Genomic DNA, 72,089 nt, shown 5'->3' on the forward strand with positions numbered 1-72,089 from the left:
AAACGCAATTAGAACGGGTTAACGGAGGCAGCATAGACATCATATAGTAAAGACATGCACATTATGGACGCAACCTGTTGTAACGCCATTTTCGCTATACCGCCAATTTGGCCGTGAACGGAAGTTAGCGGTATAATGATAGTAGACTGTATCTGATGTTCACACAAAAAATGAAAAAAAACACAAAAATATGGATAATGTCAGAATAACTGGTGATAAATGATGACAAACTGCATTCTACATCAATTATTTACATGTATTGATAGGATTAGTGGATCAACAGGTATTAAACATTTTACATCAGTAGAAGCTTTTTGGTCGCTGGTGGATGTTTGAGACTTTATGGGTTAAGTCAGAAACAGTGTAAGTTCTAAAGCTCAGCTCAGTATTTCAGCTTTGCTCTTAAAACTTGAAAGCTACACGGAAAGTATTTTCATTCTCATAATAGATCAAAATGATGAATGTAAAAATCAAAAACCCCAAAGGGACAAACACACAGAATTATCACTTAACTCTACAGCTTCCGTTGGCTTTCAGCACTGTAAGCGTTTTGTTTTGGTTTATGGCCCTAGCAGCAGGCGGTGGTGACAGCGGCAGTGGCGGCTTTCATTTAACAAACCTCTGTAAATCCCACTGAAGCTGTCCACAAACAAACAGCACACAGACAAATGAAGTGAACGCTGCACAGCATAGAGCAGCATTTACAGCAGCTTCAGAAAAGCACCGTAGAGGCAGATATTTCCATAATGAGACCTTGACAGCTTGCATTTTACACCTCTAATGATGATTTACCCCATGTTCTACGGAAACATTAGCAAACAGAAAACAGAAACAAAAAGTCTTCATGTCCATATGTTTGTCCAGTAGAGTTTTGAGGCTGTTAGACTGAAATCTAGAGCAATGTATAGATTATATTTCTCATGCACTGCAAAAACCTAAATCTTACCAAGTGTATTTTTCTCATTGCTAGTCAAAATATCTCATTACACTAAAGACAGACATAATCACCTGAAGAGTAGCTTTTCGGTGAGATATAAAAACTTATTTTTAGACAATAGATCTTGAAAATCTTATTTCAAGAAATCTTACCAAGATAATTTTCACTCGTTCCATTGGCAGTTGAATTAAGCAAAAAAAAATCTGCCAATGGAACAAGTGAAAATTATCTTGGTAAGATTTCTTGAAGTAAGATTTTCAAGATCTATCGTCTAAAATAAGATCTTATGTCACACTTAAAAGTTATTCTTTAGGTGATTATGTCTTATTATTTCACCAAGGAGGTTATGTTTTTATCAGGGTTTGGTTGTTTGTTTGTTTGTTTGCCTGTTAGCAAGGTAACTCAAAGTTATGGACGGATTTTGATGAAATTTTCAGGAAATGTTGATACTGGCACAAGGAAAAAATGATAAAATTTTTGTGGCGATCGCTCTCTGAGTGCTTTTCTAGTTTTAAGTATGATGAGATATTTTGACAAGAAATGAGAAAAATATACTTGGTAAGATTTGGATTTTTTGCAGTGTGACCTCCACTATTAACCAGACCTGCCACAATAATCCTACAGGTTGACCCAGTTCATATGATGGTTATTTGGAGCTTTTTTCCGAATTCAACGTGGTGACAGAGTCTGTTGAGACAACGATAAAACATTTTAACTGTGCTCACATTTGTGGAATTTAATAAGTTGGAACACTATAAATAAATAAAGTTCCACCTGGATTAACTAAGGAAAGCGATAAGAGCCTTCCGTTAGATATTTACTACAGCCATTAATATCCTTAAACAAGTTCTTTAATTCTAACTAATGCAGTGGGTAACTTCTCTTTTCTTAAACAACCAAAGATTGAACTGTGGTCTGATAAATCCACATTGACTCATATGCCTAGTGCCCTAGAGTACAAGCCTGTTGGGGCAGTGTTATGATTTTTTCAGGGTTCCTACAGGTTTCTACAAGTTAAATTTAAAAGACATTTTTAAGACTACTTAGAACAGCATTTAATGCATTTCACAGCCATTCTGGCACAAATTTAAGGAAGCGTACTGACTTGCATCAGCATACCTAGAATTGGATGGTCTGTGATCATTTCTCACCAGGGGGCTACAAAGTTAGCAATAATTGGTTCCTATTTTCAACGTAAATTTTCAGGTTGGAACAGATGGAACTGAGACGACTAATGTTACTTTCTTTGCAGGTTGAACATTTAACAGACACATTTAAATACAAAACAACGAACACATTTATGGCAACATAACTTAAGACCTACCATACCAAATTTAGGACCTTTTAAAGACTTTTTAAGGTATTAAATACAGATTTGTAAATTCAAGTCTTTTAAGACTTTTTAAGAGCCCATGGGAACCCTGTTTTTTCTTCTCTGATAGTAACAGGTATATTGTAAGATGACAATCCCAGGATGCATCGGGGTCAGATTGTGAAAGCGTTTCAGGGAGCATGAGACATCATTTAACACATGGACTGACCTGCACAGAGTCCAGACCTGAACCACATTTAGAGTCTTTGGGATGTGTTGGAGAAGACTTTACTTAGTGGTTCAACTCTCCCACTGTAATTAATAGAGCTTAGTAAAAAATTAATACATCTGTGGCCCGATCTAAGTTAAATTGTGATGTTTACTGTGAAAATGCACAACTTTTGTGTTCCGTAAACAATGCCACAGCGAACGTATCGCGAACATATCTCACAATTAGGGTTGCCAACAGTCCCTTGAAAAAAGGAATCATCCCGTATTTTGACACAAAAGTACACGTCCCGTACTGAGCTGAAAAGGGACGCAATTTTTCACACACACAAAAAAGACAAAATAAATTCACCACCCCTAGAGGGGTGATGGCAGTTGGGTCAGCCGGCCCTGCAAACGAGGTGTCCCTAATTTTTTTCTACTCACAATCAAAGCTAAAGGCAGTCCAAGGAAATACTTTGTGTCTTTTTGGCTTGCAGTGTATGTTAACCAATAAAACATTGTACAGCTACAAATAAAATATGAACACTGTACCAAAGTTATAAAAAAAAAAAAGTTTTTCCAAAAGTTTTTAGGAAGCTAATCCATATGAGATCACAACTCATCAACATGTTCAATGAGAACGATCCAGGACTCCGTTAGGGAGAATTCCCACTGACATGTTAATCTATAATCAGCCTTTGGTTGTGCTGAAGAGCTGGTGGATAGAGCAAAAAAACATTAAAGCTGGAATTTTTCAGTGTTGCAAGTGGATGAAAATTTACATAATTTTTTTTATACCTACAGTAAGTCAAGTTAAAACTTTACTAATAAATGCAAAAAATGTCATGTATGGTGTATATGTGCAATGTCAACATCTATAAGAATGGTGAACAAATAATGCATATCCGCGACAACACCTAGGCCAACAACAACAACAACAACAATAATAATAATAATAATAATAATGATAATGATTAGTATTATACACAGTCTAGCCATTGCTACGACCCATAGGTGGGTTGTTGTGTCAATCTGTGGGTGTGTCTATTTTTTTGTGTGTGAGAGGCTAATGTGTTACAGGTGCAGCGCCAAATCCCGGATTGGACCAGCTGCCGGAGGCGGACCAATAAAGAGCGCGGAGCCGGGCCGGTCCAGGGTCACCATTCTTCCACTCTCAACCCCGCTGTCATTCTGTCGTTTGTTCATGGTTCAGCAGTAGGGGTGGGCTGCCCTTTTCTTTTGTCTTGTTTTCTTCTGTTGTTGGTAAGGGAGGTTAGATTTTGTCTTTTGGTTCGTTTTTCTTTGCAGGTCAGCCTCATTTCTTGGTTTAATAAAGTTTTGTTTGTTATTTTGGCCTGAGCCCACTCTCAAGTTCCAGCTGCCGTTTTGCTCAGTTTTCATTATCTGTATTGTGCACTTTTGTAAATAAATCACCTTTTTTTGTTAACATGCACAACCCGCGTCCGGGGTTTTCTCTCTGTGGCTTGGGAGTGAGGAAAGGCGTCCGCTCTATTCATGTTGTGTCCTAGGGTCCCCTAGCTGGGGCATAACACCATCGTGTGAAATAAAGTTTATTCTACTCGTCTATTCACCAGCTCTGCCTGGGGTTAAACAGAACACTATAATGTATGCAAGTTACTGTAATTTTGGTAGATGCTAAAGTCGTTTCTTCTAAAAATATGCCTTGTGAGCTTTTTAAAAGTTGATGCATTAGTGAGAAATTAAAGTGGGGTGAACCATCATGAATTCTTTATACTTTACCTCTTAATTATTTATGGCAAAAGAACTTGTATCACATCAATATTTAATCATATTAATTGTGCATTATGTTTTCCTGCAAAGATGCCACCTATTATTTCTTGCATCTTTAACATATTGCAACACTGATATTGCATCAGCAGCGCTCTCTCTCATGTGGTTACATTTGACGCCTCCTACTTATGCAAACATTTATTTTTCATTTTGTAAGTTGTTGCTCATGAATGTTGCTAGCTGTCCATGGTTTATTGACGATCCATAAACCAGACTGTTTCTAAAACAATGCCAGGTTCTGTCCCAAAAAAAGAAGTTGCCCATTTCCCTTGACCTTTTTTACAAATCCAAAGGGCTCCCCAGACAAATAGAGGGACTTCTCATGCATACCAAATGTGGAGATACCAACAGCTTTTTGTGGTTTCCCATCCTCTACTCAGCTGTCTGTGACATTTTGACGCTCATTAGGATGCCTGGACGGTGAACGTTGAGACAGTGCTCTCCTAAGGTGCTCTAGGTCGGATTAAGACTGAACAAAGAAGGTTTCGCTTCTAACCTACTTCCTTTGATTTATTTATGTAGTTATAATTCAGAATGTATACTGGGTCCCGAATGGAGAAAAGCTTGCACAATTACTTAAAAAAATATACAAGTGTTCTTAAGGCCAGTCAAGCCCTAATCCCTTTATCCGCGATGGAGGGGTTTGCAAAGAGGAAGTGACAGCAAACTAATCCATAAAGCTTTCGTACACAGTGGTTTTAGGGACAAGTTTACACATGCAATTAATATGGCACAGAAGCCCTGCAGATCATTCTGATCCAGTCAATTTCTTTCTGGGCACTCCATAACAAATTACCTTCCTATTGAGAAATAACATCAATCACAAGGCCGTCTGGAAAAATGAACTGCTCAAGCAAACTGTAGGTGATTCTATGAAAAGGATGAGACTCTGGGAACAGAATAATACTACCGTCCCACATAATTTAGAGTCTTAGGTAAAAATGGAGAAAGAGAGAGTCAATAAATCTCTTGGCATCTCTTAAAAGTTAAGGAAAATCCTATGTTTTGATGCAGTGAATTGTGAGTTTTTCAGTGTTGATTTTTCAGATTTGCTCTGGTTAGACTTCCCCGGATTAAAATTGCTGTTTTGATTCTTATTCACGACAGACAACAGTGTTTTTTTTGGGAGTCAGTGACTGAACAATAGCTCCTCTGGGAAGCACAACGAACGCTAAGTAAGGTTAAGTACAGGATACATTCTTGAGAAAGACACAGATGATCTGTCCTGTGGTTCATTAAATTCAAGTCCAAAACACGATCTGTCACTTAAGCCTAATGAGTAAGACTCTCTCCAACAGCAGCGCTTCTCCTTGTCTGGTGAATTATCAGACGGATAGTATATACCACGTGATCCCTCATTAAATCTGTTTGCCTGCTATGAAACTGAAGGGAACATGAAGGCTGATTTGTTGCTGTGAGAGAAACAGATATCTGCTGGAGCAGGACCACATAACCTCTCCATCTGCTGATGGATTAATGATGCAGCCTTGGCTACTCCGTTGAAAGTATGACTTGGACCAGACAAATTAAACCTGAACTAAAATAGGCAGCAGTGGTGACCCAGAATAGGGAAGCACAGGATGAACAGTTAAGATGAACATGTCCTGATTCATTAGTTTCACATTTAGCTTTTTACTCTGGCAGCATCCATCGTAATTTGATTTTACCAAAATAAAACCAGGTTGACATTTCACTTATTTTTTTTATATTTTCTTTTTATTTCACCGGTTGCACTAGGGTGGAAAAAAGGGAAGTCAATACTTAAAGTGTAATACCGCTGACAGCCACTGTAGATTGCCTCCAAAAATACTGATTCTCATTGACTTCCATCTAAAACCAGCAACTTTCTATAGAAATAGCAGATTCTTCCTTGTCTTAAAGAGGTCGTATTTTGCTAAACCAACTTTTATTAGTCTTTGGTACATTTATTTGTGTATTTTAGGGATCCTAATAGTTCATAAAGTTTGAATTTCAACCCTCCAGGTGCCGCAAAACTATCTTTATATTCATTCCAGCAAAAATCGAGTGCATTTCTACAATCTGTTTCAATTCCTGCTTAAATTTGTTATGTTTTACAACTAGTTACATCACAACATTTGCACATATAAGGTCAAGACTTCTGACGAATATTTCTCAGAGTACGCCATAATTGTTTATCAGCAGCAGTGATTGTACTAAAAATGGAAAATATTCCAAACTTCAAAATGATTGCCTAAAATGTTAACGATTATTATTATTATTATTATTATTCTTACAAGTATTAACGAACACAAGTGGTTTAACGGGACAGAGCAGCACGGTCAACAACCTGGAGGGGGTGGGGTGTGAAGTGGCTCATTTGCATTTAAAGGGCCAGCGCTCAAAACCACCTTTCTGGTGTCATTACTCAGAAATAGGGTTGAAGATGGACCTGTGGAGTTCAATTAATGAAGAATTCAGACCCAAGCATAGGATTTACAGTTTATGTAGACCACAGGGAAATGTTTTAAAATGCATAATTCCATTTAAAAAGCAAAATATCACTCCTTTAATTCATTTTGTTTGACCCTCTAATATCCTCCTGAGACCCAGCAATACATTTTTGTCCTCTGTGGGGGACAAAAGTTTCACAGTTTTACTTTAAAAATGCTAAATAAATGAATGAATAAAACTAGAAAAGCACTCGGACAGCGCAGACCTTCGCCAAGGCAGTTCAGTCCCCCCACCACCACCGCCAAAATGTAATCATTTGTTCCTTGTGCCAGTATCAACATTTCCTCAGAATGTCACCAAATCCTTCCATAACTTTTTAGTTATCTTGCTAACAAACAAACCTTGGTGGAAGTAATAATTTAAAAATGTGTCTGAAAAAAATGTTGCATTGTGCAGTTTCCAATCCAGACAATTGTTTAATGTACAGAAGCTAAAACATTCACTTCAGTGGGTCTCAGGAGGATATGTGTACTGATGTTAATTTAGCCATGTTGGTACAGAATTGCTAAAATGGATTAAAGTTTATTGAATGAAAACATGTTTTTACTGAAATGCACAGATTTAGTGTCGTTTTTTAATCACAGCCTACTAGTGTTCCTTCCCTAATTATCTTATGATAGTATTCAGTATTTAGTATTGAACTGTACGTGAACAACTAGCATGCTAATTAGCAAGTTCATACAAAAAATGTCCAATTACACAGTGCATTAGTATTTGGCAAAAACTTTAATTAACTAGTCATACTGTAACATGAGTGTTGGTTAGCAGTATGGTCAGCGAGTTAGTTATCTGTGGTTTAGTCTAGCACTTCCAAATCTTTCTCCACACTTCAGCTGTAGATAGTTCTGCCAGCTTCCACCATAGCTCTGGAAAAAGTGCTGCAGTTGCAACTCTGAGGTTGTATTTCTTTCACGTAACAAGAGGGAGTGTGAAAGCAGTGACACAAAGATGGTAGAAGGAAACAGAGAGGCCTCAATCCTGCAACTGTGCAACAAAAATACTCAACCTGACCCCAGCAGAATGATTCCAGTCAGCGAGGAACTGGAACCACTTAAGGAATGAATTAAGTATTGCATTAAGTCTTTCATCTTGCCTGTGGATTAGACCAGTTAGCTTGATAATAACTGACTTTATAGATTTCACATTATTACTGTAGAGAAAGATGACATCATCGGTAAAAATTAAACACTTCTGTCTGTGTTCTCGTTCATCAAGTCCCTGAAATTACATTTACATCATTTAACATTGTATTTTCTGTTTAGCAGTGTTCCAGTATTTTAGCCTTGGAAGCACGCATTAGATTAGATTAGATTAGATTAGATTCGACTTTATTGATCCCACAATGAGTAAATTCAATTCAAAGTGTGCATGCATAAATATAGTGCAAAAAACAAGCAAATAATATAAAATAAAATAAAAATAGCAATAAAAACTATACAGACTATATACATATTTACAACATAGAGGAAGTGCAAGCATGTCAGACAGTACAAATGAGACAGATACAGGACAGGGTTACATTAAACCAGTGTTTTTCAACCTTGGGGTCATGATCCCACGTGGGGTTGCCTGGAATTTCTAGTAACTGATTAAAAAAAAAAATACCGATAAAAAATATTTTTAATGATTCAATATACAGGAGGTCCTCGGGTTACGCGGTACTCGACCTACGCTGTTTCGACTTTACGATGCCTGAGTCTTGTCCGCAGAGGATCCCAGTATGGAACAATTTTCGAAAGCTTCAAGGGGAGTGATGGACAGTGTACTGTGCTACCGTGAGATCTGGGAGGAAAACAGGAAGATTTCCTTCCAGACAGACATCTCCAAGTACTTCACCACGGTGGAGAGGCCAGTAGAACCCATACCTTCAACGTCTACAGAAGATCCTGCACCTGCTACCCCTCCAGATAATCCGGATTCCCCAGCAGCAGCTCTCACAGCCTTCCCTCCTTCTTCTTCAGCCACCTAGTATAAGGTATTTAGGGGGTATTAAAGGGTTAATTCCGACTTACGCAGAAATTCGGGTTACGTCGCCAGTGTAGGAACGGAACTCGTTAGTAACCCGAGGACCTCCTGTATATTTCATTATAATTAAAACACCACACATTTTTCCTAATAAAAATCAAGTTCAAATAAAATGCAGGATATAACGTCTGGGAGGGCATATCTTAATTGACCCGATCATGTGACCGTGTGCGTTATTACGCTTCAGCCTGTCCGGACACAGTCACAGTCAGAAAACCGGACCGAACATTTCATCGCCTGCCTGGCCACGCTAAGATATCTCCAACAGAAAATGAGAAGCAGATGCTGAAAAGGTGCATTATATACATTATATAGCCTAAAATCAATCTAAAACTAGAAGCACTCGGAGAGCGCAGACCTCCGCCAAGGCTGATCAGTGGGCCCCCCCGTGGGCCCCCCCACCCCCGATCACCACCAAAATTTAATCATTTCTTCCTTATCCCATTTCCAACAAACCCTGAAAATTTCATCCAAATCTGTCCATAACTTTTTGAGTTATGTTGCACACTAACGGACAGACAAACAAACAAACAAACAAACAGACAAACAAACAAACAAACCCTGGCAAAAACATAACCTCCTTGGCGGAGGTAATTAACGTTTATGTGCAACATAGTGTAGGAAACTATTTGTAACCCGCATGCTTATTTTCGTCTGCTTTGTGTAGTTTCCCGGTTGTGTCCCACTGGATGGAAGAAGGAGGCGGAGCAGGTCTCACTTACAGCGGATTTATTCTGAACATACAGAAAATAAGTTTGTAGTGGGTCAGTCACGGCAGGCAGCGGCTCGGTCTCCACTACAAAAGAGTTAGCACAATTAGCTTAGCACATTACAATGTTGCTGAAATGCATAATCCAGTAACATCAACTACAACAAATTTACTTCAAAACGATCACTATGCAATATTATATGTGCTGAAATAGCTTTTCTCCAATTACAATTGGGATTTATGATCAATAAACTTTGTTCCTGGAGCGGACCGAGCATATACACCTACCCCTGAGCATCCCTCATGGGCTGACTTACTTCTGTTTCCGCCAGCCAGAAGAAGGAGCCCCTGAATGACCACCCATACAATTGATATGTGGAGGGCAAGTGGAAGCAGAACTCATTTTACATATTACATGATCAAAAAAAAAGTAACTTCAGCAAAAAATGTCTCTGTTTTGAATGTCTGGGCTTGCCAGAAATTTGTGATGTTAAAATGGGGTCACGAGGGAAAAAGTTGTATTAAACACAACTGGTTTAACTGGTCTTTTAACGTCTAAGTCAGTAGAAGTTAGGCACACATTAATTAGTTTTTCAATCACAGTGTTAATGTTTATGGTGACTTTTTTTTTTTAAGTTTCTTTCACACTTACCTGGTAAAAAGTTGAGTCTGCCATGGCAGTCCAGTCATACAAGTTGAGTCTGTTTGTATGACTGGACTGCCATGATCATATTGTTGGGTGTAATTCAGTTACTGCATTATGTATTTGTTGTGGTTTGATGTTAAAATTAGGAAAATATTATTGTTTGACTCTTGTATCAAGTTAGCGATAAAGGTGTTAAAGCACTGAGGGGTAGGATTAAATAAGTTCATACTTCTTCCTACTCCTTTTCGACCATGCAAAATTCAGACTTGTATGTGCTTGGAGATAGATTCTGTCCATTTGAATGTTTTATTTTGGTTTTATTATTATTATTATTATTATTTTTTTTTTTTTTTTTTTTTTTTGTATGTTTGAAATAAATAAATAAATAAATAAATCAAATCAAATCAAAAATGGGATTACTTGACTTTATTTGCCGAGCTCAGAGGACTGTAGTGCTAAGTAGATAACAGATTACATTATGGCAGTAATTTTCCTCCAAACTTTATTCACCAGAGATGAACTGGCTGCCAGACCCATTATCATCAGAAGTACAGGCTGAACTACTGCTCCCACAAGGTGTCTTAACTCAACCATTTTTATTCACCAGGAGTCTTGTTACACAGTGGATTTCCAAGTCTTTAAAAGTCTTTTCCTTTTTACTTTTTATCCATTTTTTATTGGAGCATTTTATTATTCATTTTCTTGCAAAACAGCTCCTTCTAAGGAGGGAAGATAAGTTTATATTCTGTTTCTTCTTCATCTGTCTCTTTGATTTGATTGCCAGCCCACAGTACTCTAACTTAACTCACACTTGCTTTTTGTTATGTGTTGTTTTTCTGGAGTTTCATAATGATCTTTTTGTCAAACAGCATGCTGTTTTGCACAGAAACGTTCCCCATACCCGGCTGATATCTGTCAGATTGCATTTCATTTCTGGTGAGCAGGAACACTTTATCTGTTGGTGACAGCTCGTGCCAGACTGTAAGTGCCTGGATTTTGGTCCAATCAATCAGGGAGGTTTTTCCATTTAGTTGTCATGGCGGGAAATCGTGAAAACAGTAATTTAAAAATCCACCCATCTGTTGGAGAGTGAGTAGTCAGCAGAAAGCACAAAGCAGGAGAGTGGTCACACGTCTGAACACTACACATGTGTTATTTCTCTGGAACATGAAACATGTCAGCAGTGTCAGGCAGTTGGAAAACACCTCCAAGACACATCCACATGTACAAATGGATCAGCTACCAGGATGGAGCCAGATCCCCATAGACCTGCATGTGGATTATAACATCTGACCAGTATTTTTTATCGACTATGTCAAAATACAGGGTAGGGAAGCAAAATTTACAATGAACATTTAGTTGTTTTTTCTCAGCAGGCACTATGTCAATTGTTTTGAAACCAAACATATATTGATGTCACAATCATACCTAACACTATTATCCATACCTTTTCAGAAACTTTTGCCCATATGAGTAATCAGGAAAGCAAACATCAAAGAGTGTGTGATTTGCTGAATGCACTCGTCACACCAAACGAGATTTCAAAAATAGTTGGAGTGTCCATAAAGAGTGTTTATAATGTAAAGAAGAGAATGACTATAAGCAAAACTATTACGAGAAAGTCTGGAAGATACTATTAAAGAAGAATGGGAGAAGTTGTCACCCGAATATTTGAAGAACACTTACGCAAGTTTCAGGAAGCGTGTGAAGGCAGTTATTGAGAAAGAAGGAGGACACATAGAATAAAAACATTTTCTATTATGTCAATTTTCTTGTGGCAAATAAATTGTCATGACTTTCAATAAACTAATTGGTCATACACTGTCTTTCAATCCCTGCCTCAAAATATTGTAAATTTTGCTTCCCCACCCTGTATAAGCCTCAATTAGTACACTTATAGATTACAAATGATTTATAAATGCATTTATGTAGCACCAAAGCATCTTTTTACTGTTCAGTAGATCAAATATTTGCATGTTTATGTGTTTGGAAGTATGCAGTGGAAACTGTTTGGTGCTGTGAGCCTATTGTTTGTTGTTCTATTCATAAGCTAACATCTGTCTCAGTTGTCTACATAATAACAGACCGTACGCTGATTTCTGTACAGAGAACTGGAAACGTTTTAACCCTTGAAGACCCAACCAGCCATCACCTACCACAAGCATCTATTTTCATTTCATTTTAATTTTATTTATTTATTTGTTTCCAGCAGAAAAAGCAAAACCTTCGTGTGTGCAAGGAACTAATATCAGAGCGAATAAATTAATAAATAGAGGTGATCAAAACAATATAGCAATTGTCATGCACACCTGTAATAATAAAATAAATTGTTTGTTGCTCTATTCATAAGCTAGATGGTCCAGAATGCAGCAGCGCATCTTGTCTTCAATCAGCCTAAAAGGGCACATGTCACCCCATTACTTATTGAGTTACACTGGCTACCCATAGCTGCCCGCATCAAATTCAAATCATTAATCCTAGCTTACAAAATTCTCAGTGGGTCTGCTCCTACCTACTTAGGTGCACTGATAAAAGCTTATGTTGCCCCATGACCACTCCACTCGTCTGGGGAACATTGTCTGGTGGTCCCCAGACCTTGTACAAGACAATCCAGGCTCTTTTCATGGGTCGTTCCGCATTGGTGGAACGTTCTACCGAGTACTACCAGAACAGAGGCGTCCCTGCCTATCTTCAAGAAGCTCCTGAAGACCCAGCTCTTCTGAGAGCACCTCCTGTCCTAGCACTGTCAGACATTCCATTTTAAATATATTAATAAGGTTTTTCCCAGGATTATCACAGATTTTCCCAGGATTATCTCTGGACCTGCTGCGGTGGTCCTGCCTCTCTCCTGCCTTCATCGTCATCACTCACTTATCCTCAACTGCATCCATGTGTCTCTCCCTACTCCCCCTTCTCCCCCAGTCTCTCTCTATCTCTATCGCTCTCTCTTTTTCTCTTCCTTTACCCTCTCTCTTTAACCCCAACTGGTCCAGGCAGACGTCCATCCTCCAGGAGTCTGGGTCTGCTCCAGGTTTCTGCTGTTAAAGGGAAGTTTTTCCTCATCTCTATCACCAGTCACAAGTGTTTGCTCCTGGAGGATTCTGTTGGGTTTCTGTAAATTAACTCAGAGTCTGGTTTTGACCAACTCTATACATAAAGTGTCATGAGATAACTTTTGTTGTGATTTGGTGCTATATAAATAAAATTTGATTGATTGAGTGATTTGATTGGTTTTTCCCTGTAAGTCGCTTTGGAAAAAAGCATCTGCCAAATGCATAAATGTAAATGTAAATAAATTCAATATGTACTGTTCAAAAAGGAGTGGAAAGAAGACAGTTTATTAAATCCCACCTCCACCTCTCATTCATACAACATAACACATTACTTTTGTTTCCTTAAAGATAAGGTTACATTTGTTTAGAGTCCTAATAATGTAAATAACAGATAAGAAACGGATTAGGAAAACTGATGTATATTACACAAATCTAAGTAATAATCTACATAATTTATAATATAAGGTATTTGAACAATTATTATTACATACCAACAACTGTAAGAAAGAGCCAAGGATGTAACACCCCAGCAATGAACAATAAGCCCCGCCCACCCTGTACTGTGACCTGACCATAATGTAGCGTAGGTGGAAATTTGGCAGAAGGTTAGCTCTGTGTCAAGTATGGGTACTAGTTGTGTTTTAATTTAACGAGCAAGAAGATGTGTACTTGAAAAATCACAACAGGATAGCCATTGCTCTGCCTACAGCTCTCACTCAGGGTGCAACTTTACAAATTACAAAAATACAGAAAAAACTAGAGGCACTCGGAGAGCGCAGACCTCCGCCAAGGCTGATCAGTGGCCCCCCCCGTGGGCCCCCCCACGCCAAGGAGGTTATGTTTTTGCCAGGGTTTGTCTGTCTGTCTGTCTGTCCGTTAGTGTGCAACATAACTCAAAAAGTTATGGACAGATTTTGATGAAATTTTCAGGGTTTGTTTGAAATGGGATAAGGAAGAAATGATTAAATTTTGGTGGTGATCGGGCCCACGGGGGGGGGCACTGATCAGCCTTGGCGGAGGTCTGCCCCCCCCCGTGGGCCCCCCCACCCCCGATCACCACCAAAATTTAAACATTTCTTCCTTATCCCATTTCCAACAAACCCTGAAAATTTCATCAAAATCTGTCCATAACTTTTTGAGTTATGTTGCACACTAACGGACAGACAAACAGACAGACAGACAAACAAACCCTGGCAAAAACATAACCTCCTTGGTGGAGGTAATAAACAAAAAGGCCAATAAGCATTGCCATACACATATTAAGTCAAAAATAATACTAACACAACTACCCCGCTGAATTCTTGCACATAAAAATAACACATTTACAACAAAATACCCACTTCCCATAATGCACTGCGGCAAACATGCCACAATATATTTGTAAAGTGCTTTAAAAATGTAGATATTTGGGCACTACTTGTGATGAAGATCCAGACTGTTCCACACATACAGACAGACAAAAGCTGTTCCTGGTAGTTCGAACCTTAGGTAGTGTAAAATTTCCAAAGCCTCTTATGCTGTAAGTACTCTCTCTATTGATCTAAAATGTTTAAAAACTTTCGAACCTTTACTCATACTAGTACATTGAAATAATTCATATAAAATACAGTTGGTCAGCTTTTCACTGGTATCACATGTGACCCATCTGGATGTTCAGAGGTTCTGTAGTGAACATGTAAACAGTTATCTTCTGCAATGTTGGTTCATAATTGTGGTGGGAGGATCAATCCAAATATCGATAGTATCAATACCAAATCAATATCGGTATCACATTGATACTAGCGTGGTGAGATCGATACTTTAGTTTCAGTTTTTCCGCACCAAGACACTTCTGTCTATAAGGTTATAAGGTACAGATAATTTTGACTAAATGTTTGTATCGCATTTTAAAAACACTACCTGAATTTTTTTTTTTTGTTTTAATAAGATTTTTCCGGCGATCATTTCATGCACTTTGTTAATTTAAGAAAAAAAATCCAGACATGACAGTCTATGGGGAAAAATTGTTTTGTTACTGTTCTATTGTTTCTGAAAAAAACTTATTTTAATTATAAAGTATTTTCTATTTACTTATAAACTTTGCCCTAATTCTGTCCTTGGTTTTAACTATTTAATAATAAAAAAAAAAAGGAAACATCACAAAACACTTAAAGATTATGAAAATTAATTAAGATTTAGCAATTCGATTATGCATTCACCTTAATTATATCTGCATCAATATTGGTGATACTGGCCCTGTATATACTTGGTATCGGATTGATACCAAAATATGCAGTATCGCACACCACTAGTTCAGAAGTAAAACCCATGTACACTACCAGTCAAAAGGTTGGACTCACCTGTTTTTTCTTTATTTCATGACTATTTACATTGTAGATTCTCACAAAAACCATCAAAACTATGAATGAACACATATGGAATTATGTAGTTAAAAAAAAAAAAGTGACATAACTCAAAGCACGTTTTATATTTTAGATTCTTTAAAACAGACACATTTAGCTTTTATTACTGCTTTGCAAATTCTTGGAATTCTCTCTTGAGCTTCATGAGGTGGTCACCTGAAATGTTTTCCAACAGTCTTGAAGGCGTTCCCAGTGATGCTGAGCACTGGTTGGCCATCTGTGGTCCATCTCATGTCATTTAAATTAGAAGGTCAGTCCAAACTTTTGACTGGTAATGTATATTAAGTAAGTAAGTATAAGTTAGTGCAGACAGGAATCAGAGGTGTAGCAAAAATATGCTGGGCCCTAAAGGGGGGGGGGGGGGGGGGGGTGTCTGTGGACCTTATTCATTTTCTTTTTCCTTTCATCCATGTCTGCCACACATAAATCAAAAAAACATGTCACTCAAACACTACCAGTCAAAAGTCTGGACTCATCTTCTAATTTAAATGACATGAGATGGACCACAGATGGCCAACCAGTGCTCAGCATCACTGGGAACTCCTTCAAGACTGTTGGAAAACATTTCAGGTGACCACCTCATGAAGCTCAAGAGAGAATTCCAAGAATTTGCAAAGCAGTAATAAAAGCAAAATGTGTCTGTTTTGAAGAATCTAAAATATAAAACGTGCTTTGAGTTATGTCACTTTTTTTTTTTTTAACTACATGATTCCATATGTGTTCATTCATAGTTTTGATGGTTTTAGTGAGAATCTACAATGTAAACAGTCATGAAAATAAAGAAAAAAAAGGTGAGTCCAAACTTTTGACTGGTAGTGCAGTTTGACAAATGACAGTCATTATAGATGCTTGTTTTATGTCCAGTTAAGGATGTATTTTGCAGAAAAAACTCACTTTTGTTGTAGTTTTCTCTGTTTTTCTTTAATAACCTTTGAATTTACTCTGAGTTTTTATGAACTTTTACATGATCAGAGAATTAAAAGTCAGAAAAAACACCAGATGTTCACTGAAAAATGCAAAATACAGATGGCAATGTTATGATAAATGGAAATAATATTCATTTGTAAGTCACTACAAAAATGTTTCTGAGTCTTTAAGGGTTAAGCCAGAGATAAGAAGCACCTGTAGTTATTATGGCCTGTGTTTTAAAGACACCTAATGTTTTTCTTTCAGTTAATTGATGCTTCATTTTTTTGGATGAAGACGGCATACACATCCTACAGTCACCATCCATCTGAAATTCTCAGTCTAGGATAAACCTTTTTTTTACTCAAACCACTTCTCCCTCTTCCCTCCACACCTGCTTTGAGACACATTTTAGAGATTAGAATATTCTCAATAATGGATGGAGGAAAATAGTAACCGGGAGGATGGAGAAGCAAGGGCAATAGCTTCATAAAAAGCACAGCATGGAAAAACTCCAAAGAAGAAAAAGGGGAAAAAAATGCAGTTGCTTTTAGGGAAATCAACTCAGCCTCAAAAATGTAATTTTTTTTTTATTATTATTATTATTTTTTTTACATTTTTACTATTAAACAACAACAGACATTTTTCGTCAACAATGTGAAGAATATTTACTGATACTGCAGTGACTATCCAACAATAAAATGTATTTTATGTTTATAGTTTAAGCATCTGGCAACATTTTTCATTACAATAAAGCACTGACTTCTGAAGGTTTATGTGGCTCTTTATAAAGTATACAATTAAAAAATGCTTTATATGATTTTAGACTTAGAAATTACTTGGATTTAGAGCTCGGTGTTAGGCGAAGGTGAAAAATAATGAGCCTGACACTTTCTGAACTCACAAGAAAACACTCAAATGAGGAACGCTGGGTTTTAAGCCATTAGAGTCGAATGGGAAAAAGACAGAAAACACCAGCCACCACGCAATATTATCTTTACATCAGAAACAACTTTGACAATAAACTGCCACACAGTATGTCCATATAACCTTAGTTTTCAAAGTCTTAATGAAATAGCTGCCAGAGCGCTGTTTGCTTTTGCATAGTTACATGTTTCCTGTAAAAATAGAATCTCGAACCACTACCCCCAAAGGAAAACCACAATCTGCTCTTTTTGTTGATTTGTAATTTTATTTATTTTTTTGATGAATGTATAATTTTTGATGTTGCTCAATTTTATTTGAGACACTTTTTTGTAGGAGTCTGTTTGTTTGAGGAGACTATGTTATTTATTTATTTATTTTAAAATCACACAAGTTTTTTTTTTTTTTTTGTACAAATTTATTTTTTATTAATTTTTTTTTTTTTTTTTTTTTTAAGAGATAGTTTTTTATGCAAGTATATTTTCATTTAAGGCATACATTTATTTTTCAGATACTTCTTTTTTAAATAAATCACAATCTCTTTTTTTTTTTTTCTTATGGTGGATAATTTTTTGGGTTGTTTCACATGTGTATACGATAAACGTACAAAATAAACAGCAACCAGCAGCAGAGCATCAATAAAAGCAATGTTTATCATTCGGGATTAATCTCTCGTTGCTCTCGTAAGTTATTTTCACCTCAGTAGCTCATGTATCAAAATGTTTTTCCAGTTCCCCGGTGAAAAATACAACATGAAGGGGCATTTATGTGCAATTTTCACGTTCGAAAATAGTATTTACCATAATTCCCATAGCACATGAAGGCAACATTAATGCAGGACGTTAACGTGGACACCGTGGTAAAAATGTTGCTTCATTATCAAGATTAGAATAGAAAAAGACTCAGATAAATGGTAAAGCTGCACTAATAGTCAGTCACACTCACCCTCCTGTCCAATATGGATCCTGAATCAGCACGTTTGGCAGAAAAAAAATAGTAAATCTATACAAGATTAGGTCTATACATCTACTAATGTATATGTGGTCCCACCTAAACGTCATCTACTTACGTATATAATCACATTATAATCCAGAAATTCTTCTTACTCCAAATCCACTTCACAGTTTAGTTTCATTAAAGCGTCTGTGACTGAAGGAGCTGAAAAGTAAGAATGATATGAACTACAGGCTGTGCAGATCTAACTCATGCAAACTGCTGCATTAATTGCACATTTCCCATCAATAACTGTATATCAGACTGTCTACACCTGAATCACTCCCCTAACAACGAAAAACTTCAAAGTGTACTCCATCACAAGCCGTCTGAAACCAAACTGTGACTCGAGCTTTTTCGGAATTCTATGCAGCAGCAAGAAGCAATGAAGTTGTTTCTGTGTTTGTTGCTACTGCGGCCATACTGCAGCTGTGCGGAATTCCCTTTCCCACAATGCACTTCACAACAAAATTTCCAAATATCGGTTTGGTATGTAAATAAATGGACTGATTGTGATGGAGTGCACTTTTTATTTTTTATTGATTTATTGTGAATATGGAAATGGTACAAGCTTCCTGATTGCTACTACAGTAATTGACTTCTTTTCACAACATAATATAGAAATGAAAATTCAAAGAAGCAAAAAATAATAAAACACACAAAAAAGAAAAAAAACGAAAAAGAGTCATATTTGAAAAGGAGTGATAAGAAGCATAGCTTATTAGCTCTCACTCCTTTGTCTAAACCAGCAATATGTGTATATATATATATATATATATATATATATATATATATATATATATATATATATACACATCCACATATACACTTTAAAGTTCTTCACCGTGAGGGAAGGGATTTAGGTGCATAATCATGGTAAGACTAATGGATTCGTGATACTTAGGCCATGACTCGGGTTTTACAGATTTTATGAAAAATTGGTGGCGAAAGTCTTATGTAGCTTTAAGATCAGAGTAAAAACAGAAAATAACTGATTAAAAGCAAACATTAAAAACTTTAATTACAAGTAATAGATGTGGATATGAAAGAAATAAAAATAGATAAAAAGGGTTAAAGACCAACCACTGCAAACTAATAAAGCACACATCTGCTTCTGCACACACATGGCATATAGGTGACACAAATCAAACTAGAAGCACTCGGAGAGCGCAGACCTCCGCCAAGGCTGATCTGTGGCGCCCCCCGTGGGCCCCCCCACCCCCAATCACCACCAAAATTTAATCATTTCTTCCTTATCCCATTTCCAACAAACCCTGAAAATTTCATCAAAATCTGTCCATAACTTTTTGAGTTATGTTGCACACTAACGGACAGACAAACAGACAGACAGACAGACAAACAAACAAACCCTGGCAAAAACATAACCTCCTTGGCGGAGGTAATTATATTTATATAGTGCCAAATCATAACAAAAGTTATCTCATGACACTTTACATATAGAAACCAGAGTCTCAAGCCAATTTACAGAAACCAAACAAAATCCTCCTGGAGCAAACACTAGTGACTGGAAACTTCCTTTTAACAGGCAGAAACCTGAAACAGACCCAGACTCCTGGAGGACGGACGTCTGCCCTGACCAGCTGGAGTAAAAGAGAGAGGATAAAGGAGGAGAGAGAGAGAGAGAGAGAGAGAGTGGGGGAGAGGGGGAGGAGGAGGGAAGTAGGGGGAGACACATGGATGCAGTTGATGCACAGATAACTGAACTAGAACTGTCCAAAGTAGATCAGCTGGTGTTAGTATAAGTACTAGAAACCAGAACAAAGGTCCATGACTGTTAATACTACTACTACATAACAAGTACTCGTCTTGTACTCATCTTCATCAGCTTTATCTGGGTCCGGGTCGCAGGGGCAGGAGTCTCAGCACAGAAGCCCTGACAGCCCTCTTCCCAGCCACTTCCACCAGCTCTTCCGGGGGATTCCTGAGGCGTTCCCAGGTCAGCCCAGAGATATAATCCCTCCAGCGTGTCCTGGGTCGGCCCCGAGGTCTTCTCCCGGATGGACATGCCCGAATCACCCCCCCAAGGAGGCATTCAGGAGGCATCCTCACTAGATGCCCGAACCACCTCAACTGGATCCTCTCAACATGGAGGAGCAGCGGCTCTACTCTGAGTCCCTCCCGGACGTCCGAACTCCTCACCCTATCTCTAAGGCTGAGCCCGGCCTCCATGCGAAGGAAACTCATTTTGGCCGCTTGTACCTGCGACCTCGTTCTTTCGGTCATTACCCAGAGCTCATGACCATAGGTGAGGGTCGGAATGTAGACTGACTCGGCTTAGCTCCCTCTTCACCACAATGGACCGGTTTAGCGTCCACATCACTGCTGACGCTGCCCAAATCCACCTGTCAACCTCCCGCTCCATCCTACCCTCACTCGTGAATAAGATCCCGAGATACTTGAACTTCTCCACCTGAGGCAGGACTTTCTCCCTGACCCGGAGTGGACACTCTGATAAACACTACCACAACTATTCAGGTTTTGCACATATGTCACATGATCACGTGGTTTTCTGTTTATGATGCCATATTGGTTGGCAAGCTTTCCTTGGATCGTACAATTGCCCATTGTTGGTGATATTTATCTTTCTCCTGTGTAGATCTACAATAACATAAAGCTGTAAGCAGTGTTACCATGGTAACCACATGTGTTGCAGTTGGTTGCAATAATTGGCAAGAAAAAAACACCGGTAAATCCTTCTATAGATTTCCGAAGGATCCAGAATAGAGGGACCTGTGGATTGCAGCCATAAAACGCAAAGGCTGGCAACCGTCCAGCAGCAGCCGAGTATGCAGCGACCACTTTATTGAGGGTAAGTGAACGCATTAAAACACAAATTAGTTTATGGCTACATAGATGTTACCAGTATTTAGTTCAATAAACATGTACCATAGTCACCCCACCCCCACCCCCTACCATTCTAAGGTTGGGTTTATTTTTAGATGTTTGTTCAGATGGTTACACTTCCTTTAATCTTGTTCCAGGAAAAAAGTGACAATCCTATGTCCCCTGATTACGTGCTTTCGTTGTTTTCACACTGGAGATGGATTATATACCAGATAGTTGTAAATATCTGGATAGCTAACTGCCGGTTACTTCTGAGCACTGACAAAAGCACAAAGTTTATCCAAGGTCAAGCTGTAGGGGTCCACGACAATAGATCTTATCTTTTCTACATAACAAACCTTGGAGGTGCTATCACATCTCACAACTTTTTTTCTCTAATTCAGTTAGTTTTAATTAGTTTTTAGAGCAGGTTTGCTAGTTTTTATTAGTTTTCGTTATTTTTGAAATGCTTAGTTTTAGTTTAGTTTTAGTTATTTCATATCTTTTATCTTCTTCGCCGTTGAATTCAAATAAATCCCAGGCAGGACTCAAGGGCTCTGGCAATATCGGACAGGACAATGGTGCCTTTATCACAAACAGACATACTCGCAAATAACAAAAGACGCAAACACGAGTCCAAAGAAAAACACAATATAAAGCAATAGTTCTGACTTTCTGGATCCAGATAGCGTGCCTACCAATATGGCGGTGCAAACAACAATCACATGACCAGTGACGTCAGCTGCAGGTTCTGAATATGAAGACACAAAGACAGTGAAATGTCGTTTTATGATGGTGTCTTCAACACAACATTATATAAAACTCTCATTTTTCATGGAGTTTGTATAATGTGGGTAAGTTAGTCTTAGTAGATGACAGTATAATACATCAGAGATGAAATGTATCGACAAAGTAAATGCAGACACATTGATCAAAAGTGGGAGGGGTTTAGTTGAAATAAGCCGCTCACATCTTTTGTTATTCACTTTATCATTTCTATGCCATTTATTTAACTGGAAACCGAAACTACTGCATGCTGCTCATTTTTCCAGTGTAAAAGTAGTTTAAGTAAAAGAAAAACACTTCGTCACCCACGTCTGTGTAAAAGACAAAATGTACACTGGCTTATTTTTTCCATTTTCAGATCAGATCTCCATGGTGAATACACAGCTCTGACATGCTGCTTTCACGTCTCCAGTAGACAGTTTTATTGATCGTAGCGCTGGTATTATGTGAAACGGTGCATGCATTATATTCAGCCCAGGGTTTGGGGATTTGCTCAATTCTACACAACAATAAATGGTTGATTTCTTTGTCGTTGGCTGTTTTTCAACTGATTTCTCTGAACACGTAGCCGTGCCGGAAAATCTGCCGTGTACGTAATATAATATACAGGCTACAATGGAAAAGTAAAACCGGATCACCTGTAAAGTCCGAAATTTTACAACCGACCTGTGAATTGTGTGATTAAAAGGGAGAGTGAGAAAGCTGGCCGTCCGTCTCCACAGGGCACTGATCAAGAGCAAGAACAACATTAGCATTCCGCCTCGACGCTGAGGCATTACCGAACGTCTAAGCCAGAGCCAATTGATTTTTGCTGCCATTCTCTTATTTCATCCTTACGGGTGAAATATGCAGCTTTATGCGTTAGGCCATCGACTACCATAAGCTCTTGATGAGGCCGTAGTAACACAACTGAAACCAAAAGGGTGATGAAATTGGAAATGCACGTCTTCCCGCATTACATTAAAGTGAGTGACAATACCACGCTGATTTTCATTTGTTGTGATGGCGCTATCTCATTTTTTTCCATTACCGTGAGCGTACTGTTCTAATTTTTACGGCGGAGGGGCGGGTGAGTGGGCGGATTGGAGCGTTTCTGTACGGGTAAGCCAGGAGAAGCTGGGTAAATAGGAGCATCAAAGCAATCTGCTGTTGGGCGCAGAGTGCACAGGCTCATTATAGGGGGCCTTGGCTGAGGAGTATCCAGGAAGACATGCCAACTTAGACTCCTGTTGTGACAGACAGTGCTCTTTAGCTATTAATCAACAGGCTGAGAAATTGAAAGGACAGAGAGTCGCTAATGGAACAATTTGTCTCACTGTGAGGGATTGAATTTCTCTGCACTGTGGCTCCGGGCGTCATCTCATTCACCGCCTTGAGTCATTCCGTGGCAGAGTTTTAGGTTTTTTTTCTCCTGCATATTTCCTCTAAAGACCAGAGCACATCAATATTATATAGTTTAATATAGTGCTTATTAAATAGGACTACCTGTAATACTGCGCTGACATATTCATTTCACTTATCTGCTGAATTTTTTCACGGTGGAGAAAGAAAATCCTTTATTATTCTGGGATGTCAAAGAGGACCACGGCGCATCCCTATGTGAAGGTGCATCTGTTGATTCATATTAAACGTAAATATAAATGCGACGTCTATGAGGAAGGGTTGAGCAAATATTGGCTGGGCCTCAAGTGACGAAAATAGAAAAAGGTCAAGGTTACTATGACCTTGTGTCAATTCATTCTTATGATGTAATATTTAGCACATTGGAAAGATTGAAATATACATATTAGTTTTAGTTTAGTTTATTAGTTTATTGTATCATGCAAGGTTATAATAGTCTTGGATTTTTCATTATAGTTTAGTTTTATTTAGTTTTGACTTTTTTTTCTCTAATTCAGTTAGTTTTAATTCGTTTTTAGAGCAGGTTTGCTAGTTTTTATTAGTTTTCGTTATTTTCGAAATGCTTAGTTTTAGTTTAGTTTTTTTATATCTTTTATCTTCTTCGCTGTTGAATTCAAATAAATCCCAAACAGGACTCTGCTGCTTTCTCCCAACTTTATTCTCCATGTTTCCAGGTAGAGTTGGGACCAGAAGATGACTCTAAACGACATGTGACGAAAAGTGACGGACTGTTAAATATCGTATGGTGCCACTAGCTAAAATTGCTTGAGTGAAATAAATCGATTTCATATCAATCAGACATTAACAAAGATGAAAACTGAGGGAATTTTATCCATAATTTTTATCCGTTTTAGTTAGTTTTATAAACACACAAAACAGTTTCATTTAGTTGTCATTTTTTTCTTTTAATTATAGTTTTTATTTATTTCAGTCAACGAAAATGTTTTTACAATTCTAGTTTTCGTCATTTCGTTAGTTTTCGTTAACAATAATAACCTTGGTATCGTGGACAATCCCAGTTAATGAACTGTATCAATAATAGTAAAAAGGAGCAGCTTTAGCCAACATGGCTAGTATCCTGCTGTAGTCCCCAGCCTGATGACAATAGGCACCCTAAAAAAATAATATATTACAGCACATTAATTAAAAAGAGAGAGTTAAGACAGCTAAGAGACAAGATAAATCAATAAAGATAAAAAAATAAACGGTGAAGCATCAGTACAATCATACAGAGAGCACATATAATGCATATGTTTATAAGCTGAACTTTAACCTGCTGCATTTCAAATATTTTTCTTTTTTTAAATTTTTATATTTTTCCTTTTTTTTTGTCTTTAAACATTGGTATTCGAAATAAAAAACAATAAACAAACAAATACCGGTATGTTATATGCACGTCTAGGTTAAGTTATATTCAATTAACAGTAAAAACTGTAGAAATGTTATTGATAAAAGAAGACTATTCAGTATTTTTCAAGATGAGATTATTGTACATGTTGTTACGTTATGTTTCCCATAGATCAGTGTTTTTTTAAATGAGGTATTTGGAAGAAGCCCAAAGGGTACTTGAAATTTTTTGGGGAAAAATACATTTAATAAGTCATCATGTTCTGAAAACAAAATAAATATTGAGAATTAATGCTGCAAAATAAAATACAATAACTACATTCATATAATGAAATTGACACTCCTGACCTTCATTTCATTTAAATATTTTTATTTTTCATATTATTATTGTCTATCATCTTGTTTAAGCTTTGGTAACATTTAAAGAACATTTCTATTTTATTTTATTCAAGATGAGTTTATTTGAGTTATTAAGTCTTAATATTTTGTTGATGAAAGGTTCATTTATTCATTGTTTACCGTTTAATTTATTTTTATTTTCAATGAAAGAGGGCACTTTTCAGTTTATATTTTGCACACAAAATTTGCTTATAAAGATTTGTTATTTTTATTATATTAAAGTCAAATATACGTTGTTTGTTTACAAACCTTTGGCCCAGGAATACATTTTACCTCATTTTTTCCAATCAAAAATGCTGAAGTGAGAGTTGGGGGTAGTTGGCGAAAAAAACATAATATTTCAGGGGGTAGTCTACTGTTAAAAGTTTGAGACCCACTGCCATAGATAATATGCATTTGGTTTAATAGAGAGAATGTTTTAGAAATATTAAGCCCATAAAACAAGTAAAACTAGACGCAAATATTGTCATGGATGTCAGAGACATACTTCACAGGATGATCGATTGGGCTGAGATGATTGCTTTTGTCTAAAGTCTTTTGCTCCTTGATGTAAAATAAAGTCAAGAAAGTAGAAGCTGTGAAATGGTCTCCACTTTTCTCTACACTTATACATAAGATTTTCACCCACTTTGAGGACATAATACACAAACATTCACCAGCATTGAATGCATCAATGGACTGAAAAGATGTTGGTGGTCAAAGGTCGTCAGTTAATGTCACTGTGTTTTTTATATTTTCTTATTTTTTTGTGATTGGGTGCAAACATTCAGTTGGACTGATTAGGTTGAGGGCAAAGGTCAGGGTTGCTGTTACCTCACACAAGGCATTTTGAGCCATAAGGGCCAGTAACTGAGTGAGTAATGAACATACGATGAAAGAATAAAAGAATAGTAGAAACTGACAGACCTTATGTTTCTTGTTTTTTAAGGCTCTGTTACCAAATTATCTAAATTTAACCCATAAAGACCCAGTGCTACTTTTGCATCAGAATTTTTTCTCTATATTTCACCTTTCTTGAGAGATTTATCACCATTTATTATGACATTATCCTCTGTATTTTTTTCATTTTTTGTGTGAACATCAGATATTTTCCTGTATTTAATGTTGTGATAATGTGGATGTTCATAAAAGCTCAGATTAACCCATAAAGATCCCAACATCCACTGGCGACCAAAAGTGTCTGCTGATGTTAAATGTTTAATACCTGTTGATCCACTAATCCCATCAATATGTTGAAATAACTGGTGTTAAATACAGTTTGTCATCTTTTCATGGTCATCAGACATGACCCATTTGGACGTTCAGAGGCTCCGTAGTTACCATGGAAACACCGTCATCTTCTACAACATCAATTCAACAGTAAAATCCACATAGTTTGACAAATGACAGTAGGTTTATGTTCGGTTAATGACATATTTTACTGGAAAAGTCACTTTGTCCTCAGTTTCCTCTGTTTCTGATAAAATAACCTTTGAATTTACTCTGAGTTTTTATGAAAATCTACATGACCAGTAAATTAAATAAAAGAAAATACCTGATTTTCACTTAAAAATGCAAAACACACAGAAGATAATATAACTAGGAAAGCACAGACCTCCGCCAAGGCAGATCAGTAACACCCCCCCCCCCCCGATTACCACCAAAATTTAATCATTTGTTCCTTGTGCCAGTATCAATATTTCCTGAAAATTTCATCCAAATCCGTCCATAATTTTTTGAGTTATCTTACTAACAGGCAAACAAACAAACAGACACAGACAAAGAAACCCCGATGAAAACAAAACCTTGGCGGAGGTAATAATAAATGGTGGTAAATCACTTAAAGGCTGAATAAAGAGAAAAAAAAAATCATTTGGGAACTGCCGCATAAGTAGCACTGGGTCTTTATGGGTAAAAGTTGAGGGTTAGTATATCAAAAACAGAGAAAATGGAAGAAAAAGTGGGTTTTTCAGCTAAATCTATCATTAATTGAACATAAACCAAGCATCTCCATCCACTGTCATTGATCCAACTCCATGGGTTTTACTGGTGAATCAATGTTGTAGAAGATGACGGTGTTTCCATGGTAACTACGGAGCCGCTGAACATTGAAATGGGTCATATCTGATGACCATGAAAATATGACAAACTGTATTTTACACCAATTTTTTACATGTGTTGATAGGATTAGTGGTTCAGAAGTTATCAAACATTTCAGATCAGTAGATGGTTTTGGTCGTCGTGGCTGTTCGCACAACACTGAACCACATTTCAGTTTCTTCCTTTCTTACATAGAGTTTGTGTTGGAGTATGTATAGTGCTGGCAGTAAGCCCTTTGTGAACATTAGCTGCATTTCTAAACTAATTAACACGTATCTTATCTGCCTACATCGATGATTAACACTCTGTACACTCAACTCTAAATAGAGAACTCAGTTTAGATCTTCTGTTGCTCCTGTGTTCTTCAGTGTATCTACAGCAACAGTGTGCAACAAAAGCACAGAAATGGAAAAAGTAAACTGGCTACAACTTTATATAAGCACAAAACTGCAATATTTCATATTGAACCTTTTGAACCACAAACTACAAAAGTGAAATCACAGCCAAGTTTATTTTATTTTATTTTTTACCCAAAAAGACCCAGCGCTATTTTTGTCAGTTCCCAAATTAATTTTCTATATATCTAACCTTTCTTCAGTGATTTATCATGATTTAGTTATATTATCCTCTGTATTTTGTATTTTATCAGTATAAATCAGGTATTTTCCTGTATTTAATTTACTGATCATAAAGATGTTCGTAAAAGCTCAGATAAAAGATGAGGGTTATTATCTCAAAAGCAGGGAACACTGAGGAAAAAGTGACTTTTTCAGTCAAATATATGATTAACTGAATTGTTTATTATTGTTTATTCGCATGTATACAAGACAATAAAACATAATAATAATAATAACAATAAAAGACATGCCGGCGAAGCCAAAAACCAAAGTGGTTTATCATGGGCCTCCCCAAAAACTTGAAATAAAAAAATTATTTGCAGTGTCTAATAATGATATACAATCATTATTAAACAAAATTAACTAAATGAAGGAAATAAGTCAAAAACAAGTATAACAAAGAAACTATATACATCGTGAGCGGTGCACGTGGAAATAAATAAGAATCGACAAAATTATGAAACGAAATTCAGAATGAAACTAATATGTTATCTATGTTTATCTGAACATAAACCCAGTGTCTCCATCCACTGTCATTGATCCAACTCCGTGGGTTTTAGTGGTGAATCAATGTTGTAGAAGATGATGGTGTTTCCATGGTGACTACAGAGCCTCTGAGCATCCAAATGGGTCATATCTGATGACCATGAAAAGACGACAAAGTGCATTTTACACCAATTATTTACAAGTATTGATAGGATTAGTGGATCAACAAGTATTAAACAGTTTACATCAGTGGATGCTTCAGGTCGGTGATGGATGTTTGGGTCTTTATGGGTTAATTATGATTATGTTATAGATGGTATGAAGGCTGAGTCAATGGAAGATCCGGTGTTGTTGACGAAAAACCACATAACGGCTCTAGGTGAGGCTCTTACATGAGCTCATACTTTGAAAAATCCTCATAAATCAATCAGCATTGTTTGATTCTGTGTCATTTTTGGATAAATCCAGCCGATCACATGCTGTTTGTTCTCAGTTTTCTCACACCAGGGTTCTGGTTTCACGGTGTTAAGGTGGTTAAAACAGTTAAAGACAGAATTTCACTGCCAGAAAGTGAGGATATAAAACCAAAACTGGCCTCTGTGACACATGACTGGTTTGTTATCAGACAAAAATGTGGTATCAGATGAACAACAATATGTGCAGAACAAAGACTGAGAAACAAAAACAGGTGCATGAAATGCCTCATTTAAATATGTCACAAAAGTCATAAAGTACTTCGACTAAGGATTGTAGATTGTTATATTTTTATTATTTAACCCTCGAAGACCTTAACTGCAGCCAACAGCTGAAAGAATCATCTGAAATAAAATATTTAATAGGTTTGGAATCACTAATCCTATCAATACGTCTAAATAATTCAGGTAAAATGCAGTTTCTCAACTTTTCAGTGGCATCACATATGACCCACTGGGAGGTTTAGAGTCTCCATTGTGAATATTTATTTACTAGTAAAACCCATATAGTTTGAGTGACAGCAGCTGTAGACAGTGAATGGTATATATTCTCTAAAGCAGGGGTGTCAAACTCATTTTAGTTCAGAGGCCATATTCAGCTAAATTTGATCTGAAGTGGCCTGGACCAGGAAAATAATAACATAATAACCTATAAATAATGACAACTCCAAATTTTTGTCTTTGCTTTAGTGTAAAAAAACCCCCATTAAATTATGAAAATACTTACTTTTATAAACTATCAAAAAAAAAAAAACCCTGAAATTTAAATTAAAAAACGTAAGAAAATTTAGTTCAGTTTTAACAATATTATTCCTCATCTTATCATTTCTCCATTTGCATTATGGATCAGATCTACAAAGACACTAAACACTGAGGAACAGGCAGAAAAATGGTTAAAATTGTGTTTAATTTTCTTTAGACGTTTCAGGTTCTTCATATTTGTTCAGGTTATTCACATTTTAGTGTTACAGGATAGTTTGGAAATGTAAATATATTCATAATTTAATGTTATTCTTTGCACTAAAACAAAGAAAAAAAAATAAGTAGTTAATTCTAGATTTTTTTTGGCTTAATTGAAGATTTTTTTTGCTTAATTGAAGATTTTTTTTTACTAAATTGAAGATTTTTTTTTTTTTGCTTAATTCAAGATTTTTTTTAACCTAATTGAAGTTTTTTTTGGCTTAATTCAAAATTTTTTGCAAAATTTGAGATTTTTTTGGCTTAATTGAAGATTTTTTTTACTTAATTGAAGTTTTTTTTGGCTTAATTGAAGATTTTTTCCTTAATTCAAGCTAATTTTTTTTTTTTTTTTTGCTTAATTCAGTTCAAGACTGTGGAATTTTTGCACTTGGCAAAAACATCCCAGGGCGAGAACTGGACCCTTTGGCATGCCGCAATTGGCCCCCGGGCCACATGTTTGACACCCCTGCTCTAAAGTCACTTTTGCTTCAGTTTTCTGTTCTTGATACGGTAACCTTTTGAATTTACTCTGAACTTTGATGAACTTCTACATGACGAGCAAATTAACTACAGGAAACTACCCACTTTTCACTGAAAATTGCAGGGGGTGAAATAATAAATGATGATAAACTGCTTTAACAAGGTTAGATGTAGAGAAAAAAAGAATCATTTTGAAGTTGGCACAAAAATAGTCGTAGGTCTTCAAGGGTTAATGAATGTCTAAACTTAACTCTGTAGATTATCCTATATTATAAAAGGGGAGTTGGTGCTGTGTGTGTGTATCTCAGGCATCACACAAAATCCGGAAAGGGCTGACTGCTGCAGTTTGGCATTCTTATGTATTTTTGGTCGAGGAAAAGACTAGTGAAAACGGCAAGTTGATAGGACCAGTATTTTGGGAGATATTAGTAATTTTGGAATACAATCGCCTCTCAATGGCCAATCACATTGCTATGCCCAGAATCACAGAATCATCATTGAAGTGGGTTACCTAGCAACAGATAAGCAATAGTCACTTGACACTGCCAGACATGCCAGTTGAGAGGTTAGTCAACTGAAAATGCCAGTGGAATTTACCAAGAAAGTAAAGGAATGAACTGGATCAGAGGATCTAGAACCCGAGGTTCCCCACAAGTCAATGCACTAGTTTCTTTATCAAACCAACAGTGCTTTTCAACTGCTGCCAGATATATTAATGAAAATATCATTAAAATATTAATGTTGTTGTCACAGTGGGCAGATTTTAATGCATAGACTGAAACAACCAAAACCATTTACTGATATAAAATGTGTAATACCTGTTGATCCACTAATCCTATAATAACTGGTGTAAAATGCAGTTTTACATCTTTTCATCGTCATCAGATATGACCCATTTAGACGTTTAGAGGCTCCGTAGTTACCGTGGAAACACTGTCATCTTCTACAGCATTGACTCACCAGTAAAACCCATGGAGTTTGATAAATGGCACTGGATGGAGACACTTGCTTTATGTTCAGTTAATAATATATTTGCTGAGAAAATCACTTTTTATGCAGTTTTCTCTGTTTCTGATATAATAACCCTCAACTTTAATCAAAGCTTTAATGAACATGTACATGATCAGCAAATTAAATATAGGAAAATATGTGATTTTCACTGAAAAAAAACACAGAATACAAAGGATAATATTATAATAAATGGTAATAAGTCAATTAAAGGAGTGATATTTTGCTTTTTTAAATGGAATTATGCATTTTAAAACATTTCCCTGTGGTCTACATAGACTGTAAATGCTATGCTTGGGTCTGATTTCTTCATTAATTCAACTCCACAGGTCCATCTTCAACCCTATTTCTGAGTAATGACACCAGAAAGGTCATTTTGAGCGCTGGCCCTTAAAATGCAAATGAGCCACTTCATGCCCCACCCCCTCCAGGTTGTTGACTGTGTTGCTCTGTCCCATTCAACCAATACCTGAACATTTTAGGTAATCGGCTCGAAGTTTGGACATATTTTCAGTATGGACTACAACCGCTGCTGCTGACAAACAATTATGTCGTACTCTGGGAAATGTTCATCGGAAGTCTTGACCTTATATGTGCAAATATTGTGATGTAACTAGTTATAGATGCAGGGTGTGATTTGGGAAAAAAACAGAGGGGGGGGGGGGGGTTTTTTTGTTTTTTTTTGTTGGAACGGGGGGTAGCAGTTATATACGTGGGGGTGCAGTCCATAATGTAACTAACGTAACTAATGCTGACGTGAAACAAAAGTGAAGCTTTATATACTTTCAACGTCCAACTTCTATTCCTCTATTATACAGTGGATCTTACATGAAATTTTCATAACTTCTAACCTGTATCCACTAGACCCCCTCCACAAATGCTGGGCCCCATGAATTTGGTACGCTTAACCCCCCTCTTTACAGCTCCCCAGTGCATGGGGACATTTGACCATTCTGAGACTGCCAACAGTTAGTGCCAGTAATGTAGGCCATAGGTGCAAGAAAACTATCACAACCTGCCTGTTATTTCAATTGGTTGCCCCCCCCCCCCCCCCCGCCTGAGGATGAAATTCATTGAGCAGAAGTAGGGATGTAAAAACCAGACGGGGGGGGGGGGGGGGGGGGGTGTTGATCTCCCCTATCCCCCCCAACAAATCGCACCCTGTATAAATGTAACAAATTAAGAAGGAATTAAAACAGGTTGTAGAAATCCACTCGATTTTTGCCAAAATTAATATAAAGAGAGTTTTGCAGTACCTGGAGGGTTCAAATTCAAACTTTATGAACTATTAGGGTCCAAATACACAAATAAATGTACCAAAGATGAATAAAAGTGGGTTTAGCAAAATATGACCCCTCTAAAAAAGATGAAATCTAGAGAGAAATGTATTTGGGAACTACCACAAAAGTAGCACTGGGTCTTCAGGGGTTAAACAACTATAACAAGACTGAATTTTCCGGCAGAAAGCAGTCAGTCATTTCTGCAGCTTACAGATACATTAAATAATATATTTCTCTCAAATGCGTTTCCTGTTGTAAATTACATCTATATAAATGTAATTTCTGGGAAACAGCATTGTGGGTTCTTGTCGTGGCTGGAACCATTGTTGTTCATCATTTCCCATCTCTCCCTCTCTTTATTTCCCATCTTCTCCTTATAGTCAACTCTATAAAAAAAAATGAATAAATATGTTGTTTTTAAGTGCTTTAGGAAACGACAGCCATTAAAAGACACAATCACAGAGCGCTGAAACAAGACAACCGAGGGACGGTGTTTTAGTCATAGAGGAAGTAAAGTAACCTATGATGTCAAAGCGGTGACAGGTGGGCTTTTACTTTGACACACAGCCGCTCCGTCTGACGCTTTGGCAGACAAAACACTCATAGTTATCCAAGCTGCCAGCCTCAAACTAACTCATGATGTACAACGACAGTAACAGCCAAGTTTGAGTCTCATGGCCTACAGTTGCTCAGTGCAATTATGTTTGTTTTCATTTACAGCCTTCCCTCCTCCCTTCATTTTCTCTCACGCCAAACTCCAGCTCCCATTAGGCTCATCAGAAAAGACCTACTATTGATCTGCCTGTTCCTGAACAGCACAGCAAAGCAGTATTATACAGAACAGAATAGAACAGAAGAGAAGAGAAGAGAAGAGAAGAGAAGAGAAGAGAAGAGAAGAGAAACCAGCAGCATACAGAATAGAATAGAATAGAATAGAATAGAATAGAATAGAATAGAATAGAATAGAAACCAGTAGCATACAGAACAGAACAGAATAGAACAGAATAGAAACCAGTAGCATGCAGAATAGAATAGAATAGAATAGAATAGAATAGAATAGAAACCAGTAGCATACAGAACAGAATAGAATAGAACAGAATAGAACAGAATACAATAGAATACAATAGAGACCAGTAGCATACATAACAGAATATAATAGAATAGAATACAATAGAAACCTGTAGCACACAGAATAGAATAGATACCAGTAGCACACAGAATAGAATAGAATAGAATAGAATAGAATAGAATAGAATGAAACCAGTAGCATACAGAATAGAATAGAATAGAATAGAAACCAGTAGCACAAAGAATAGAATAGAATAGAAACCAGTAGCATACAGAACAGAATAGAATAGAATAGAAACCAGTAGCATACAGAATAGAATAGAATAGAATAGAATAGAATAGAATAGAATAGAATAGAAACCAGTAGCATACAGAACAGAACAGAAAAGAATAGAAACCAGTATCATACATCAATCAATCAGTCAATCTTTATTTACATAGCACTTTTCATACATTAAGGATGTAGCATAAAGTGCTTTTGTCATGTCGGCTTTTGGACTTTGTCTGTCTTGTCTGTTTTGTTTGTCATTTCCTGTTTTATTTTGTTTAGTTTCCTCATGTGTCTTGTCTGTTGTCTTTACTTCCTCTCCCTGATCGTGTTCACCTTTTCCCTGATTACCTGACTCCTCCCTGATTATCTCCACCTGTGTCCAATTGTCTTCCCGCCCTCCTGTGTATTTAAACCCTCAGTCTTCCCCTGTGTAGTTGCCAGTTTGTGCTCTACAACTTGTGTTCACTAACCAGCGTTTTGGATCCTGTTCGTTTGTCTGCCGTGTTTGACCCGTTTTCGTCCTTCGACCACTGATTCAGCCTGTTCCTATCCTGCCTGCTCGTTATCGACCTGGTTCGTTACCCGACTCTGTCTCTGCCTACTCCCTTTATCACCTCAGCCTCCACCGATTACCTGTGCTTCGACCTTCGCCTGGATTACTACAGTGAGTTTGCCTGTCCCCCATGTACCGTTGCTTGTGTGACTGCTTTTCCGTGTATGACCTGGCTTGTTTTTTGACCACCCTCTGTTTGTCCCTAGTGGGGATTCCGTTGGGGTTTTCCCGGCTCGGCCAAGCTGGTCGTCTGCCGTATCCACCCGCAGCCCAGACGTTTTTCCCCGGATCCGGTGGCCTCACGGAAGTTGTATTATCTCTGTGTTGTATACTTACCCCTGTAAAAGTGTTTAATAAAAACACTAAACCTTACTGGATTTTTGTGGTCTTGCTTTTGGGTTCAGCCTTTGTACTTAGCCTATCACAGCTTTACATATAAGTTTAAAAATCAGCCCACCCACACACACCCACCCACGCAAACATATGCACACCCACAAGCACGCACAGACTAACTGAGCACGAGAAGACCAGAAAGTAAAAGAGGAGGTGCTGTCTCAGGGAGCCATTCACACCAGGAGGCAGCCGCCGACCCCGGCAACCAGGCGCCAGCAACACAGCGCCGCATCACAACCAGTGGGAGAGGGCCAACTGCCACCGCATCGCGGCGGCAGGGACCCCCACCCACCAGAAGGGAGCAGACAACAGTGATAGAAGGCACCACAGCTGCCCCCTGGCACAGAGGGCTCCCTCTGATGAAACACTGGAGAATAGAGATAAGAAACATTAAAAACCTATAAAAGCATTGATTAAAAGATTTTAAATGTAAAACATGTATATAACTATAATATAAATATTAAGCATTAAAATGATAAAACAGAAGCATTGGTTAAAAGAATCTTAAGACATATATAAAAATATAACTATAAAACCTTAGAGTGGATAAAACGGAGGCATTAGTTAAAAGCCAAATTAAAGAGGTGGGTCTTGAGCCTGGTTTGAAAAATTTCTACATTCTCTGCGGCCCTGAGGTTCCCTGGCAGGGAACATAACAGAGTAGAATAGAATACAAAACAAAACAATAGAGTAGAACAGGGTAGAATAGAACAGAAACCAGCATCATATAGAATAGAATAGAATAGAACACAACACAACAGAATAGAATAGAAACCAGTAGCATACAGAACAGAACAGAATAGAACAGAATAAAATAAAACAAAATGAAATAAATAGAATAGAATACAAAACAAAACAAAACAAAACAATACAGCAGAACAGGGTAGAACAGAATAGAAACCAGTATCATACAGAATAGAATAGAATAGAATACAACAGAACAGAATAGAATGGAAACCAGTAGCATACAGAACAGAACAGAATAAAATAAATAGAATAGAATAGAATAGAATAGAATAGAATAGAATAGAATAGAATAGAATAGAAACCAGTATTATACATAACACAATAGTATAGAACAGAACACAACACAACACAACAGATCTTTCTTGTCACTGTCACAGGAACAGGAACAATGAAAATCCGTTTATCAGCTCTGTTCTGTTTATCAGCAAAAACACATTAGTCTAGTACAGTATAACATGAACATATCCACTGTTAGTACTTGTACTTGCAGTAGTGACAGCAGTTATGGGTAGATGTGACAGTTATCAGTAGTTATACTAGCAAGTCATTGATTTGAATTTTATTTGAACACATTTACATTTTTAATTGAACTGATTTGTACATTTGTTGAACTTGTTGAACTTATCATGTTTTACATACATGTATATGTAAAATTTTAAATAAAACACAAAAATGAGGGGACTGGAAGCTACAAACATACAAGGCCTTTCATGTTTTTTGTTCTTCCTGATGTTAAATGTCCTCACTCTCATGGTAAAAGTATCAGAAAGGAAACCATGTGCTGTATCAATGCAGTGTCTTAGATTGTCTTATTAATGACGTGCTGTAGAACAAAACAGCTGATGAAGACAGGATACATTGTTAATAAGGTAAAATTAATTAGAGAAAACTGTGACAGGAAACAATGATCCTGATTACACACAACAAGGGTCTGGAAATGAGACTTCATTATTTTTATGCTCCTTCCACTGTTTTTTTCTCCACATTTGGTCCATTCTAAACACTTTGCTTTTGACAATGCATTCCAAAGTGAAGATTCATAAATACTCAGGATTGTGTGGGTTGATGTATCTGAAAAAAGCTGTTATTCAGAAGGTAGTCAGACTGAAATAATGTCACTTATTCAGGTGCGTCCTCTGAGCCACAGTCAGTATGATAGTATTTCAGTAGATAAACCCATGATAAAACCAGTCAGCGATCACAGGAACTCTAAAGAATAGGATTCTGATCTACGTGTTAGTATTGTTTCATGCATAATCAATCCACAAGCACTAGGACTTTCCCTTTCTGTCACTGATATTTTATCAAAAAATGTGCCCAACAATAACCCTGTTGAATTAAAAAGCACATATTTTGTCTTCTGTTCACTATAGATGTAAAAGCTGTCTTGCTCCTAGGCTGGGTTTAACACTATCCAGTGAAATAAATGTCTAACCCTGACATCACATTAGGTTTAGAGGACAAATAAATAACATCAGCAGTCGTATCATCTCAGACAAGCCATTAAGTAACGTACACCAAGTAAAGGCTCAGGGTAGAACTAAGAGAAACTAACAAAAAACACTATACAATAGGTGGTACCAGGCACAACAAACCCTGCCCCTCGCACATATTTTAGCTTATTTTGGCATCGATCCAGCTGATGTCATCATGTCTATGCATGTGGTGATGTCAGCCTATCAATTACTTCTAAATGCGTGCCAAGTTTGGAATAAATTTAAACAAAACTGTTTATAGACATTTGAAATTTCGCCCATTATAAGTAAATGGGAGAGAGAGTAAAAAAAAAAAAAAATCATTAAAAATGTGAACTTTGACCTACTTTTCCCAAAATGTAATGACATCTATTCTGTGTTACTGGCAATCTATAAACCCAATTTAGTTTGAATTCAACCAGTAATTTTACTGATACAGACGTGTGAAATTTCACCCATTGTAAGTAAATGGGGAAAAACATTTGAAAAATTCATAAAAAATTTTAACTTTGACCTACTTTTCCCAAAATGTAACCACATCTATTCTGTGTCACTGGCAATCTATAAACCTAATTTGGTATAAAGTCAATCAATAGTTTTCCTGCTACAGACATGTGAAATTTCGTCCATTGTAAGTAAATGGTAAAAAACAAAAAACAAAAAACAAGATTTTAAAATTCATTAAAAAAAATGTCAACTTTCACCTACTGTTCCAAGAAGGTAATCAGATCTATTCTGGGTCACTGACAATCTATAAGCCCTATTTGAATTCAACCAATAGTTTTGCTGCTAGAGAGTTAACAAACAAACAAACAAACAGACAGACCAAACTAAAAACAATACCCCTTGCCTCCCCTTCGGGGGGTGGGGTAAATATGGGCCAAAAAGTTCTTCTAAAAGATGGTTTGGGTAGAAACCCTCACCACCCACTAAATATATCAAAAGGATTAAAAAAAAAAAAAAAAACTAAAACTGGACCCTCAAAACCAAAGACTAAGACAGCTGAATGATTATTTTAATGTTTATTTTAGTCCTTGACACATAGGCACAAATGTTGTTTTGTACTATATTGTAGTGTAACGTTACTGTTCACCTCCACCAAAGAGGTTATGTTTTTGTCGGCGTTGGTTTGTCTGTCTGTTTGTCTGACTATGTGCAAGATAACTCAAAAAGTTATGGACAGATTTGGATGAAAATTTCAGGAAATGTTGATACTGGCACAAGGAACAAATGATTAAATTTTGGTGGTGATTGGGGATGGAGGAGGGTGGGGGGGCCACGGGGGCCCACTGATCTGCCTTGGCGGAGGTCTGCGCTCTCCGAGTGCTTCTAGTTTGTAATGTATTGCACTGTCTTGCTCTGTACTGCACTTATTCCGCTGTATCGCTGTGTATTGCACGGATCACTGTTATTTATTTATTAAGTAAGTTCTCTGTATTTAACTGCGGATGAAAATTAGCACTGACACTAACTCCGGCATATTTACATGTTTATACTGAAATGGAATGTATAAATGTGCTAATTTTTTGGCAGTTCCCAAATGAAAGGTTCTCTTTATTTAACTGCGGATGAAAATTAGCACTGACGCTAACTCCAGCATATTTATGTTTATACTGAAATGGAATGTATAAATGCGTTCATTAATGTGCACTGTCCCACCTAAATAACGATACATTCAGACAAGTGGAATTCAAATGAATGGGCTGCAATTCTTTTGTTTTAACGGCAAAATATGTAGAAACTGAACAGTGACTGACATCCTCCTTATGTCCACACCCACTCAGGACATTTACCCTCAGTTGTGGTAAGACATGTGAACCCACTCACCCCTGATCAACAGAACCTGAAGGTGGGATCTGCCTGGAACGATGAAAAAACAGCAGAGTTTCGACACTGTTTCTGCATGTTGTTTGAAATGAATAGTGATGTATGAAGATGAGAAAAATCACAGCTTGTAAATGTTAATGTGGGCCACTGGGAGACTCCGCTGTGTTACTCAACTGTGACATAAACCCACTCAACTCTGTCCAATTGTAAAGTCCACGACAGTTGAAGCCATTAAAGCCGTGCTGCGATGCCACGCACCCGTCTCTCTATCTGGCTGCCAGCTGGAGGGGCTAAACAGTCCCGCGACCTTTCACTGTCACCGTCACTGTCTCTCTCTCTCTCTTTCCGTCTCTCTCTCTCTCTCTCTCTCAGAGTGAATCATTCCATTAAGATCTCAGCATGTTGCAGAATTGAACACAGCCGATGGGCTCGTGGCTGCCACATATCCTCCATGACAACCAGTGATCGATGACGAATGATGCCGCGCTCTAATGAAACCAGGCAAAAGGATTAAAAACAACTCTCCATAAGTTGCCGGGCTGTTAATACATTCCCCAGTTGCATTTCTTCACAGAACCTCTCTGCTGCCTCACTCTGCAATTTCAGTTGTTCTGTTTACCCCATCATTCACCGTGAGGAGGGTTTGGAGTAGTGCTCAGTTTCAAATGGCAAAAGTTGAATTAACCCATTCAGACCCAGTGGCAGGGTTATAATAATGTTGGATTTTTCATTATAGTTTAGTTTATTTAATTTTGACTTTTTTTTTCTAATTCAGTTAGTTTTAATTAGTTTTTTGAGCAGGTTTGCTAGTTTTATTAGTTTTTGTTTTTTTTTCTAAATGCTTAGTTTTAGTTTAGTTTTAGTTTTTTCATATTTTTTCTCTTCTTCGCCATCATATTCACATAAATCCCATACAGGACTCTCCTGCTTTAGTCTCCATGTTTCCAGGTACAGTTCGGACCAGAAGACAATTTTAAACCAAATGACTGACCGTGAAGTGTCGTATGGTGTCGCTAGCTAAAATTGCCAGAGTGAAATAAATCAATTTCGTATCAATCCGACATTGACAAAAACAAAAACGAAGGGAATTTTATCCGTAATTTTTTATACGTTTTAGTTAGTTTTGTAAGCACACAATACAGTTTCAGTTAGTTATCGTTTTTTTCTTTTAATAATAGTTTTTATTTATTTCAGTTAACGACAAATGTTTTTTCAATTCTAGTTTTCGTCATTTCGTTAGTTTTCGTTAACGATAATAACCTTGCCCAGTGGTAGTTTTGAGGCAGTTCCCAAGTTATTTTTTCTCCATATTTAACCTTTCTTAAGTGATTTATCACCACTTATTGTAATATTATCCTCTGTATTTTGAGTTTTCTCAGTACTACTACTAATACTACTACTAAAAATACTACTACTACTACTACTACTACTATTAAAAATCCAACTACTACTACTACAAAAATAATACTACTATTACTACTACTGCTACTAAAAATACTACTACTACTAGAAATAATATTACTACTACTCAAAATAGTACTACTGTTACTACTACTACTAAAAATACTACTACTATTACTATTAAACATAGTTCTACTATTACCACTACTATTGCAAAAAATACTACTACTACTACTACTACTAAAAATACTACTACTACTACTATTAATACTACTACTACTACTAAAAATACTACTAGGCAAGGCAAGTTCATTTTTGTATAGCACATTTCAGCAACAAGGCAATTCAAGGTGCTTCACACAGGACATTGAAATAAAAAGAAACACATTTAAAACATTATAAAAGAAACATGTAAAAGGTGATTAAAAACAGCAAGTAAGAAAACAACACATAAAATCAAATAAATAAATAAATAAATAAATAAAAAAAATAAAAAATAAAAACACACACAAATTAAAGTAAAAGTTGCAGTGCAGAGTTTCTAAAGAGAATATAAAATTTAAAAAGTCAAAAGCCTTTTAGTCAAAGGCAGCAGTGAACAGGTGAGTCTTTAACCTTAACTTAAAAGAACTCAGACTCTAAGCAGACCTGATATTTTCTGGTAGTTTGTTCCAGATATACGGAGCATAGAAACTGAACATTGATTCTCCATGTTTAGTTCTGACTTTTGGAACACAGAGCAGACCTGTACCAGACGACCTGAGTGGTCTGGATGGTTCGTACTGGACTAGAAGGTCTCTGATGGATTTTGGGCCTAAACCATTCAGTGCTTTATATGCTAGCAAGAGAATTTTAAAGTCTATTCTCTGAGAGACAGGGAGCCAGTGTAGAGACCTCAGAACTGGACTGATGTGGTCCACTCTCTTGGTCTTAGTGAGGACTGGAGCAGCAGCATTCTGGATCAGCTGCAGTCGTCGGATAGACTTTTTAGGTGGACCAGAGAAGATACTGTTGCAGTAGTCAACTCGACTAAAGATAAATGCATGGACAAGTTTTTCAAGGTCCTGCTGCGACATCAGTCCTTTAATCCTAGAAATGTTCTTGAGGTGATAGTAAGCTGACTTTGTAATTGTTTGTATGTGGTTTTTAAAATTCAGGTCTGAATCCATGACAACACCCAAATTCCTGGCCTGGTCTGAGGTTTTGAACTGAAGTGACTGGAGCTGTATGCTGATTTTAAGACACTCCTCCTTGGGTCCAAAAACAACTACCTCAGTTTTTTCTCTGTTTAACTGAAGAAAATTATGGCCCATCCATTCAGATATTTGCTCCATGCATTTACCCAGTGCTTGTATGGGGCTATGGTCACCTGGGGACATTGAAATGTAGACCTGTGTGTCATCTGCATTGTTATGGTAATCTATTTTGTTTTTTTCTATGATCTGAGCAAGTGAAAACATGTAGATGTTGAACAGAAGGGGCCTCAGGATGGAGCCTTGGGGGACTCCACATGTAATTTTGGTCTGCTCAGATTTAAAGTTACCTATTGACACAAAATAATCCCTGCCCTTTAAGTTGGATGCAAACCAATCAAGAACTGTGCCAGATAGTCCCACCCAATTTTCCAGTCGATCAAGTAATATATCATGGTCGACTGTGTCGAATGCAATAGTACTACTGTTACTACTACTACTAAAAATACTACGACTATTACTATTAAAAATAGTTCTACTATTACTACTACTATTACAAAAAATACTACTACTACTTCTAAAAATACTACTACTACTAAAAATAGTACTATTACTACTACTATTAAAATACTACTACTACTACTACTACTAAAAATAGTACTATTACTACTACTATTAAAATACTACTACTACTACTACTAAAAATAGTACTACTATTACTACTACTAAAAATACTACTACTACTACTACTACTACTACTAAAAATACTATTACTACTATTACTCAAAATAGTACTACTGTTACTTCTACTACTAAAAATACTACTGCTGTTATGACTAAAAATAGTACTACTATTACTAATACTATTACTAAAAATACTACTACTGCCACTACTACTACTACTACTAAAAATACTACTACTACTGCTACTACTACTACTACAAGTACTAAAGATACTACTACTACTTCTATTTTTACTACTATTAGTGACGTCCGTCAGCCGCCAAACTTTGACGTACAGATTGTCCATATAAAGTGAATGGGAGTTCAGAACACAGAATTCGCCTCCGACCATGAAGTCTTTGGCAACGTCGAACCGACATGCCCCCCCGAGCCCCTCTCACGATTTCTGTGTGTGGAAATAGTCTAGTTGTTATTATTATTATTATTATTATTATTATTTTTTTTTTTTTTTTTTTTTTTTAATTTTTGTCATTCATGTTTCATTTGTGATTAATTGTAATCAATATCTACTGTAGATATAGATTTGTTGTTGTTGTTCGTGTGTGCCATATGGGGATGTGTGATTATATATGTCAATGTATGTAAAATGTCTTATATATTTTGATGAGCAAAACCAAATAAAAATTAAGTTAAAAAAAAAAAAAAAAAGGTGATTTTAAATTTATTTTTTGATCTAGATGTTAACTGTCCCTTGGCCAGCCCCATTTACATCTGAGGTTGATGTATTTATTTTACACTTAACCTACTGGTGCGTGTCTAAGAAGCCGGACATGGGGAGAACATGCAAACTAATTGGTTGGTACTTCATGGTGTGAGGCGATAGTTCTAACCACTGCACGGCCCATGTTGAACATCAGCTTTAACATATTATCCCATTCCTTGTTTGTGAAGAAATATTAGTACTTTTACACTTCAGAGATGGCAGAACACCCCCAGATGGAAATCCTGAGTGTGAATGAGTTGATGGAGACTCACTCACTAGAATTCATGTAATTATTCTCTTTCCCTTTATTTGTACTTTTCAATTTTGGCTGAATGGTACTTTTGAGGGCTGTAGACCGACTGCAGTACCTCTCATACTGCAATAATCCTCTCTTTCACTTACATTGATCCAGCTTTGAAAGACCTGGCTTGGGGTCTCACTGGGACTGGAGCGAATAGCTTCAATTGATACGGCTCAGGACCACCATGGCCCTTAGTTCACTTAATATCAGCTTCAGGGGAATCAGGAGAGGGAAAAGTCCTCCACGTCAAAAGAGTACTCTGTGGTGTAGGCGCCTTTCAATTCCATCATCCTCCATTTTTCAGTCCTGCCTCACACATCCACACACATACTACGCACACATTTTTATCAGTATTTTCCAGAATTATGAATCGGGTGGAGTTAAACGTAGAGCAGGACGGGAAATTATAGTTTACCAAGCAAACCAAACAACATGAATGTAATCTGTCATGTGCACAGCCAAAAAATGTTCCTAACTGGTTGTAAATAAGGAAAAGTAAGAGATAAGAGTGGAAACAAGTTGTTTAACCCTTTAACCCCTGATGTGTCTGTAGTGAGCATTCTGAATGTATGATTTATTTTAAATATTCATAAAAATTCAACCATTTGCTCAATAAGAAAAGTTTCAAAACATGCTGATAGAATAGACCTTGTTCTTACCATAAACATCTGAGCATGCTCAGTTTTGTGGGCTGGGCAATATATATTATGCACATATGGAGGATGTGGATAATAAAAGTTTAAATGAATTAAAAAAAAAAAAAAAAAAATCATTAAACTTGCCCTCAGCAAAACTCTGCAGTAGTCACAGTGTTTCATGCTGAAGTTGAAGTTCTAGGTTTTCATGCAGTTTCTGTATCAAAGAGGGCATGACGCTACAGAGAAGGAACGGAATAAAACTACAGAAGTCACTGCCGTGTAAGAAAAGCAGAGGGAGAGTCTGAAGTGGAAGTTTCGAGGGTACAACGCCAGCTGTGGGACAAAGCTGTTTAGCAAATTATCGCCCAAAGCTTTCTGCACCTGTGTTAGTGGAAACCAACGCTTCACATGCATCAGTTTTATGGACGACAACACCACACCAGCAAACAATGGAGAGAGGAGCAGTAGTCGAGCAAACAAGAGAGCGAATGAAGAGATAACGGTGTTAGTGTAAATGAGAATCAGATAAGTATGTAATTGTTTCACTGTGGTTGTGTTCTAAGTCACCAGGGATATCCAGGAACAAAACAAGGTAAGCAAAGGTAGTTATTGGACAGAATGAGTAACTGAGATTTTTAGTGACTGGTTTGTGAAATTAACTCTATAATATAATATAATATAATATAATATAATATAATATAATATAATATAATATAAGTGCTGTCAAATGATTACATGTTTTTAATCAGTTTAATCAAAGGGTTGCTGTGGATTAATTTTCAATTAATCACAATTAAATATCACTCATTTGTGATCTATATTAATCACATTTCATTTTGCATGTGCAAACAGACTCAAGAAAGAAGGGAATATATGCACTTAACGTGTTTAATAAACACCTTCAACAGTTTCAACAAAACAACTTGAAACACTTGTTCCGTCTTGGTTTTTTTCCTCGTATTTCCATCCAGAGGGCCAGCGTGTGCTGTTTAGTATCTTCCATCTTTATGGGTTGGTTCTGCTGCCTGTCACTACCGGAGCAACTGTCCATTTGCGCATGCACATCGGTAACTCTACTTGGGTAAACTGCTCCAAATGCATTGGCAGAGACATTCAGAGTCATTCTGCACTACAGATGGGTTAATTGCGTTAAGATTTTTAATCAGATTAATCATGATGATGGAATAATCAATGTTAATTTTTTTAATATAATATAATATAATATAATATAATGTTTTAGGCCACAAGTAGGTTTGTTGTTTTTAGGCAAGAGTGGGATGATATGTTCTAAGGTACTTATTTACATTTTTCACTCTCTGTAACAAAAAACAACTAAAATCTAGAATAAAAACAAACAACAAACAACATGTCTTGAACTGTGTAGACATTAATTACATTAAATACATGGCTTTCCTGCAGAAGCCATGCATATATGATTTGTTGTTGTTTTTCTTTTTTTATTTTAAAGCTCATGTATGACATTTCCCTCATTCTTTTGTTGTATTTTAATAAAAAGCTGGAGAAATGGGCCACCCTTGTTTTATACAGTTGCAATCTAAGACTTTTGCACAGTACTATATATGTATAATTTCCAGCAAAACCACATTTAAGTCAGGTAAAATAAGATTAAAAAAAAAAAAAAAAAAATCAATGATGTTATATATTTTACCATATTTTGTATTTGCATTGTAACACATTTGCAATACTGTACTATTGTGTACATAAGTGCTAGTATTACATTTTAAGAAGTAATTGTGCATAGTTTTCTTGAGGGTTTATGGTTAAATTAAAGCGGCGGTTTGAGCCACAGAAGCATTTGTTTTTGTTTTTCAGATGGTCACAAAGGAATAGTTAGATGTCAAAACTGGATGGTGAACTTATTGCCATACATTTTATTTACAGGTTAGAGATGAGAAGGAGAAAAAAAATAGCTGAACCAAGTAATATTTCAGTCCCAAAAAAAGAGAATAGAGAAAGAGAAAGCTCCTCTTGATGGATGTGTGGGTGGATGGTAAAAGAGAGATGGAGGCAGGATATAGGGGAAGAAGGTGGGTGGGGGGGGTTGAGATGAATGAGGGACATGGGCCCAGATGCTCAGATAAATTATTCACTTGGTTCTTCAATACTGTCCTGCCAGCTGCCTTTCATTGAGCCTGTCAGGTGCCCACTAAGGATGGCATGGGAGGAGAAGTGTCACTCACCATGAGGGGAGAAGAAAAGGGAGCTGGAGAGGCATAAAGACAAAGATGGGATTTTATTCAAGCACTGGATGGAAAAAAAAAAAAAAAAAAAATCTAGCATTTGTTTACCACTAGGGTCTGTGTAGTTTAATTCCTTGACATCATTAGTCTGCTTGATAATGATTCAGTTGGGATATCGGTTCCACAATGTCGTCACATCAAATGCGTCATCATGTCATTTCTATTTTTTTTTTTTTTACTTGTCCAGTGCTGCCTTTTAGTGCTGAATAAATTTGATTCGCCAAGGGAAACTTCACAAAGTATATGAGGCTCCCCTTGTTATTCTACTTTCTTTATTATAAGTTTTGTTGAACCACATTTCAATGCTGGACCTGACAAATGGGGGGGGGGGGGGGGGCAAGGAAGAAGAAGGTGGCGAAGACCCTCACAAGAAAATATCAACAATACAAACAATAACAACCATGGTGATAATTATAATGGTAACAAGAACTACTACAAGAACTGAGTAAACCGGGCAGAAAAGAAAGAAAAAAAAAAAACTAGAAGCACTCGGAGAGCGCAGACCTCCACCAAGGCAGATCAGTGGGCCCCTCCCGTGCCACCCCCCACCTCCAATCACCACCAAAATTTAATCATTTGTTCCTTGTGCCAGTATCAACATTTCCTGAAATTTTCATCCAAATCCATCCATAACTTTTTGAGTTATCTTGCACACAGACAAACAGACAAACAAACGCCGGCAAAAACATTGCCTCCTTGGAGGTAAAAATTACAATAAAATAAAATAAAACAAATAAGACCTATTAAATCAGGAATATTTCATATTTTTGTTCAGAACGTGTCCGATATGGCATTAAGGCAGAAGCGATCTAAATCAGTGACTCTCAACTGGTGGGTTGCGACCCAAAAGTGGGACGCAAACCTGTTGTCAGTCAACCTGTTTTCACTATTGTTTATGAATAATCTCCATGTCATATAATTATATTTACATGACGACGACTTCAGAGTTGGAGTCAAATACAAAATGTTAGAGTATATTTGATAATAAAATGTAATGAATACAAAGCTAATTGTACGATAGTTTATTCCCTAATCCAATGATAATCAATAAGAGAATCTATAGTGAATTAAATAGCTAAATAAGATAAGACTGATAGAATTGATATAAATTATTATAAATATTTACCGTACTTTCCAGGCTATAAGGCGCACCGGAATATAAGCCACACCTAACTATAAGCCGCAGGTGTCCACATTGTGACATGAGTTATTTACACAGAAAGATGGTAAACAGAAAGATTATTTAAGTATTTATTTCCATACCTTAACTGCTTTTTTTCCAAACAGTGCCTGAAACACGGCAGTAAAACGGCAGGAACACGGCTGGTTCAAAAACCCAGAAAAGTCATTGATCTGTATCTTCATCTTCCTTCTGCTCATGAAACCACTGCAGTCGTCTTCTTCAGTGTCAGAGTTGAACAGCCTCAGCTCCGTCACACTCCTTCTACGTCTCTCCTCTGTTGTTGCCCAATGGCACTTCTGTGCTGCAGCTCTATTTCCTTCTTGGACAGACACATCGACTGCTTTTAACTTAAAAGCTGCAAAATATGCATTTCTTCAGTTGTTTTCCATGATGAGGGTTTGTGCATGACACGCAAAATGATTGTTAAAGTTGAGCTTAAAACTTCTTCACCTCTTCATCACCTCTTCCACCTGTCTGTCTCACTTTTGTGCTTCCTGCTAGAGCGCCCCCTAGAGGCTGTTATCACGTATAAATCTATCCTCGAAATGCGTTGCTGTATAAGCTGCAGGGTTCAAAACAAGAAAAAAGTAGCAGCTTACAGTCCGGAAAGTACGGTAATTATTTAAGTCATTTTTCCTGTCATTGTGGCTGCCTCCGTCACAGTAATACTAACAAATTAGACTATTAGCATTATTACTATACATTATTGTGTTGTTATCATTATTATAATAATTATTTGCCCTCTCACCCCCTCCCTTTCTCACTTTCATTCACTTCACCCCCCCTTCTTTTTTCCCTATCACCCCTAATCAATCTATATTGCTTAGTTGCTCTTTACGTTTATTATCTTCATTGTAATACAACGTTCTCATTGTTGTTGTCGATCATTGTTTGTTTGCTTGATTTGCTTTTTGTTTATTTGTTGTTTTTTCTCTTTCTTTCCACTATGTCTCATTAACTGCATCACTAATTTAAAAAAAAAAAAAAAGGATAGAAGCTTTGGATATTCTAATAACATTACAAGAGCTCACTAAAGGTCAATAAAGTTACTGTGCAAAGTTAAAAAAAAAAAAAAAAAAAGAAGATAAGACTTTTTTTATCCCATCATGGGGAAATTTTACAGTTAACAGCAGCAACATACAATGAGCAAATGCAGACGGGTAGAAAAAACACAAATGAGTGAAAAATGAAATAAGAAAGATAAGAAATTTGCTATTTATGACATTGATAATGGAACTGGAATCGATAAATTCTTACCAGTTCACATCCATATTTACCACTGTTTTTCCCAGTAATGGTATTTGAGGCCAAACTGAGTGGATTTACTGAAGGGGCCTTTCTTCTGTCATTTGTTCCTGCTGAGCTTCTTAATGGTGCTTTACAAGAGGGAAACTGTTGCTGAAAAATGGTCTGGCTTAAAGAAAACTACTCTCATTTTGTCCGAGTCGCCGAGCCAGCTTCAGTCTCCCTCCAGCCGCAGTCGTTATGATTCTGTATTCATGAGCCAGGCCAGTATGAGGAGGCTGCAGCATGTTTATCATGGGAGGCCAAAAATACCCATTGTCCCCTTGTTGTTGTGGAGATGCACAGGAATTATATCCAGACAGTGGAATCATAATACCTAGTCCATTATTCATGGAATGCCCTGCGCTTAACTGAATAATGGCACTCACATCACACTAATAGCTGGCAAATAATAGCACGGAATTCAATTATAAAAGGTATTTTACAGGAAAAAGTTGCAATGGGTTAACTTAAATGCTTTTCTTCAGTATACAGGATATAAATAAAGCTCTAAAAGCAAATCATTTCTGTTGATTATTTATAAACTTTGGTTTGTGTAAAGCAGGGGTCTCAAACATGCAGCCCGGGGGCCAAATGCAGCCCACCAAAGGTTCCAATCCGGCTCGTGGGATGAATTTGCAAAGTGCAAAAATTCCACAGTCAAGGCTGTCAGACTTATTTTAGTTCAGGTTCCTTTTACAGACCAATATGATCTCCAATAAAATAATAGCGTAATAACCTACAAAAAATAATGACTCCATATTTTCTTCTTGGTTTGATGCAAAAAAAACCCAAAAAAACCCACTATAAATAATGACAACTTCAAATTTCTGTCTTTGTCTTAGTGCAAAAAATAACATTAAATTATGAAAATATTTACATTCACAAACTATTCTGTAACAATAAAATGGGAATAACCTGAACAAATATGAACAACCTGACATGTCTAAAGAAAATTAAGCACAATTTTAACAATTTTCTGCCTCTTACTTAAATGTTTAATGTCTTTGTAGATCCAAATCATAATGCACATGTATAAATGATAAGTTGAGGCATGATAATGTTAAAATTGCACTTATTTTTCTTTCAAATTAAATTTTTTTCCCGGTTATTCACATCTTTTTTCTTCGGCTAGTTTATAAATGTAAGTATTTTCATAATTTAATGGGGTTTTTTTGCACTAAAACAAAGACAAAAAAATGGGAGTAGTCATTAATTATAGGTTATTATGTTATTATTTTACTGGTCCGGCCCACTTGAGATCAAATCGGGCTGAAAGTGGCCCCTGAAAGAAAATGAGTTTGAGACCCCTGGTGTAAAGGAAGTGGTGACTTTTCCTCTTATTTTTAGTATTTACATGGTCTTGGTTCATCAAAGTAATAACCAGGTAATAACATCATAATATTATGCAACTGGTTAATGAGGGGACAAAACCAAAGGATGATAATGGAGAAACACACGTAAGGAAATTAACAAATCATAACCATTTAGTAAAGCTGCAATCTTTGATGTTTTTTGTATCACCAGCATCCAAAAAAAAAAAAAAAAAAAAAACCCTCAGTAGTTTTCGGTTTTCAGTGCTTTCTGGAACAAGAACTGATTATTTAGACAAAAGGAGCAGAACTTCATCAGGCACTGCGTAAAAAAGTCATTTTACAGTCTTGTTTGTGGAACTTATTAACCACAGATACAGTGGAGATGTCTTTCAGGAATGATGTGTTTTACTGAAAAAAATTGAAACTCCATATTTTTGACATCAGAGCTTCTATTTAACCTGAGATCTGATTGACAGAGGAAGCATATAAAGATGGATCACCAGATGATGATAAGTGTCATTGATTGTTTTAATTTATCCCAAGTTTGATGTAAGACTAATAATGGAGATAGGGCTTTTGGAACTGCCCCTAGTGGACATCAGCGGTACTGCAACTTCAAGGTATTTCCATATTAACTGAATTTTGGAGTCATACAAAAGTATTTCAGGACATATGCTACCAGAAATAAATGCTATGCTGCACCAATGTGTAACCCCTCCCCACCAAAAAAAAAAAAAAAAAAATGTATAAACAAAAACATGAAATAAAAATATGACATCTGGACAAATGTCAATTTTTAAAAAAAAATCTGCAATCATGGATATATGGAATGTTTTTTTCCGTGATTACCATGATAGACCAGTTTGTCCTATGAAAGAGAAATAACGTCATTATGAATTAAAATCTTAAGATCAAAAAAGCATTATTACACACTTAGACCAGGTAAGGCAAATATCAACGTGATATTATTTTTTTATTACTATTATTAAGATTCTTTATTGTCAGTATACAGTACATTTTACCATGCACTGAAATTCAACCTCTGTTTTTAACCCATCACTAGAGCATGCAGGAACACACCACACACTGCAAACTAGGAGCAGCGGGCATGGGGGGTTAAGTTCCTTGCTCAAGGGCACATCAGCCAACAAATGTTTCCTTCCAGTCCGTGGAATCGAACCCCCCAGCTGCCCCCCAAATCAAGTAAATATGCACGCCACTTTTATCTGTACGCATTATAAGCTTTCAGCATGGATGTTCATACCATTATTAGCCTCCTGTCCAACCACAATTATGCATCAAATACCGTGCACTGAGGGTTATGCTTACAGTTAAGTGAACCGGCGATCTTGGCGTACAATGTCACATGATCAAATGCCGTTCAATAACACGTGAAAGGTTGAAAATGCGTATGTACAGCACACCAAATTCCATAAGAACTGGCACGACATACAACACCACTTCACAATATCAGTCTCCAAATGCAGACTTTTTAACATTGTGATATTCATCTACAGTCAAAAAATTTTTAGGCCATCAAAAGTTATCACAAACAATGGTGATGCAATCAAGTACTAACTCCTGTGTGTATCATGTGACTAAAACAGACAGAAAAGAAAACATGGAATGCCTAAAAGCACTGTTTTGGGCAGTACAATTCCATAGATACTGATGTGATTTTGGTAATTATCAAGAAAACATGGAAAATGGCTAGATATCAGCTCTGAAATGAAACTCTTATGAGCTATTTTTGTTGTTATCATTATATTTGTCTAAACAAATGTACCTTTAGTTGTACCAGGCATTAAAATGAACAAGAAATAGAAGAAAACAAGGGTGGTCTAATAATTTTTTACGCGACTGTGGGTTTTCCTCCCTCTTTAATTTGCCTCCTCGGTCTTGTCCATTTATTTCCACCACTGTGCAAACCTCAGCCAGTTAACAAATTCACAACAAAATCATTCTTCCAAAACAATTTCTATGCAACACTAATGTGCGTTTATGAACAATTTTCCACAGCTTCAAACACAACTCATTTAACTGTCACGAAATTAAACTGTTTTATAATCAGCCTTTTGTTGTTCATGAAGTGCCAAGAAAAACAATTTAATTTTTTTTCTAGCATGTTGCAGATAATCACAGAGATGGTGTGGAAATACCTTTACTCATACAGATTAGTGTTAGCTTTTGATAAATAATAAATAAACAGAGATTTGAACAAATAATCCGGGATTTCCTTCAAAACCCTCATTGAAATCTCTGACAGAAGTGACATGAGGGCAAACAAACAACCTGGGATCCAGATAAAACCACCTCCGATTCACTGTTAAGCCTTTTAAATCTGGCAGAGGCGCTAAGCCGTGAACGGGGACTCCCCGCCGTGGTACACAAATAACAACCTCTCCTGGATCTCAGCTGATTGTCGAGTTTGTCATCGTACATTGAACATTCTAAAACACAGCCATTCAATTATATGGCACAAACACATGCAGAGTAAATTGATTCACAGTCATTTGGATATCTATTTAATGTTGTTGTTGTTCTTATTTAATTTGTAATGACTGTGTGGCCTGTTATGCTACTATTGTTGCTAACAGAGCTATATTAGAGTTTGCAAAAGTGAGAAGACACAAAAACCACATGAACACGTGTAACTGGTGGTGTCGTACTCTGCGTTGTTTTTTTTTGTTTTTTTTTAATGACGAGCCCCGCACGTGTGTCTTTGGAGGCAGTCTCCGTTTATTGTTCTGACAAAAGTGACAAAACACAAAAACCTCCGGTCAGCGACCCCTGCAAAACATACTCCTCTCCCACGGAAATCCGGAACAAAAGGGCATACAATAAATTATTAAAACAAAATATAGCATACCTGACAAAAGTGACAAAACACAAAAACCTCCGGTCATACTCCTGCACAAACCAAATGATAAAGAAATGTGTTTCAGCACATTATAAGTACTCCATACAGCCTGAACTAGCCAAGGTTATTATCGTTAACGAAAACTAACAAAATGACAAAAACTAGAATTGTAAAAACATTTTTGTTAACTGAAATAAATGAAAACTAGAATTTAAAGAAAAAAATGATAACTAACTGAAATTGTATTGTGTGCTTACAAAACTAACTAAAACGAATAAAAATTATGGATAAAATTCCCTTCGTTTTCGTCTTTGTCAATGTCGGATTGATATGAAATCGATTTATTTCCCTCAAGCAATTTTAGCTGCTGGCACCATATGATATTTAATGGTCCGTCACTTATGGTTTAGAGTCGTCTTCTGGTCCCCACTCTACCTGGAAACATGGAGACTAAAGTTGGGAGAAAGCAGCAGAGTCCTGTCGGGGATTTATTTGAATATGACGGCAAAGAAGAAAAAGATATAAATAAACTAAAACTAAACTAAAACTAAGTATTTAGAAAGTAACGAAAACTAATATAAACTAGCAAACCTGCTCTAACAACGAATTAAAACTAACTGAATTAGAGAAAAAAAAGCCAAAACTAAATAAAACTAAACTAGAATGAAAAATCCAAAACTATTATAACCTTGGAACTAGCCAGTTCATGTAAAACATCAAATTAACAGAGGCTAAACCAATAAAACTTCTCAGACTGTACGGCTGCTTACCTCTCTCACGGAAATCCAGAACAAAAGGGAAGCAGTAAATGAGTGAAAACTTCGAATTTTGGTTATAATGTGCAGTGTCACACTGTAAATCGCTCGCTGGGGAACAGACCCAACCCAAAAGTTCCACACACTGACCCAGAGGCCCACAACGTCAGGTACAAACCAAAAGAAATGAAAATAAAATGAACAGATTTTGTGCAATTATAACAATACGCAATAACATATATATATATATATATATATATATATATATATACCCACATTGCTGCGAAATAATTGATTCTGTTACACACGGACTAGAGCTCCTTTCAGAATCCTAAACACTCTTGGTCTATTGTGGCAGCTTGTTTACATACTGATGGATGCTAATTGCTTCGGAGTCACAGGTTTGGTTTTTCGACGGCCTCGGTGGCGGTTTTTGGATGGAAGCGGCTGCCAAGCGCTCAGGGGCTGCCATAACACCCAGAGGGGCTGGAACAGAAACCTTAATGAGCCGGCTCAGCCAATTACACAGCAGCCCTGCCTGTCTGACACACCATCAGTATCAACACACACACACACACACACACACGGCCCGAGTGTGTGTGTGTGTGTGTGTGTGCGCTTGGGTTTGTTTTGTACTACTCATATATGCACCGCTGCTTGACGTCAGTGACTTAATGTAGTAACATTAAGCCAACGCCACAAAATATAGAGAAATGAGTGGAGTAGATGTTAAGACTGTCTGAGGTTAATTAAAACATAAAGTGATGCTTTGCAGATACTGGGGTCTCATTGAGCTTCAAACCAAAAGGAGATGAGAGGAACGGATGATCTGTTCCTCTCAATGTTCTGATGTTTTTATATTTAGTGTTAGGGTCAGGGCCGTAGCACCACATTCTGGGCCCATACACAAAAAAAAGTCATGATGGGCCCCCCGCAACCCCCCACCCCCCACACACACACACACGTCCACCCATCTGCCAAGGGCCTTACCCACCAACACAATGGCTACAGGGTGGGGAAGCAACATTTACAATATTTTGAGGCAGGGATTGAAAGACAGTGTATGACCAGTTAGTTTATTGAAAGTCATGAGAATTTATTTGCCACAAGAAAATTGACATAATAGAAAATGTTTTTATTCTATGTGTCCTCCTTCTTTCTCAATAACTGCCTTCACACGCTTCCTGAAACTTCCACAAGTGTTCCTCAAATATTCGGGTGACAACTTCTCCCATTCTTCTTTAATAGTATCTTTAAGAAAGTCCACATTGCTGTGTGATGTTCTATTGGTAGCATGTTCTAAAACGCCCCAAATAGCAGAATCCAGAGGGTTTAGATCTGGGCTAGAAGGCGGCCATAAACATGATTCCCAAAAATTGCCAAAGTTGGATTTGTTGCTGTTGTCAACAAGTGTTTTGGTGTTCTTGTGTAAGATTTTTAACTTCAAATCATATTTTACTGCATTTCTAACGGTCTTGTTGTCTACCTCAAGTTCAATTGCCATTTTTCTCATGGATTTGGTTGGATCCTTTAGGATTTGGATTTGAGAGCTTTAATAAAAGCTTTGGTACGTTTTTTGTTGCTTCCTCCACTTCCAGACTTTCTCATAATAGTTTTGCTCATAGTCATTCTCTTCTTTCCATTATAAACAGTCTTTATGGACACTCCAACTATTTTTGAAATCTCCTTTGGTGTGACGAGTGCATTCAGCAAATCACACACTCTCTGACGTTTGCTTTCCTGATTACTCATATGGGCAAAAGTTTCTGAAAAGGTATGGATAATAGTGTTAGGTATGATTATGACATCAATATATGTTTGGTTTCAAAACAATTGACGTAGTGCCTGCTGAGAAAAATCAACTAAATGTTCATTGTAAATTTTGCTTCCCCACCCTGTATATCACAGGGCTAACATTATGATTTAACCATAATTCGTAAGTCTGCTTAAGCTACTGTATAAGAAAACACAACCACGCAAGACTGTATTTACCCATTATATTTCCTGAGTGAACAACAATGGGCCAAATTTTTCAATAGCCTATAATAATATTTCATAAAAGGTAACCAAACAAAACATGACTCAATTGTCATTTTCCTGTAAAGATACAAAAAAGGCAAAAACAAACAGATTTGAACAAGTATTCCAAAAATAAAAAAAAAATAGCACAATTCTACTCATTCCAGTTTACTCGAAATGCCCACTGATGGGTCTTTTTAGTGGCAAAATCCCTGATGAGGTCTTTAAAGTCCAATGCTCTTGCCAGTGTGCTTTCAATGGACAGAACTAGCCTAACAAGCAAGGTGCGTTTCTCAAACTCAGTGTGGACTGAACCATTTTGCGCTTTTCTCAAGGGGTGTTTACAGAGTAGTGACAGCAGTCTTTACTTTTTTGGAATATAATAATATACCAATTTATAAAATCTAATGTGTGAAGCTTGCATATAGGTTGATATTTATCATGTAATTTAGTTGAACAACAGGAAAAAAATACTTAAAAAAAAAATCTCAACTTCCCATGGGGCCCCCTCTCCCTTGGGCCCCCCCCACAGCTGTGTAGATTAACACTCCTGATCAACAGCCGTGGTTAGGGTTAGTTGCTTGAGTTGCATTTTCACGTTTATGTTTTTTGCAGAAAGCAGTGCTTAGTAAAATGTAAATTATATCATTATCTGTTGTATGTTGTGATTAAAGTGTCTGAGAGGAAAAAAGAGCCCCTTTTATACAGCACTTATAATAATTTATTTATTCAACTTAATACCTTAAAATTGTCAGATATTGTATATATTAATCCTTTCATGCATGAATTATGAGAACCTTCGTTAAGTTTTTTTTTTTTTTTTTTTTTTTCCTAAGTATTTTTATTCCGCTTTAGGCACAAAAATAAATAAATAAATAAATAATGCAATTGATTTTTATAAACGTTTTTTTCATGGAGTTACAAAAATGTCCACTAAGCTGGACACCATGCGTTTAATTTTAGAAGCAAAGAAACATGTATTTACTGATATACTGTGTGAGAACTATGAAATAAAAACATTTTTAATGCTGATAATCTGATGTTTTCTCACATTTCTCACATTTCTCACACACCTGCATGAAGGTAGTATGCAAAAAACTTTTTATTTTAAAAACAAAACAAAACTGTTAATTACAGTCTAATAACAATTAATTTTTTTACACTCAAACATGTTACTACAGATCAGGTTTATCTAGAACAGAAAAGTTACAGTAATGGTACAAATTGCAGTGTATGGGGTGATGCATAAGTGTTCACTGTGTTGGCTGATATGGAACTAAAACAACAAAATCCATGTATATACAAGAGAACAGCTGTAGAATAACTGTCCACTGTAGTGACCACTATGCATGAAAGGGTTAAAATATTAGAAATGATTTATAAAGTAAAAAATACTATTGTTCCAAATACCATTCAAGAGTCCTTTAAACTAAGAGAGAGTAACTATAATTTAAGAGGTCTTTGTATTTTTGAATGTATGAAAGTGAGGACAAATGTGAAGTCCAGATGTATTTCGGTTGTGGGTGTGAAATTCTGGAATGGACTTGATGATGAATTGAAGTCGTTCACTTCTCTGATAAAGTTTAAAAAATGCCTTAAGTATAAGATCACTCAGGAACATTAAATGGAGATGGTAGATGTGTTTTTATTTTATTATTGACTCTTTTGTTATAATGACAATGCTCAATGATGTACACATTTACTTTAAGGTAAGTGGTGTGTCAGGTGAAAAGGATAGGCAAGAAATAAGCTTCTGCTTCTGGCCTATTCCTTTTTTTTGGCTTTTGAGTTTATTGTGGTTGTTGTAGTGGGTGTGGTGATTATTGTACGAACCAAAAATAAACCATTTATTCATTCATTCACTTCTGTTACGGGAATATTTTGCCTTTATTCCGGAACGACGTCTGTGTATACGAAATGTTGGGATCATCTGGACCCAAATCTGTCATGGCTCTGTAATGCCTCTGAAGGTAGTAACAGAGCTGCAATAAAGGTGGAATCATGATACCGGAACGCTATGTAAAAGGAACACCTCTCATTCCAAAACCAAGGTGGGACGTTTTGATGACGTATTGTGTGTGCGACCCCCGAGCTGGGGAGATTTAAAAATAGGACCAGTGGCCCTGTAGCTTACCGGCCAAATTAAAAGCTTTGGGAAACGTATCCAGATGCCATTTATTATCACCCAGTTCTGTGTATTTATTCTATTACAGAAATAGCCCATGTTTTGGTCATAGTCCAATCAGATCTGTAAAATATTCAAATTACAACTTGATATCATTGATACTTACTGATTTATTGGATCAATCCACTTCCTATGTGTTATAATGGGGAAATTTTTCAAAGTCGCACCAAATCCAGAATCAGATCTGGATCGAAATAATTTCAATACCTTGTGTTGACATCAGCATAAAGAAGCTGTATACCAAGTTTGAAGTCAATCAGAACTGTAGTTTGAGAGAAGAAGACAATTGAATTTTTTCCCCCCATAAGACCCCATGTTAAATTTTCCATAAGTTCCCGGATCTAGAAAAAGATCCTGATCAGCATGTGACCATTATGTTTTGGTCATCTCCCCATCAGGGCTTGTTAGAATAATTGTACATAAGTTATCACATTCATGCCATACTTATGATGTTATTATATGCTATGTTGAATGAGGGCAAAGTGCTCTTAGAGTTCTTTTACAGGTTTTGCAGAAGAAAAGCACCTCGGAAGATGGGGACCATGCCTTGGAGACCAGTTGACCCATGTCGTCTGATCGAAAGCAGAAGTTCACACAAAGGCTACACATGCGTCTGGACGATTCAGTTTTGACATTTAATAAGAGGAAAATAATTATCCACCCATGTACTAACAATGTGATCAATATGTAAACCCTCAGACTAATCACACCCATGTGACTAGGGAACACCCAAATGAAATAAATGAGGAGAGCAAGGGCAGGACCCTCAGAGTGAGTTGGGGCATTGTGACTGAGCAGTGTTCTGTCAACTACTCTCCTCGCGAGCAAGAGATATTTGACTCCTGTGTGTTCTTGTGTCTTTCCTTGAATTTAGGTGGTCTGAACTTGACAGGGCTCTACTGTAGAAATTTACACTGGATATCATTTATATTTACTGAGTTATTTCATTGATCCACCTCCAATCACTTATAATGGGGACATTTTTCAAAGTTGCACTAAATCCAGAATCAGATCCGGATCCAAATAATTTCACTAACTTTTGTTGACATCATCATAAAGAAGCTGCATACCAAGTTTGAAGTCAATCGGAATTGTAGTTTCGGAGAAGAAGACAATTGAAATTTTTGTAACGGATGACAGATGACAACGACAACGACGGATGCTGCATGACGACAATAGCTTACAGCCTGTTGGCCGGTAAGCCCCATAATGACTGCAGGCCATGTACAGTAAACAAACATATCAAGACGACCAGAAAGATGCCGAACTGGGGAGACGCCGAGATCCGTCACTTCAGGCGGAGGACTCTATCCATGCTAGCATTTGTGGAACGGTGAAAGACGGGCTGACTTTGGAGAGGTTAGCAACAGAGATGTGGACTCGAGTCACATGACTTGGACTCGAGTCAGACTCAAGTCATTCATTGGATGACTTTAGACTCAACGTGACACAATGTAAAAAGACTTGCAACTCAGCTTTGACTTGAACACCAATGACTTGGGACTTCATTCGGACTTCAGCCTTACGACTAAAAGTTTAAAATTAAAAAGTGTGTCATTAAAAAAGTGTACCAATCAAGTCATTTCATACCTCCCTCACTCGCCGCATTGATGTGCTTTTGTGATCTGTCAGCAGTAGGGGTGGGAATCGAAACCGGTTCAGGGTATTTCCGATGCGCAAGTTATATGTCACACTATATGCTGCTCTGCATCACCGCCCCTTTGACTCCGGAACGCAGGTCCGTTGCGTTAAAGTCCAGCCTGTCTCACCTCTGTTCGTCCCTTGGCTTGGCTGTGGAAATCAGTCAGTGGTAGAAAAAATGTGGGATCACCCTGGGGCACCGATAAGAGGGGGAAAACATGACGAATTCATGGGGCCCAGAATTTGTGGGGGGCCGATAGAGCAGAGGAGGGGGTCCAGTGGATACAGGGTAGAAGCTGTGAAAATTTCGTTTAAGATTCACTGTATAACAGAGGTATAGAAGTCTGGAGTTTAACATTGAAAGTATGTAAAGTTTCAGATTTGGTTTCATGCTAGCGCAAGATATGTTACATGTGGACCGTGCGCATCCCCCTGCTCCGACAGATCGACGTTTGGCTGTCATGGGGCCCACAATTGGTAGCGGCGCCCCTGGGATCACCATCTCACCTTTTTTCCGGGATCTCTGTGTAAAAGTGGCCAAGAATTCACACAGGTGTTTTCAGACAGGCATAGTGTTAAATACATGATCGACAGCTGTAATAACTAAATACAGTTCAGATATACACTACTTTAGGTCCATTATGACCTTTTTATTTGGACTGAGAGGAGAAAGCTGCAGACGGAAGGTGCGTATTTGCAAATTCTGGTGTTTTTTTTCCCCTTGATTTCAGCTCCTATACCTTTGACATAAAGAGTTAAATATGGTAGACACTGATTGGAACTGCTCTGTGCCAGGTCGAAAACACTCGTTTAATAACACTGGTCAACAACAAATTTATTGTTTAAGTTTTTTGAGCTGATTTAGGATAATTTTGGTGTGCTGAATCCAAAAATCACATTAATTTTGCTCAATCAGGTCAACTTTCTGAACTATGCTACATATTGGCTTTTTAACATTTTTGCTTACATTTATGGGCATTTTCACATCATATGATACAAAATTCTTTCATATTTCTTGCAATAAACGAGTTCTGAAGATTTTACTTTTGCCAATTTATGATTAATGCTTTTTTTTAATATTACAGGTGAATGAAATGGCTTCGACTAGAAGATCTTGCAAAAATAAGCCTGACGTATTCTGCTACATCTGCAGTGAATACACCATTGCACCTAACAGGAATCAAGTCACAAGTTTCATAAAGTGTGCTTACCAATCTTATTTTGGTATTAATTATTATATTTTGTGAGAAGATCAAATTTTTCAAAATCAAATTAGCAAAAAAAAACCTGACCTGATTGAGAAAAACAGATGTCATTTTTGGATTTAGCGGTGCAAAATGGTCCTAATTCAGTTGAAAAAACCTAGACAACTGGCAAAAAACATTTTTTTGTAACCCAGTGTAATCTTCTTCTATTAAACTTATAGAAAAATGGCTTAAAACCTAATCTTTAGATCTTACATTGCACTGCACTATGGGAACTTCTGACATCGTAGCTCCACGGGCTTTGACAGGTGGTCAGGCTAATGCATACGAAAAGACCAGAGAGCTATTTTCAGTCCCTGTACGGTCTCTAAAACCATTACTGCTTCTGCATTACTCATGTGTAAATCCAACATTGCTACATTAATCATAGCTGGGAATAAATATCAAGTGACTACAGACAGAAACTAAATATGAAATATTCCGCTGAAACGAATCTTAAAAAGAAGTGCATTTCATGTTGTGGAGTGGTTTTGTGGAATGAATTGGATCTAAATATTAAACAGTGAGCAAAACATCACAAAATTTAAAAAGATGTATAAAAACCTTATTTTCCAGAGATATAGTAACAATGAACAGGAGTCCAACAGTAATAGTTATTGATGGTATGTAATCATTTGATCTCTCTTTTTTTTTTTTTTTTGTTAATAATTTAATAACTGACCTGTTCTTTGTTACAGACTATATAAATTAGCTGATTAGTCAAGTCATGTAAAATTGGGGTAGGACTATATCAGTTCAGCTTCTTCATTCTCCTTTTTGGAACATAAATTATTGTTAAAGAGCCACAATGAAATAGTTATATATTTGTGTGATATTTGTTTTCTTTTTTAGTTGACTTATTTCCTTATATCGGAGTGTCCTTTTAAATCTGGAATTTATTTTGCCCACTTATATTCAAAATAAAGTCTATCTATCCTATCCAATCCAATCCAACTTTATTTGTAAAGCACTTTAAAACAACTGCAGTGGACCAAAGTGCTGTACAGAAGAATAATTAAAACCAAAATAGAAGAATAAAATACAGAATAGATTTAAAGACGTAGAAACTGTACAAAAAAGATATCTATATCTAAAGTGCCACATTATATTGCATTTAAAGTTGCTATATGTAAGTTTGAGAAAAAAAAAAGGAACCCAAATTATCAACAAGGACAGTGTTTTACCAGACACTTGTGCTATTGTTGGTCATTACCAAATTCCTGAATCTCAGACATCGTCAACATAATACTAGCTTACACTCTTCATGTGCAGAGTTTATAGTGAGTAAATAATCATCAGAATGTATATCAGTTAAATTTGGTATGTTTTTCGGTCCCATCATTGCTAACGACAACACAACGCATAGTAAACAAGTAAACTGAAGTTGGTAAATTTTGCTTGATTATTTCATTTTTAAAATATAGAAATCTGTATTCAAATTTAAAAATTAAACATATTGGTATTTTGGAAAAAAATCAAAATGATAGTTGTTCTTTGGCAAACAAAGGGGATCCGTGATTGATTGTTAGATACATGACCAGGCTGTGAATGGATGTACCTGACAGCTAATTGGTCGACTAAATGAGCTGCTGCAATTCCTCTAGAGTCTGAAGGGAATTGAAGGCACTTTCTTGCATAAAAAGTCAGTCGCCGTAATAGGAAAATCGTTCCATTGGTCATTAGCTGCACTAAAGATTCATTATCAATTGTCCTTTCAAGGTCAGTTCGTCTGGTTGGTTTGCTATGAAAATATAACACTATCAGTGACATTGTACAGTTAGATTAGAAGCTGTTGGTACAACTGAACCAGTCCAGAAGAAACACCTTGAGTTGAGCTTCAAACTTCATTTTCCTCGCTGACAGCTTTGCCCAGCAGCAGAAAGCAGTGTTAACTGTCATTTTGCTTCTATTTCTATCACTTTGACAGGGTATTGAAGTCGTCTATTTCTGGATGCAATGCCTATATGACACAGGACGGAAACGGATGGGAAACATTAACAGGCAGGTATAGGAAATGTAAAAGGAAACCATATACAGGAACAAGGAGGTGCCAGCTACAGTGTTGTGCTCAAAGTTATAATATTTTTCTTTATAGTTTAGTTTTATTTAGTTTTGATTTTTTTTTTCTCTAATTCAGTTTTAATTAGTTTTTAGAGCAGGTTTGCTAGTTTTTATTAGTTTTCTTTTTTTTCTAAATGCTTAGTTTTAGTTTAGTTTTGGTATTAATTTCAGTTCTGTCGTATCTTTTCTCTTCTTCTCCGTTATATTCAGATAAATCCCAGACAGGACTCTGCTGCTTTCTCCTAACTTTAGTCTCCATGTTTCCAGGTAGAGTGGGGACCAGAAGAAGACTGGAAACCACAAGTGACCCCAAGTGACGGACCGTGAAGTGTTGTATGGTGCCAGCAGATAAAATTGCTAGAGTGAAATAAATTGCTTTTGTATCAATCTGACATTGACAAAGACGAAAACGAAGGGAATTTTATCCATAATTTTTATCCGTTTTAGTAAGTTTTGTAAACACACAATACAGTTTCAGTTAGTAATCGTTTTTTTTCTTTAAATTATAATTAGGAATGCTTCGATACCGATACCAGTATCGGGCATCGGCTACGATACTCAGTGTGTGTACTCGTACTCGTAAAAGTAATCTGATACAAATGCACCAATCCCACTTACGGCTGTGTGACATTCCCAGTTCAGTGCGGCAGGTGCAAGGAGGAGGAATAATGTGTGGGGAGTGTGAAGAGTGTGGAGATTTTTCTAAATAAACGACGGTGATAAAAGTAACGCTGACTGATTGTAATGTTAAAGACACAGACAGATACGGACGCAGCATTCTGTCCGTCCTCTGCGTACATTCCATCCGTTTTCCAGGTGCTGGTGGAGACAGAGAATACCACCGGGAATACGGAGCAGTGCGGACCGCCGCCAGCGGAAGTGAAAACGAAACTTATCGCTCATTTCTCTTTTTTCTACCTGCTGAAGCTTCGTTTTTAAACCTTACCAGTGAAAACGCTGCAACATTAGTATCACATTAGTGTTACCTCTGTCATCCCCATGTTTGTTATTACTGACTTTCTTCTTCTTCTCAAAAAAACTTTCCTCTTCTCCATGGTATTTGTCCAGTATGGTTAATTCAGAGCAGCGCCCCCTGGTGGATTAATTGACAAACACTCATTCCAACACATTAAATGTCAGCAGCAGCACTTTGTTCCAGTCAGACTAATGACAACGACAATAAAGCACATTTACAAAAGGAACTAAGAACTGGAATGGGATTATTAAGTACTCGTATTGGTACTCGGTGTCGGCAAGTACTCAAATGTAAGTATTCGTACTCGTACTCGGTCTGGAAAAAAGTGGTATCGGTGCATCCCTAATTATAATTTTTATTTATTTCAGTTAACAAAAATGTTTTTACAATTCTAGTTTTCGTCATTTAGTTTTTGTTAACGATAATAACCTTGCTTGTGCTGTGTGGTTTTCCGAAGTTAAGCAGATGACTTCTTGACATGTAATTCATCTTTAACCTGCTGATGCAGCATGGACCTGTGTCACAGGTGAACACTTGGGCCGAATCCCATTTCACCCCTCGGCCTTACCCCTTACCCCTCCATTTTGCACGTTCATGTGAAGGGGTAGGGGTGTCCTGATTCTCGAAGAGTCCGAGGGGAAGGGCAAAGGCGGAGGGCAATTTGGCCCATGAAATAGAGATTTTTCAGGACCACACTACAAACAGAGGGGTATGAGAAACCTCCCATAATTCTGTTTGAATCATCAGCAAAATGAAGGTAAACACAGCAAAAAAGTGCAACAGTAGTCGCTTTATTGACGTCAAATTGCGTGAATAAAGTGATTAAACCTTTAAACAAATCCAATATCCAATCCTAAACCTCTGACCTGTGCTTAGATTAACCATTATTTGCTTTTTGTCTTCTTATACAGGGTGGGGAAGCAAAATTTACAATGAACATTTAGTTGTTTTTTGTCAGCAGGCACTACGTCAATTGTTTTGAAACCAAACATATATTGATGTCATAATCATACCTAACACTATTATCCATACCTTTTCAGAAACTTTTACCCATATGAGTAATCAGGAAAGCAAACGTCAAAGAGTGTGTGATTTGCTGAATGCACTCGTCACACCAAAGGAGATTTCAAAAATAGTTGGAGTGTCCATAAAGACTGTTTATAATGGAAAGAAGAGAATGACTATGAGCAAAACTATTACGAGAAAGTCTGGAAGATACTATTAAAGAAGAATGGGAGAAGTTGTCACCCGAATATTTGAGGAACACTTGTGGAAGTTTCAGGAAGCGTGTGAAGGCAGTTATTGAGAAAGAAGGAGGACACATAGAATAAAAACATTTTCTATTATGTCAATTTTCTTGTGGCAAATAAATTCTCATGACTTTCAATAAACTAATTGGTCATACACTGTCTTTCAATCCCTGCCTCAAAATATTGTAAATTTTGCTTCCCCACCCTGTAGATGGAAATTAACAGCAAAAAGTACAAATTATTCATAACGGACCCAGTTCTACTTTTGTATCAGTTCCCAAATGAATTTTTCCCTCTATTTAACCTTTCTTAAGCAATTTATCACCATTTATTATAATATTATGCTCTATATTAAGCATTTTTCACTGTAAATCATGTTTTCCTGTGTTTAAATTCCTATATTTAATTAAGATGTTCATGAAAGGTCAGAGTATATTCAAAGGTTAATATATCAAAACAGAGAAAACTGAAGAAAAAGTGAGTTTTTCAGCAAATATATCATTAATTGAGCAAGTGTCACCATCCACTGTCATTCATCAAACTCCATGGGTTTTACTGGTGTATCAATATTGCAGAAGATGGCAATGTTTCCACGGTAACTGGGAAGCCCCATAATGTCCAAATGGGTCATGTTTGACAACCATAAAAAGATGACAAACTGTGTTTTGCACCAGTTATTTACATGTATTAATAGGATTAGTGGATCAACAGGTATTACACATTTTACATCAGTAGATGGGGGTTTGGGTCTTTATGGGTTGAGTTGTTTTTCCTCTACTTGTCTTGTTGTTTGATGAATTTGTTCATGACTAAGGCTAATTGTGAGATCTGAAAAGAAGTCATTTTACCTGTGTAGAATGTCATGTACAATTGTGTTTCACCTGAATGAGTAAACTCCTGCCATCTGGCAAGAGGAAAAAAAAAAAACCACGCACCTCAGGACTTTATCATGTAAAATATGGACAGGCACCGACTGTTCAGGCAGCGGATTACAGGATTTAATGTTGCTATTTATTTTTACCTCAGCATTCATTAAAATGGTGGATAGGCTCCCCTGGAGATCAGGAGGCACAGGGAGGAGGAGAGGAGGATGAGACCAATTTTCTTCCATTACCTGAGATTAGGATGCCTGGGATGGCTTACTCTGCTCCGTTTCGGGTCCAAGGACAGACAAAATACTGATGGGCCGCCGAGCAGATGGATTAAGCAGAAAATAGAGACAAACTGAGCATCTGCAGACACCAGTCAGGCAGGAAACCCAGCACACTGACCACACTACAGTTACTGTTGAATCAAAAAGAAAAGGGTCATTACAGATACTGACAAACTATTTTGTTCTCGACTTTTCAAGGTTTGTTAGACTTTTTCCTCTTTTAATTCTTGAGCATTCACCTTCTCAGTAATTAAAAATACTTGACTCGATTTTTTTAAGACAAAGAGTTTGTTGCGAGCTGGTACAGGTGGCCTTGAGGGGTTGAAGTCTATTCAGAACACACTACACCACAGGTGTCAAACATACGGCCCGGGGGCCAAATCCGGCCCGCCAAAGGGTCCAATCTGGCCCCTGGGATGAATTTGTGAAATGCAAAAATTACACTGAAGATATTAATCATTTTAGTACAGGTTCCACATTCAGACCAATTCAATATCATAATAACCTATAAATACTCACAACTCAAATTTTTCTCTTTGTAACTGTAAATACAACCTTAAATGTCTTAAGAGAAGTGCAATTTTAATTATATTCCACCTTTAACTACATATTTTGTGTATCTGTAAATCCACTGTGATCTGGAAGTTATAATGTGCATGTGGAAATGATAAACTAAATCATAATAATGTTAATGTTAGACTGAAGATACAGAAAATCAATGGAATTAAAATAGTTTTAAGTCAGGTTCCACATGCAGACCAATTCAATCTAAAGTGGGTAAGACCAGTAAAATACTATCATAATAATAATATCAGAATAACAGAATGTTTCTGTTTGTTGTAGTGTAAAAAAAAAAAGCAAAATTACATGAAAATATATACATTTACAAACTATATTTTAGCAAAAAAAAAAAAAAAGTGAATAATCTGAACAACTATGAACAATCTGAAATGTCTTAAAAGAAGTAAGTGTAATTTTACCATTTTTTTTGTGCACTCTCAAAAATAGAGGTATGAGATCAGAACATTTATGTACCTATAAGTACATTTTTTAAGAATGTTCTCTCAAAAGTACAATATTGGTCTTTAGGAGGCCAGAATTGCACCTTTAGACTATATGAAAAAGAGTACAAAGTTATGTAAAGTACAAATTTGTACTATACGGTACCCTGCAGCATTAAAAAATATGTGTAGACCATGAGAATAGGCTATAGGCGAGGAGAACTGAACAGTAGGCCTAATTATAGTTCAGACATTAGGCTTAGCACATTATTTATTATATATCATACTATAATTACTCTGTATTACATTTAATAATGATTTGTGTTTTAATTTAATAGCCCAATTAGCTCAGTGATAATAGCCTAATAATTTATTTATCTTATTAGAACCTCTGATTGCCATAATCTCTGTTTTATCAAGTTTTCATTCACACCTTCATGCCTTGATGTCGTAGCTTGCCTATGCCATTTTTTTTTTTGTGTGTCTTTTTTTCTCTCTCAATTAGGCCACCGGTTCAAACTTTAAACATCAGGGCATTATCAGCTATATGAGAGTTTTCCTTCTATGTAAAGTACAAAAATGGACTATTTCGAAAGGGTACAGAAATGTCTCAAAAAAGTACACCCCCAGCGACAAGCATTTGTACTCTTAAGTACAAGCTGGTACCTCTATTTTTGAGAGTGTGTATTTGTAAATCTACTGTGATCTGGAAGTTATAATGTACATATGAAAATGATCAACTAAAGCATCATAATGTTAAAATTACATTTTTTTTTCAGTTTGTTCATGTTAATCACATTGTTTGAAAGGATAGTTTGTAGATGTCAACATTATTATCATGTAATTTACTTTTTTCACCGTATAACATTGAGAAAAGTTTGGAGTTGACATTATTCACATATTATGTTATTATTTTACTGGTCTGGCCCACTTCAGATCAAATTTAGCTGAATGTGGCCCCTGAACTAAAATGAGTTTGACACCCCTGCACTAGACTAATTCAAATGTGGTGAAAAATGGCTGCAGTGAAGACATGAAGGTCTGGATTTTATTATATATTTGTATATGGAGTGCAATATATTCAGTATATTCAGTGCAAAAAAAATTTGTACAATGGCTTTTATAAATCAAAATCTGATGAGACAGTTTTGCTTCCATATTTGTAGTCATAAAGATCCATAAAGTGTAATACAAGTACTGTCAGTGTGATGAATACAAGTGATCGGTAAAGTACACCTGCTTCAGTGTGGAGTCGCTTCAGTCAGAGGTCCACGGGCGATGAAATCAAGAAGCAATAAAGTTTAAGGACATTGAAATTCTCAGATCGAGTGGAATTGGTTCTGTTTCAGCTCATTGCTCGTGGCTTTGGGATCGCGGCTGAACTCCAAATAGTTCAGGGAAATCTTTCTGTAGAGTCACCGCTTTGTGTTCTGCCCTCTGTCTAAGCTCCTTTAGGTGGAGAAATTAGTTTTTCTTCCATGACGGATTTCTCTGTGTGAGCACTGGCGCAAAAAGTCAAGAACAAACACTCTAGGTCATGTTTTAACCCCTAAAGGAGTGGTATTTTGCTTTTTTAAATGGAATTATACACTTTCAAACATTTCCCTGTGGTCTCCATGAACTGTAAATGCTATGCTTGGGTCTGAATTCTTCATTAATTCAACTCCACAGGTCCATCTTCAACCCTATTTCTGAGTAATGACACCAGAAAGGTTGTTTTGAGCGCTGGCCCTCACATTTTAGGTAATCGGCTCAAAGTTTGGACATACAGACCTGATCAAAATCTTAAGACCAGTTGAAAAATAGCTAGAATTTACCTTTTGCACATTTGGATCTTAATGAGGTTTTAAGTAGAGCTACAATATACAAAAGCAAGAAGGGGGAGTGAGACAAAAAGCACTTTGAAAAAGTAATTTATTGAAAACAACAAGTAAACTGAAATAGGCTGTTTATCAGCTGATCAAAAGTTTAAGACCATCGCTCAAAAAATTATAAAAAACTCTCCAAACCAGAACAAAAAATTTTCTCAGTAGGACTCAGTAATGAGTAGCTCCACCGTTCTTGTTAATCACTTCAAAAATTTGTTTGGGCATGCTTGATGCGAGTGTTTCCAGGAGGCTGGTGGGAACATTGCTCCAAGTGGTGAAGATGGCTTCACGAAGGGCATCAACTGTCTGGAACTGATGGCCATTTTTATAAACTTCCCTTGCCATCCATCCCCAAATGTTCTCTATGGGATTTAAATCAGGGGAACATGCAGGATGGTCCAAAAGAGTGATGTTATTCTCCCTGAAAAAGTCCTTCGTCAAGCGAGCATTGTGAACTGCAGCGTTGTCCTGTTTTTAAACCCAGCTGTTACCACACAGACGAGGGCCCTCAGTCATGAGGGATGCCCACTGCAACATCTGCACGTAACCAGCCGCCGTTTGACGACCCTGCACCACCTGAAGCTCCAGTGTTCCACTGAATGAAAAAGCACCCCAGATCATGATGGACCCCCCTCCACTGTGCCGGGTAGAAAACATCTCAGGTGGGATCTCCTTGTCATGCCAGTAACGTTGGAAGCCATCTGGACCGTCAAGGTTACATTTTTTCTCATCAGAGAATAAAACTTTTTTCCACCTTTCAGTGTCCCATGTTTGATGCTCCCTGGCAAAGTCTAAACGGGCAGTTTTGTGGCGTTGTAGGAGACGAGGTCTTTGAATTCGTTTTTTGTTTTTGAAACTCTTTTCCTGCAGATGCCGTCTGATGGTTACTGCGCTGCAGTCGGCACCAGTAAGGGCCTTAATTTGGGTCGAGGACCGCCCTGTGTCTTGACGGACAGTCAATCGGATCCTCCGGCTCAGCGCAGGTGTAATTTTTTTGGGTCTACCACTTGACTTTTTTGTTCCATAATGCTCAGGATCTGTCAAAAAATTTAGAATGACTGTCTTACTGCGTCCAACCTCAGCAGCAATGGCACGCTGCGAGAGGCCTTGCTTATGCAGCTCGACGATCCGACCACGTTCAAGAAGAGAAAGCTTCTTAGCTTTAGCCATCAGGAGGGCATGACCGTGTGAATGCCCGACAGAAATTGAGAATTTTGAGCAGATTTTTCCTTTTATAGCCTGCGGTCTTAAACTTTTGATCAGCTGATAAACAGCCTATTTCAGTTTACTTGTTGTTTTCAATAAATTACTTTTTCAAAGCGCTTTTTGTCTCACTCCCCCTTCTTGCTTTTGTATATTGTAGCTCTACTTAAAACCTCATTAAGATCCAAATGCGCAAAAGGTAAATTCTAGCTATTTTTCAACTGGTCTTAAGATTTTGATCAGGTCTGTATTTTCAGTTTTTACTACAATCGCTGCTGCTGATAAAAAAATTATGTCGTACTCAGAGAAATGTTCGTCGGAAGTCTTGACCATATATGTGCAAATGTCGTGACGTAACTAGTTATTAAAACCAAACAAATTAAGCAGGAATTAAAACGGGTTGTAGAAATCCACTCGGTTTTTGCCAAAATTAATATAAAAATAGCTTTGCGGCACCTGGAGGGTTCAAATTCAAACTTTATGAACTATTAGGGTCCAAATACACAAATAAATGAACCAAAGACTAATAAAAAAGGTCACACACTACAACTATTTTTGTGGCAACTTCAAATAAATTTTTCTCTAGATCTAACCTTACCCAAATGATTTATCAACATTTATTATCCTCTGTATTTTGCTTTTTTCAGTGTAAATCAGGTATTTTCCTTGATTTGATTCCCTGATCATGTAGATGTTCATTAAAGCTCAAAATAAATTCAAAGGTTAATGTATTATATCAGAGAAAGCTGAAGAAAAAGTGATTTTTACAGTAAAATATATCCTTACTTGAACATAAAAATCTCCAACCACTGTCATTTATGAAACTACATGGGTGTTATTGGTCAATCAATGTTGTAGAAGATGACTGTGTTTCCACGGTAACGACAGAGCCTCTGAATGTCCAAATGGGTCATATCTGATGACTATGAAAGGATAAGAACTGCATTTTACCTCAGTTATTTACATGTATTGATAGTATTAGTGGATCAACAGATATTAAATATTACATATGAGTAGATGCTTTTGTTTAACTGTAGATTTTTAGGTCTTTAGGGTTAAATACAGTTTTGGACCAAATTAATGCCTGAATTGCATGATGTAACAGTGAGAGTGTCGGAGTGCGCAGACCTCCGCCAAGGCAGATAAGCCCCCCCCCCCCCCCCCCCCCCCCCCCCGATCACCACTAAAATTTAATCATTTGTTCCTTGTGCCGGTATCAACATTTCTTGAAATTTTCATCCAAATCCGTCCATAACTTTTTGAGTTATCTTGCACACGGACAGACAAACAAACCAACGCCGGCAAAAACATAACCTCCTTGGAGGACGTAATAAAGATAATTTTTAAGAATAATCATGCAGGTGTGTGCAATAATAATTTTCCATAATTAATATACAAAATGTAAGGCTACAAAGCAAGAGAAAAAAAGTTTCAATGTTAATAATAACAATGACAATAAATGATAAAAAGGTTCTGAAACCCATTCATATTCTACATATTTCATCCACATTCTGCCAGGTTACTACTTTACCAATAATTTTGCTATTTTGCACAATTTTACTGCAACTACTTTCTTTCACCAGCTGATATCAAATGACTCCAAGCCTTGACCTGAAGCTGAGGTTCAGTAATTCCTGAGATTGATGACTAATTAGTAAAATACTGTAAGAATTCATCATTGTCAGGCAGTGACTAATAACTGGACACAATACAGACCAGGTCTCAAATAGTCTCTTATATTTAAGACGGCCTTTTGCATTTAGATGACCTAAAGCAGTGGTCTCAAACTCAAACAATTGAGGCCCACGGGATGATATTTTGTAGCCCCCTACTTAAAATCATAATTTAGCGTTAGTGTGGCCTGCACGAAGTTCTCAAATGTGCCTTTTTGCTGAGTCTTGCCATGCTTTTATTTATTTTTTATCACTTGTGGGCTACCATAGATAGTGTCGTG

Source organism: Sphaeramia orbicularis, chromosome 19 (assembly GCF_902148855.1).
Source record: "Sphaeramia orbicularis chromosome 19, fSphaOr1.1, whole genome shotgun sequence".
NCBI classification, from domain to species: domain Eukaryota; kingdom Metazoa; phylum Chordata; class Actinopteri; order Kurtiformes; family Apogonidae; genus Sphaeramia; species Sphaeramia orbicularis.